The following is a 71,665-nucleotide window of genomic DNA, read 5'->3' on the forward strand; positions in this document are numbered from 1 at the left end:
ACTAGGTATATGGACTCACGAGCCAATTAGGAGGACGCCCAAGAAATTTGCACTGTGTGCTGCTATAATCACAGGAAGTATAGTCATATTTCAGCAACGCTTTGACATAAAAAAAAAGTCAGTACATGGGGTCAGGACCCAATAAGGAGGAGGCTCAATAAATTTAATGACCTTTGACCACTAGGGGGGCAGTATAATCACAGGAAGTGGGCTCATATTTCAGCAATGCTTTCATGTATCGAAACCAAACTTAGTATATGGACTTGGGACCTTTTCCTGAGGACACAAAATAAATTTGGTGACTTTCAACCATTAGGGCGGCGCTAGAGGAACAGAAGTTTAGGTCATATCTTAGCAATGCTTTCACGTATCAAAACCAAACTTGGTTCATGGACTCAAGACCACATCCTGAGGACACACAATAATGTTAGCAACCTTTTACCACTAGGGGTGTTATAATTTGCAAAACTTTCTCATATCGACACCAAATTTGGTACATGGACTCGGGACCACATCCTGAAGATGCTCAATATATTTAGTGACCTTTGAACACTAGGGGTGCTATAATTATCAACACTTTCTCGTATTGACACCAAACTTGGTATGTGGTCTCATGACTACAACCTGAGGACACACAATACATTTGGTGATGTTTGAGGTATGCACATGTATATACACGGAGGTTTATCTGTGTATATGTGTGTGGTGGGTCGGATGGGAGGTTAATTGGGTGTGTGTATAATGTAGAAACATTATGTTGCCATGACAACTCCTGCTCAACTGCTTGGCCCCCTCATTGCTGCTTGCAGCTATATTTTCAACCATAACTGCATAGCAAAACTTATCATCCATCCGCCATCCATCAGCACCAAAGTTTTTTGACCAATTTTCAAAACAGCACCCGCCCACCATCCGTTGGTTGTTTTAATGTATGGGTGATGCTGCTGACGTGAGGCTAGAAAGCTCTTGCCTGTTCTAGAAAGAAAGTCCTACATTGGCTATGTTGTAGCCTATCCCCAGAATATCAGCAGCAAACTCAGTCTCTGTCTCGCAAAACAGTCTCCAAATAAAACGCACATCGGCATGTTGCCTATTCTGCCAGCTTGTGCAAATATATCATCCAAAATGCTTGATTGCATTGCATTCTCCACATTTTTAGCTAAATTTTCATGTACCACAACAGCATTTTTGTTCAGTGAATCTTTTGTAAATTGCTTTACAATAGCGTCGGGCCCTGTCAGCAGCCTTCGGCTTGCCTCTTGCCACTATTCACTCCTTGTCTTCCGATGTCATTTCTGAATCATCTACAGATGTTTACAAACATTCACCTCCCTAAACAGAACCAACTTCACGTTGACTTCAACCTGTGTTATATCCTAGATGGCTGGGTTATTTTGTTTCGATATTAGCCTATATATAAAACACTTAATTGTAGCCTACCATTCAGGGAATAGGCATTTAAAAGAGAGACAGAGAGTTATATGACTCAGAAATGACATCGGGCGATGGCAGTGTGAGATGTTCAGAACGTAAGAGCTAAAACTTCTACAAACTCAATAACATCCAGCGGAAAAAGAAGGTAGAAAAGTAGTCGGAAAACTTAGATGTGTAAGGCAAGCAATCAAGTTTGGCGGTTGTTATTAAAAATGTGAACATGCACGTTGCACTGTTGGGCGGTGGACTTTCAGAATGAATGGAGTCGGCGTTTCTTTAATATCGAGGCGTTTAGTCCGATCGGCCTGCTGGTATAAAATTAATTGCGCTGTCTGTCTGAAAAAGACGTGCTCTCTTCCCTTGCAGTCAAAATGAATGGGAGTCTTCAGAACAGGCTCGTCATACTGTAGTATGAAGTGTGTAAAGTAGCCTATAATGTGAATGACTTGTTATTTTATCAATGATTTCTTTCTCTTTGCAAAAAAATAAAGTACAATAGGCATTAATTAGTAGGCCAGCAGCATGTTGAAATTATGTGGCAAATTGTGTTTTTTATTACAATGATAAAATTGTAAAAGGACGTGACCGAAGCTGAGGCAAGCCAGGCAATAGGCCTATAGGCCCGACAGTAATTGTAAAGCAATTTACAAAAGATTCACTGAACAAAAATGCTGATGTGGAACATGAAAATTTAGCTAAAAATGTGGAGAATGCAATGCAATCAAGCATTTTGGATGATATATTTGCACAAGCTGGCAGAATAGGCAACATGCCGATGTGCGTTTTATATGGAGACTGTTTTGCGAGACAGAGACTGAGTTTGCTGCTGATATTCTGGGGATAGGCTACAACATAGCCAATGTAGGACTTTAGCCTTTTAATATATTTGCTGCATTGGATCAGTCTTTCTAGAACAGGCAAGAGCTTTCTAGCCTCACGTCAGCAGCGCTGCATCACCCACAGGCTACATTAAAACAACCAGCGGATAGTGGGCGGGTGCTGTTTTGAAAATTGGTCAAAAAACTTTGGTGCTGATGGATGGCGGATGGATGATAAGTTTTGCTATGCAGTTATGGTTGAAATAATAGCCCATCAGCACATCTCTAGTGTGTGTGTGTGTGCCTCTCTCTCACTCAGAGGGGAGGGGGAGGCTGAGGGGTCGATCAAGCATGGATTCTATACTCTGTGGTGGATAGGATCTACAATTAGGTGTTAATTAATATTTAAGCTTACTCCCAAGTGCTATTACAAACATTGTAGTTCTCCTGTTTATTCTTGGAAAAATACTCCCATGTTGTTTGAGTGCTATTAACTGTATTTAAGCCAAACGGATGTTTTGATTACTTACGTTCTCCTGCATTTGTTCCGCCCGGCTAATTGGAAAATCGACATGGGAGAGGTATGACAATTGGGTAAGAACATATATTACTTCTGACTGCGGTTCCTTTAAGGCCTCTGTAAACTTCTAAAAGTAATGTACAACTCAATCCCCAAATGGTCCATGTCAGCTACATAAATAGCATTTGTCAACAAGTTATAAAATCATCATATTCTAGTGTTTTGTTTTTAAAGGGACACCAGACAATGTTTTCGTGTTAATTAATCATCTTCGTAAGTCGGTATATGGTTAAATGACTCATTACGGGCGAATGAAGGCTCTCGCCCGCCCCTACTGCCTGTAGGAAGAATATCCCACTTGCAAGTTCGGTGTATCCTACCCGCCGACCGAAGCAGGATCAGTTTACAGCACAGAGGCAGGCTAACGTAACGCTAGAGATTGTTGCAAACGTGTGTATAATGGCAGAGCCAGCGAAGAAGCAGCGAAAACCCTTGACGGAAGACGCAAAGAAAAGGAAAAGAGCTTCAGACCGAGCGAGAGGAGTTTCGTAAAGAAAAAGCATCAGGCTTGCCTGGTGTCCCTTTAAATTTAACCTTGAAGCATATTTGTAGGTGTGATGCTGGATATCCTAAATTCCTTACCTTATGACCCTCCCTCACTCCCCCTCTCTCTCTCTCTTTCTCTCTCACACACACACTTGCACCATACACGGTTTAACTTGTTTGCCAATTATGGCGCAGCTTCCACACCTTCCCAGGAAGGCGGTGATAAAGAGAGCTCCGATAACTCCCCCTGTTTACTGTTATTGTTCCTGTTCAGCTGCGTTAAAATAATTTAAAAAAAAACAACCCCCTGCACGCGCCGACTCGAGCTAAACGCCGTGAAATTCATTCGCCCGTAATGAAAGTTATTACAGGGCTCGGCGTGGAAGAATGAGCCCCATCTTGAGAGGATAAAGCACACAGGCGACATGAGAGGAGCGGAGAGGAGAGGACGGAGAGAGTGGCGGCTCACCGCGGGTCAGAGGCGTCCGTGGTCGCCTGCTCATCGACTAGCACTGATGAGCGCGCACTGAAGCTGTCCAAGAAATCGTTCGAGACGAGCCAATTCTCGTGAAGCGGCCGAATGATCAGCAGAGTGTGAGATGGGAAGTGAGATGATAATGCACACTCTGAAAAAGAGAGTGAATGTGTGTGTGTGTGTATGTCTGTGTATGTGGGAGTAAGTGTGTGTGTGTGTGTGTGGGGGGGCACACTGTGTGGTACCATATGAATAACGGCCACTTTAAAGCGAGGAAAATTATCATTTCATTTCTTTTCTCAATAGCACAGATGTCATTCAAAAGGTGACTGAAGTGTGTGTGGGTGACCTTGGCTGAGTGAATACGAGTGAAAACAAGACACAGGCAGTTGGTAAAAGTGTTATTATGCACGTTTGGAGAGGCATCTATTTGGGGAAGGGTCAGTGGCTCCTTGGCAAATCTGTTACATGTTTGGTCTCCTCTAACAATCTTACACTTGTTCCTCTTATCTCCCTCATCTTCTACCTGGTAGCTGAGATATTAGCCCTTATTCCTCTTCTGCTTCTCTCTTTCTCTCTCTCTCTACCCCTCCCTCCCTCCATTCCATGTAGCTCTCTCTCTGCCTTTCTCTCTGCTCCCTCGCTCTCTCTCTCTCTCTCTCTCTCTGTGCAGCTTCACCTCCTTTTCATCCTCGCCCCTCGATCAATAATTCAGAGCCCCCCTGTGAGAGACGGCAGTCTGATGAACTGATTAAACATGTGAGATGGAAGGAGAGCAGGGGAGAAAGGGAGGGGTGGAGAGAAAGAGAGGGAAACAGAGGCGAGTGAAGGAGAAAATGAGAGAAGGGAGGATTGGAGTGAGAGAGAGATGAGAGAAGAGAAAAGAGGTACACGTAAACAGTGCTAAAGAGGTGAGCAGCGTGCAGCGTGACTTGCCTGGAGGAGTGAGAAACGAAGATGCGAAATGTTAAACGTCTTCGAATTGAGACATACTTAGAGTTGTCGAATTGAGACAGTTGGGATATTGGAGAAAGAATCGAGAGAGACAAGAGACAGCGACAAAGACAGAGGGAGAGAGACAGGGAGAGAGAGAGAGAATCACAAGCAGTCAGATCCCCTTTTGCACCACACAAAGCCAATCCAATTTACAACCCTACGCAATGTGTAAAGTGTACATATGTCATACTATGTCAGTGCAGTGCTACCACTTCCAGCCGTAAAAGTGAACACACTGTACGACACGAGTTCTTTAACGTTCACACAGTACACAAACAACTGACAACAACGAAGACTCAGCAAAACCACCCATAACAATCGGTGATTCAAAATGGCTGCCGCCAACAAAGCTATTGATTTCACCCTATCTCAGCTACTAAACTAAAGCCCAATGACTCTGTCATTTTTTTCTCGTGTGCTTTGGGCTGCCCAAGGCGTGGGCTCTGCTTGAGGCGGTTGCTAAGTGAGAACGTATGAGCTGACCCAGCAGGAGTAGAAAGAATGACGCAGAAAAAGGAAACGATTTTCATTATTGGGCTGAGAAGTCAGAAAACTAGACTGGACTGATTACACACTATATGGCCATGAATAAAAATGTAAAAACTGATCTAACTGATTTTGGATCGTGTCTGACATAAACATGTGGAAAACATCATTCCTAATTCCTGTTTTCATTTGTCTTAATATGTGTCTTAAAATACTCATCTAAAACCATCCACTAAACACCTACAGTAGAAACCACGAATAATCTGTTAGCTAGTTATAATTATCAGTTACCATGACATCTTTTTCGACCCTGACAAGATTCTCTCAGGAAACTCCACCTCTGGCCTGAACAGGACACAACACCTTACTGTAATCTTAACCTAAAACGTAGGCATATTTGTATTCCGCACTGTGGACAGAATATCAACAGACAATTCCTGGACACAAACATTGTGCTATCCAAAGTGAGAGTGTGCAGAAATATGCTGGGCTGACAAAACTGCAGGATAGGAGAGAAGGGACTTTTATATATCCCCCGCTGACAAACTCTGATGAAGAACAACAAAAACGCCTTTACAAAAACAGCTTTATGTTATGTGATTCTTTCGTGAAGTCTTGAGAGCGTCATATTTTTTTAGGATTACGGAAAGTAACATCACATACAGACCGGAGATGAAAATGTCTTCGGTTTGAAGTTATGTGGGAATAAAAAGAGCCATAAGTTGGCCTAGGTGAGTCGGCACAGGAGATTTCCCAAGAAAATCTACATCTTTTAGAGAGCCGCTTTAAAAGAGGATCACCACCACATCTCATAAAATAAACAGTCAATGGATAATGTGGCATACATATCATTATATATCTTCACGTCATTTTTAAAATTGAATCCAATTACGAAGACACTCAAAATGCAATTTTACTGTATTATAAGATACTGTGTTTTTGTTGTATAATTTCATCACATTTATATTACATGCAATTAGATACAAGCCGGCACAGGCACTGACAGATTTACCCACAGTTAATAAATCAACCAAACAGCCCTGCTTGCACTATATGGAGCCCTGCAGTGCTCACACTCACCAAGGGGGGTGCAGGAGGGGTGGTTGGGTTGGGTTGCCAAGCAATGACTAACGACGTGTTCAACAAGCCAAATTTCATAGCTGACGGAGGGGTTGTGGTGGGGGTCACATTTTTCAAAAGCCGTCTGATTTACAATGACATGGTAATGTGGTCCACCACTGCGCTGAGCCGAGCCGTGATGTGGTGCGGTGCGGTGCGGTGCGGTACGGTGTGGTGTGGTGCGGTACACGCCACATAACTTGTGCTTAAGTCAGCACGCCGCCTTAATCCATCACCATTTATAGGAGCGCGCTCAAACAAGGTGCCGCGCCCCGCATGTGACAGCCTGCTAATTGGCCTGAAAAGTTTTTCCTCCCACAAACTCAGAGGGCCGGTTCCATCAGTCAAAAAATCTGTCATTCGCAAGAGAAGGAGCAGAGTGGTAAAGGTTGCAAATATACAGGGTGGAAGACAGAGAGAGAGAGAGAGAGAGAGAGAGAGAGAGTGTGTGTATGTGTGTGTGTGGGAGAGAGAGAGAGAGAGAGAGAAAGAGAATAAGGGCAGCGATGAAATCCTATAATTTCAGTAACTGGGTTGCAGGAATAATTCCCCTTTCACCAAATGCCAGTGCCACTTCTGCTGCTGCAGCCCAATGTGAGGAACGGCATTCCAATGCACTTGCACATCGTCCCCCACAGGAGGAGCACCCATCAATATTTCAGGAGCTGCATCTGCCCGTCAGGGCTCTTTGGCGCGCACCTCAGAGCCTTCTAGAAGCTTCTGTACAGTAGAGTGGGCAAGACCCACAGATGCTTGGCCATGTACGGCCACCAGCCAGTGGATGCTCATCTCACAGAAGATGTGCCCACTGACCCTCACTGTGTGTGTGTGTGTGTGTAGTCATGGCCTCTCTCTCACTGTCCTGCTGAATAGAGGTGTTTACCTGCAGTGGTGTACCATTCATGCCATGAATAGGGTGCTTAAATACTGCGCTTGTACGTAACTGATGGGTCTATAATGGGAGCCACAAGGAAGTTGACAAAAGAGGCTGTGAAAACATGTGGGTGTGTATGCATGTGTGTGTGTGTGTGTGTGTGTGTGTGTGTGTGTGTGTGTCTACGCCTGCCATAGTGATTTTAAAGCACAAAGGCATGTGGAATGAGTTTTTTTTCTCTCAAACACTCTCTCTCTCTCACACAGACACACACACTCACAAGGAGTATTTTACTCATATGTAACAGTGCCCCCTGCTGGTATTCAGAGGAACATACTCGTCTGCCTTTTTTTGCCAATAATGGTTTTGATAAATGTGTGCCTTGCCTGCCAGCCTGCACTGATACGAGCAGTCATTGTTGGGCTGGTAATGATCTCAAATCTCAAATGTGCTGTGCTCTGGTCAGGGGGGGAGAAGAGGAAGAGAAGAGCTCATATGGATGGGAGACAGAACGGGAGGAGGAGAAAGAGGGGGATGAAAATGAGGAAAGAGAGAGGGAGAAAGAGAGAGGGAAGAGGGTATGCATTGAGGAAATGGGATTGATGGGGAAAGGTGTGCGTGTAAGGGAGAAGTGGAAAAGAGAGGGAGATGAGAGAAACAGGAGGAAGTGGGAAGAGATTCTGGAGAATCTCTAAGACAAGAGAGGGATGAAGGAAAAGCCAGGGGAGGAGGGGAGCGAGGGAGTGGAGGGGGTACAGTACAGCAGACGCATGGCAGTTTATTGAGGAATCTATGTTTTGGGGTGAGGGGGGTTGTATTGAGAGACATTTTGGATCTGACATCACCTGAACGTGGGTGTAAATTACTAGCTAAAGCCTCTCTCAGTCTCTCTCGTGCTACCCACTCCTCTCCCGCCTCTCCCCGCCTCCCTCTCTGAAGGTCAGCGAAGCCCCTGGGGAAATCTTGGCGCGTCTCTAGCCGAGTCCGGTTCAGCGGTATACCCTCATCCCTGCCCTCTCATAGCCACAGAAGCTTTGAGACAGCAGGCACACCATGGCCCAGAGAGATTAGAGATACGTATTAATAAACACAGATTTGTACTCTGTGCTCTGTACTTCTACAGAAGAGTATGTGGTCCTATACTGCACTCCTTACTAGTGTCTCTGCTTGGTGTTTGTATTTGCAAAGGATATCACACAGCACTGTAGCCTGGCAGCCTGGGAGCATTTCAGTTCATTTCAGAACAATACCACACGTCCAAGAGTAGGCACATTACACATATGTTGACATCACTGATCTGTCTCAGTGAATATGGCAGTCTGTTCTATACATCATAGTGGGACTGTTAGACTCATGGCAGCTGAACTCATATCATTTCCACAGCAATTGTGCATAATTTTGTAATCAAATGCAAATCAATGTCTATGGTACGATGTAATACAAAATCAACTTCAGCTGGTTTCAGTATAGGAAAAGAGCCTTGGACTGGACTTCACTGATGATAAAATTAACCACTGTCCTTTATGTGACTATAGGTCAAGCCTTCTGGCATGGCTGGAGTTGGTGATTATCTTAAGTCCCTAGAGCATCAGAGTCTCTCTCCATGACTCAGGGGTCAAGCTAGAGTGGTGGAGATGATGAGACCATGAGTGGTGGAGCCTGGCAAGTCCAGTCGGTCTGGTCTGACACAAGCTGTGGGGGGACACATGCAGACAGAAGGAAAAGAGAGCGTCCGAGAAAACCACAAACAACACATGTCAGAAGCTCCACTGTCCATTCAACAGGCTATAGCTACCAGCAGAGTGCTATCGATTGGATACTCTCTCTGTGTGTGTGTGTGTGTGTGTGTGTGTGTGTGTGTGTGTGTGTGTGGTGGAGGAAGACTAAAAGAACAGTGGGAGAAAGCGTGTGCGAGAGAAGAAAGAGGGATAGGGGAGGGATGTGCAGGTACTCTCAACCACTTGCCCTCCGTAGCCTCCTCTTATCAATAAAACATTGGAGCCAGAGGAGTCTGCTTCCAAACAACATAGACTAGTGAGCAGGCAGTCAGAGCAGGCAGACAGAGAGAGAGAGAGAGAGAGAGAGAGAGAGAGAGGATGGGAGAAGGAGGGGGGAAGGTGGTGGTGGTGGGAGGTGGGGGGGCACATGTGAAGAGAAATGGAAGAGAAATGCAATAGAAGTATAGCATCGATGAGAGAGGGATAGAGGGAATATTAGAAGAGGATTTGGAATCTGTGGATGTCTGGTCAGGCCAGTAAGGGGAAAGACAAAAATGAGAGAGAAAACATGGAGTGCATGAGAAACGAAAAAGCTTGACTCCTGTCTGCCCTCCAAATATCACAGACACACAAAAGGACTACAGCTGAAGGTTTGCTGAATCGTTGGCTGTGCTTGAAGTCAAGTTGCTGAAATTACACCCCAAAAGCAAAGAGAGATAATAGCAACCATCCTCACCATTAAGGACACACTCTGAGAACAAGCCCATCTCCAACATGAAATGCATGAGGCTAGCACAGCATGTCAATTATATCTCGTTGAAAACATATAAGTTGTGTTGGAGATATCGAGGAAGTGCAAGTCAAAGAGGGGGGAGCATAATTATGACTGGGTTGCTCCAAATTCGTTTTCAGTCAGGATTCATTTTAAGAGAAGCTTGGGAGAGAAACTGACAATAGGGAATTTTTTTTTTTTTTTCAGTAGCTGCTCTTGTCAGCAGTTTCCCTCTCCAAATAATCCATTTTGTTGAAGGAATAATCAGTGCAAATAAAAACAGCCTTACCTCCAAATCTTTGTATTGATCGACTGCTTGATTGATTGACAACAGCATTTATGAGCATTAGAGATCAGATTGGTGGTTGTGTGTACAGCTCCTCATTATTCTTTTTTCAGTTCCAAAGAATACACATCTGTGTTATGTAATACTGACGCCATCATCACTGCCATTGGTTGTATTAGTGCACCTAACTGTATAGCGCCCACCTCATTCTGGATAAGCGGCTGTGATTGGTTCCTGGATCTTTGAAATGAGCGCGAATAGGGGAGTCGCCAGATGGACCAGCAGAGCAAATTCAAATGTGTTTGAAGATTCATCTGGGTTCACCCAGGCTATATGCCACCATGAGCTAGAAAGACTTGTACCTAAATGTGTGGTTGTTTAAGAGCATACTGTAGGTATAGTGTCTCCAGTGTTGCTCAAAACATTTTGGAGGTTTGAAAGCTGCCTTTGAGCTTTATTTGAAAGAATAAAGAGTCACATGTAATGAACTTTAAGGCACTCAACAGCAAATATAGCTTCACTTCCTGTGTCAAATCTGACATTTTGAGCCCACCGCTGGTTTTTAGTTGTTTAACAGCCTTGTGAAGCCAGCGTGAGCTCTGCCTCTGGGAATACAAAACACCACACGGCTATCTCTGGTGGCTGCTGTCATCGAGCCGCCATCTTCCCTCTCCCCTACAGCCGTCCCCATGGGAACGGGCTTTTTGTTTACATCTGATTCCTTCCCGAATGAATTACTCCACGCTGTCCTCAAGTTGGTACCTGCTGAGTATTTCACCTTTCCATCAAATGTTGGAACCCTAATTGTTGGTGGTGGTGGTGGTGCTGTTATTGAACGGGCAGCACTGGTTGTCTCTCCAGGTGTGGCTCATCTCTCTCGCGGCTTCTCACCTTGTCCTTTTGTTCTCGCGGAGGACTCGTCATGCTCTCAGCCTCTGCCCCCTTCTTCTCCCCCACATCTCGTCTCACTGCTGTTGACCTCTAAACTGTGTCATTAGAGAGAGAGAAAGAGAGAAAAAGGGAGAGAGAGAGAGAGAGAGAGGGGGGGACCCCCAGGCCTGAGTCATGCACCACTTCTCTCCCCTGTGTTTTTCCCCTGTTGGACTGTCTCATCCATTTGGCATAGACACAAACACACACACACACATACACAAATGTTCTAATTCTCACACACACATATCTGCACCTCTCACATGTATATCTGCCCCTCACTCTCTCTCTCTCACACACACACACACAATGCACAATCTCTCCACCTCTCTCTCTCTCACACACACACACATACACGAATGTTCTAATTCTCACACACACATATCTGCACCTCTCACATGTATATCTGCCCCTCACTCTCTCTCTCTCACACACACACACAATGCACAATCTCTCCACCTCTCTCTCTCTCACACACAAATGCACAATCTCTCCGCCTTTCTCTCTCACACACATACACACACATGTACGAAAAAAATACTTGAGAGCTCCCAGAGTTCATTAGCTTTGATTCCTCCCTCTGTGTAGGGAGATAACAAATAACTCCCCCCAAAGGTACTCACAACACATCCAGCTCTCTATAATCTGCTGGTCCCCCTCCCTCTCTGTCATCTTTGGCCTTTGAAAAGAGACTATGCACCACGAATATGGGAGTGTGGCAGAGATGCAACTCGCATTATAAGTCACAACTTAAAGCCAATAACACTAGACTAATACAATGTAACAATCATGTAATAACAATGAGGAAGAGGGAAAAGGTGTAAAATGTATTCCTAATTTCTACAGACATGGATTTTAGCTTTTGTATACAGATGTACTAAATGCCTTGCTGTATTTAGTATTCTATAAAAAAAAGTATTCAAGAAAATACTATTACGTGACTACAGCTTTCAGTATATCTACCACTGTCCATATTACACCTCCTTTGGTTTATCCACATCATACCTTCATAGCTGCACACCTTATATAGGCTTAAAGTTCCAGTCTTCAGGATAAGAAAGAATGCGCGTGCGAGTGACAACACCTCCTTACTGGCACTCTAGTGCCAGTTAAATATGAGGCTCTGACAAGAGTGGCGCAAAAACTTGTTTTTTAAAGTGTATCCCACTGTAAGACCTGGGTAATGATCAAGTCTCTTCTCTCAACACTTAGTCGTTTTCATTCCACTGGCATTTTGTATTCTCTGCTGCTGTAAGACATCCATTCCACCAGAGCTTCTGCTTTATCCGATAAGCCCTCCAGCATCCTGTCTCTCCTTTCTCTCCCTCCTTTTCCCTCTTGCTCACTTTCATGCTTGCTTTCTTTCCTCCTGTCTCTTGGTTTCTACTTTGTCCTTGGAGGCGGAATAAAAAGAATGCTGCCAGTCTTTGCTGATATATTTGCTTTCATGTGCATTATCATTTCATTCGTTTTTTTTTTACTACCCCCCACCCCACCCCCCCTCAAAATCTAAATGAGTCAGCAGAGTTATGTGGATTAAACACTCAAGTCAGTCACTTCCTGGCAAAGAGACGGAAGTAGCAAAGGCAACGATTGAATTAGTGTGGACAGCAGTCAGTTTAGCTGGAGGCAGCTCCTTTAGGTCGGAACAACATTTGGGTTCCTCATCAACACAGTCAATTCTTCTCTGATGTGTGTGTGTGTGTGTGTGTGTGGGTACCTCTGAGAATGGTTTGAAACTAGTTTCTACTTTTCAGAAGTGTAAAGCAAACAGAAATAGCCCAAAAAATACCTCCAAATACTTGATCTTCCTTGTTTTTGTCCTCTATCAGAAGAGAGGACTGACTACAAATCTGCACTGTCGTTCCGCTGTCGCCCCCCCCTCCCCCTATCCTTCCTGTGTTGTCATCCAATTATTATTCAACCTCTTTGGCCTCTCCTGCTTGTTTTTTTCTTCCCTCTCATTCTCCATCTGAAAACTTCACAGCCTCCCTCCACTCACACACCCCCCCCACCCCTTATCTTCAGCTTTTCCCTTGATCTTCCAATGCCTTCCTCAGTCTTTCCTCTTCTCTTGCTCTCTCATTTCCATCACAGAAACTTCACAGCCTCCCTCCACACTCCCACCCCCCCACCCCTTGTCTTCAACTTTTCCCTTGGTCTTCCAATGCCCTTCCTCAGTCTTTCCTCTTCTCTTGCTCTCCTCTCACCATCTGAAAACTTCACAGCCTCCCTCCACACTCACACACCCCCACCCCTTGTCTTCAACTTTTCCCTTGGTCTTCCAATGCCCTTCCTCAGTCTTTCCTCTTCTCTTGCTCTCTCATTCTCCATCTGAAAACTTCACAGCCTCCCTCCACACTCACACACCCCCACCCCTTGTCTTCAACTTTTCCCTTGGTCTTCCAATGCCCTTCCTCAGTCTTTCCTCTTCTCTTGCTCTCTCATTCTCCATCTGAAAACTTCACAGCCTCCCTCCACACTCACACACCCCCACCCCTTGTCTTCAACTTTTCCCTTGGTCTTCCAATGCCCTTCCTCAGTCTTTCCTCTTCTCTTGCTCTCTCATTCTCCATCTGAAAACTTCACAGCCTCCCTCCACACTCACACACCCCCACCCCTTGTCTTCAACTTTTCCCTTGGTCTTCCAATGCCCTTCCTCAGTCTTTCCTCTTCTCTTGCTCTCTCATTCTCCATCTGAAAACTTCACAGCCTCCCTCCACACTCACACACCCCCACCCCTTGTCTTCAACTTTTCCCTTGGTCTTCCAATGCCCTTCCTCAGTCTTTCCTCTTCTCTTGCTCTCTCATTCTCCATCTGAAAACTTCACAGCCTCCCTCCACACTCACACACCCCCACCCCTTGTCTTCAACTTTTCCCTTGGTCTTCCAATGCCCTTCCTCAGTCTTTCCTCTTCTCTTGCTCTCTCATTCTCCATCTGAAAACTTCACAGCCTCCCTCCACACTCACACACCCCCACCCCTTGTCTTCAACTTTTCCCTTGGTCTTCCAATGCCCTTCCTCAGTCTTTCCTCTTCTCTTGCTCTCTCATTCTCCATCTGAAAACTTCACAGCCTCCCTCCACACTCACACACCCCCACCCCTTGTCTTCAACTTTTCCCTTGGTCTTCCAATGCCCTTCCTCAGTCTTTCCTCTTCTCTTGCTCTCTCATTCTCCATCTGAAAACTTCACAGCCTCCCTCCACACTCACACACCCCCACCCCTTGTCTTCAACTTTTCCCTTGGTCTTCCAATGCCCTTCCTCAGTCTTTCCTCTTCTCTTGCTCTCTCATTCTCCATCTGAAAACTTCACAGCCTCCCTCCACACTCACACACCCCCACCCCTTGTCTTCAACTTTTCCCTTGGTCTTCCAATGCCCTTCCTCAGTCTTTCCTCTTCTCTTGCTCTCTCATTCTCCATCTGAAAACTTCACAGCCTCCCTCCACACTCACACACCCCCACCCCTTGTCTTCAACTTTTCCCTTGGTCTTCCAATGCCCTTCCTCAGTCTTTCCTCTTCTCTTGCTCTCTCATTCTCCATCTGAAAACTTCACAGCCTCCCTCCACACTCACACACCCCCACCCCTTGTCTTCAACTTTTCCCTTGGTCTTCCAATGCCCTTCCTCAGTCTTTCCTCTTCTCTTGCTCTCTCATTCTCCATCTGAAAACTTCACAGCCTCCCTCCACACTCACACACCCCCACCCCTTGTCTTCAAGGCAGGCAAGGGTCAACAACAGGAGAACATTCAAGAAAGCATCACCTCAGCTTCATCACCAGGATTACACTAGAATAGAGTGCCAACTAAAGACTACGCAAAGAACTCAGGAAACAGGATGTGATCTCAACATGTGAAAGACAACAAAGACACTGAGGACCCCACATGGCCAAACAGTCACAAAAGTTATCACAGGACCCCTCCCTATGAACGCCACCTGATGATCCTTCAGGAGCGATCAGGATGTCTCTGGTGGAAATTTTTGATTATATCCAGGTGTAGAATGTCTCAAGCTGGACCCCAGGACTGATCCTCCGGGCCATACACCACTCAGTCCACCAGATAGCACAGACCTCGCTAACTCCTGGAGGCAGTTAATTGTGTAAACCGGGTCAGTTTCAATAATTCTAGGGGGTGGTTGGGATCTAGTTGCAGGAACTATTGGACTTGATATTGATCACTGGTCATGGACGGGAGACATTTTAATTGGGATAGGGATGGCCTAATCAGCTTACAAAATAAAGTGTAAGTTCAGTGTAAATTGACCCATAGCCCTGTTGTATAAGCTCACCACAAGCAGCCCATCGGAAAAAGAATGAGACAATTTGGGACAACGTAGGCCAAGTTATGGACAGGCAGCTTAAAGCAGACCCATAGGGGCATCAAAACTGAAACTGAAAGTAACTCCCCACTGCCCCCATGGGTCTGCTTTAATCTGCCTGTCCATAACTTGGCCTACGTTGTCCCAAATTGTCTCATTCTTTTTCCTATGGGGTGCATGTGATGAGTTTGAACAACAGGACTATCGGTCAATTTACACTGAACTTAAAACAAACAAGTAGCTTGGCATTTAACCACAGTTTCTAAAGACCAATTGATGTAGGGACAATGGTGAGACAACCAGGGAAGACCAAGCACTACTGGGAACTTAAAGAGACTGAATAAGGTTAAATTGGATCTTTTCATGACTACTTCCACTAAGGGACTTAATAAGATGGTCAATAGTACCTTTGCTAACCACTTCTCAGTTTGTTTGTTAATTATAACTAATTTGAGCTATTCCTTCCCTGTCATCTTTACTTAGGAAGAGTGTTTCTGATGTGATGATTTTGGCAGATGTTTTAAATGTCTAAAAATACATAAAAAGTGGTTCATTCAGGATATCAGATTTAAGACTATGTTGTAAATTATGTGACAATTTTTAGTTAAGGTGAGCTGCTAGTAATTTGTTGAAATTGGTGGGTGGCTTTGACAGACATGTTACCCCTGTATTTTAGTATGGAAGCTACAGGTTAATAAAGGTAAAATATGTCAATATCTAAAGTAATACAGGCTCACAATGGAGGGTATGGGAATCAAACCTGGGCTGAATTGTCAGACAGCGATGCCACTGCGGCTCCGTCAGGGAAAGGCAAAACAATGCTGCCCTTTCAGGTTGTCTGCAATAGGCCCTTTGGGCACACAGATGTGTGATGAAATTATGACAGACATGTTGGTCTTTTTGAACATACAGTACTGTACATACAGTATACTCACAGAAGAGAACTTACAATACAGTATCCCTGTATGTATTTTATGTTTACACCAGTAATTTCTAAACAAAAATATAGTGTTATTCTTTTTTATATAAGCCACCAATAATTACTTATTCGGTTTTGGCAGGGTGTAGGACCTTAGCCCCCTAAGACACTGAAATGGTTAGAGTAATAGCTCATTAAAACAGGTAGTTAAATTAATAAATATTTGTAGGCCTGCACTTTCTGAGGGATTCAGCTTATTTAGCATTCTGTGAGCAACATGCCCAAGGCTTTTTTTTTCAAACTGAAAGTGAGAGGAGAAAAAAAGAAAGGGAAAAGTAAAATAAAAAAAGGGAAATAAAAAAAGAGGGAAAACAAATTGTGTGCCTTCTTAGCTCGATGCTAGCCCAAAGGTTTGGGCAGGCCACAGAGGAGGTTACCTTGGATATGGCAGGGGTAGGATTCTAATCAAGACCCCTAGCTAGGGCTCGCTGTCACATCAGTTTTAGATGGGAGGGCCAGAGGGCTCGTGTTTGTGTGTGTGCTTATATACATTGATCGTTTCCACCGGAGCTACCTCACATGCCTGACCCAGTGCTGTCACGACACCTGATAGGAATAAACAAGGGAGCTGGCTTAACTTGCACTCAGTGACACACACCAACACAGATCAATATGATGTGGGGAGGCTTCTGTCACTCTGTTTCCCTCTCTCTTACACACACACACACACACACACAGACAACCGAGATACAGTACATGTGCACAACACAAGCACACACCACACACACACACACAGTGAATGAATCATTTTGTACCTACAAGTCAGCTTCACCAGGTTTCTCCAGCTGTCCATGGCTCTTGAGGAAAACATACCACGATCGACCCATAAACAGATCGCTTTAGGCCAAGTCCCAAGATCAATATGTGACTTCTAGGGACTGCGTCTGACACCATGGAGACATGTGCGACAGACACACAATAACCACAACTCAAGGTGAGTGTGGTTGTGTGTGTGTGTGTGTGTAAAGGAGAGAGAACACAGGCCACAGTAGACAAGTCAACAAAACAATGCAAATGCTAGGATGACTAGGATGACTATAACAGCTTTGTTATAGATGAGTGGGATTTTGCTTGATGTTCTGCCTCACCCTTGCCTTATGAGTGTGACTTATGGGATACAACAGTGATTACAGGATACAGTTAAAATACGCTGCTGCGGGAACTGAGAATAGGCCACAAGTTATGATCCCAGTGATCCGACTAAAGCTTATTTACAGTGAGCTCTGGATGACAATAAAAAAGAAAGATAATACACTATTGTGAAGAGGGCTGACAAGCCATCAACGTGTCATGAATATTTAAAGACAGAGACTGACACATTCGAGCCCTGGCAGGGCAGTATCGCAAACTCGGGATGGAAAAACATCATCTTCTCCCTTGCCGATGGCAGATCAATTATTCTCTGGTTTTGACGACGTGCGAAAAAATGGTGTCTGATGGGATGAGTGCAGAGAAATCAATAGGCCATGTCAACGCTCCCCCCAAACCGTCAGCCAATCAGTTTAAGCATTAGGTTGTTAACCGAGCAGGTTAAGAGTGTGAGTGAGGATTCCGCATGCCTGGCAGATCGGCAAAATGATTTTGCTACTCTGGCAGTTTGCCGTAGCAGAACTGAGCAAGGTAAGAAGAGCGTTCAGAGCCATCAGTGTCTATTTGAGTGAAATGTTTATTGACATACAACAAAGTATAGTTTTATATGTTTGTACTGTCCAAAATAAAAGTGCTTATAGACTTTCAGCAATGGTGCTACAGCATTTCCCAATAAGGTATTTCCTGAGTATTTCCTACTCCAAGCCCTGAAAAAATATCACTTCTATTCACTTTTCCTGAGAAATTTAGTAGCATTTCTCTGATCGCAAAAACTACCTTTCAGGTAATTTGAACACTGCAGAGAAGGAGTGGACTGACATCAACAGAGTCAGCTCCTCTTTCGCTCATGAAGCAATTGACTATTGACAAGCAGACAAAAAATCTCAGCTGACACTTTCCTGTAGGCTACTTTGATAGAATAAAAAAGGGGGACATTTCACTCTCCAAATTAAGAGACCCAAGTCTTTCCCCATAGTCACAGTCTGGCCCTCTCTGGTCTAATTGGGGCACTTTAAAGATCACCCTCACTCATGTATTTGTTTCTAGTTACAGTAGGAAAAGAAGGCTGTAGGCCCAAGAGTGGTGCTTCTGTCTCAACTGAGGAGCTGCACCATCATTGGTAGTTAGGGACATAGGCCATAGAAGCCTTCTCTAGTCACCAAATTGCCCTTTTTCCCGAGCCTTTCCCAGAGCCAGAAGCTCAAAGAGTCCAGTTCAGCTACAGAAGTGAGAGTAGAATACATTTTCTTCTTAAGGCACGTGTGCCACAGTGGGAAGCTGGGTAATATTAACTGGGGTCAATGCCAGACAAGGACAACGGGAGAGTGTTTGATACGATAGAATCCCTTTTTTTGATGGCTAACGGCTAACAAGGCCCTTCAGAGGCCCCCTCCACACGCTCTCTAGTGCACATTACCCTCAAAGAGTCCAGTGACGTGAAGTGAATTCACTGATGTGCTCAACCATGTGGTATTATCTGGTCCTCACTTCGCCACAGATGAAAGGGGGGAAATGTCCATGTATTATTTAATCGTAAGAAAGACCTCTCTCATCGACCTGGCAGGTGTTTTTAAAGCATACTACATAAAAATGAAAGGTAAAAGGAGAAACGGTTCAGTGATTACATCATTACTGTTTAATGGAGATCCAATATTTTACATTTATAACAAATAGTTTGATACAAAACTCCATAACAGAAATATGTTATATTTATCTTGATAAGATATATCCACTTATTTAAGATATTTACATCATGCCACTTTAGTGCTGTTTCAAACTGAGCTGCCCAATTAGATTACAAATCAAATGAATATTAAACATTTTTATATTTCTCCTTATCCTGAAATATTGACAAACTGATAATATGGCACAAAATGTTCTTTTCATTCAAGTCATCTTCATAACAAATGCACAAACATGTGTTGTAGTATCACACAGATCATGCTCAGTGGGTCCCTGTTGTTAGCTGTATAAAGTCGTAGCCACGGTGAGACTTACCATGCTAACCCAGAGAGGTAGCAGCGAGAGGCTAAGTGTGCGTCCTCCATCTGACGAGATGAAGCAGGTCCCCACATTGCCCACTGCGTCCGCCACCACCAGCACCACTTCCCCAAAGCAGCAGGTGGTGGTGAAGGAGACCAGCGTCACGTTGAAGCCCGCGCCTCCCAGAACAGTGGTGGTGTTGAGGGTGCCCCTGGCCTCGCGCACGGACACGCGCTCCACCCCCGAGCCACCGGGGCCGTCGCTCACGGTGGCCGTGAACTCCCACATCTGCAGGCTACAGTTGCCGGTGCAGTTAGCGTTCACGCTAACCATCTCGCACGTTGGGGCAGTAATGTCCGTCACCTTGAGAACAGGAAGGTCAAATTAGACGATTTCAGTAGCAGTAGTAGCAACAAATGGAGCGTAGTATGCAAGCAGAAGGAGCTATAGAGTTAACAAGCAGCTGAAAAATTCCAAGTCAAATCAGTCACATAGTCATTGCATGAAAGTGATGTTGGAAAAGTATTAAACCTGTGCATTACAGACCTATGCTGTAACAACTTGTAGTGCAAGTACCACAGCATTTTATGGTTAATGTAATGTTAGCGTTAGTGAACTAGCATACATAGGATACACCTTTCTAATCACAATGCACAAACAGGTAAAACATAGATAAAACTTGAACAGGAAACACAATTCTTAAATGAGCTCTGACCACACATGAATCATTACCTCAGCAGTAACGGTCAAGCGCACCAGCACGTAGTTGAAGTCAGCGCTACCCGGTGAGTCTGCCTCAATAACAAGTACAACACCGGTGCCTGAGGCTGTGTCTGAGGGGGCCGAGAGGGTCCCGCTGCCCTCGGCGATGCCCCCTGACCCCACCGTGAGGTTGCTGGGGAAGGACGTGGCAAACCCGCGGTCGTTTAAGTGTCGAACGACGACCGTTCCGCCAGCGCCGTTACCCACTGTCACATTGAATGGAACACTGAAGTCTGTTCCAGGTCTCCAGTCGCCATCATCTTGAGCCTTTAGGGGGGGTGGATTATAGTTTGATGGTTTCTAACAACAGCTGTGTCACCGTTGTCAACATAAACATCCTCTGTGTTAGTATTTAAATTGAATCATGGTAGTGAATATTTTTTACAGGATTTAATACACAGAACTGAACTGAGTGACTTAGATAGTGAGAAATAGAAAAAAACAGAAGCCCTTGGGCAATTAAACAGCTAATGGTTCACAATCATGTCACTCTAATGAATATGGATCTTGCTCTCGGCTCAAATGTCAGCAGTCATACTAAGCCAATATAGTGTTTGGTGTTGCTTCAGATTACCATGGGTAAGGTAAACAGTATATATAATATATATGTGTATGTAAGTTATATTCTGGTAGTTGCAATACATTATTTACAGTGTAGGATGGATCTCTTCATTCTGTATTTTTTCATACACACTTATGAAGGTTTAGCATTACACATGACCACTGGGTAGGCTATTTATCCGTCACCCTGTCCATCTTACTGAAACGGCCACTGTGGAGGTGATGAGCTGCGTAGAGGACTGCCTCTGGAAGACCTCGTTGGAGGCCGAGCTGTTCAGTCCTCTGAGCTGCAGGAAGAAGCGTCCCGCTGGAAGGCCCCTCATGGTCACCAGGTAGTCACCGGTTGCCGTTTGCTCCAGGGTGCCCCGCACCGCACCGCTACCGGACACCTGTGTTGCAGTCACTTCGGTCACCTTCACAGCAGAGCCCCCAGTCACAGATACTGACAGAGAGGCATCACCAGCTAGAGAGAGAGAGAGCGAGAGTGAGAGAGAGAGAGAGGGGGGGAGGGAGAGTCAGATAATTCTTTAATTTCTTTCTTTAAGCTTGAATAGTTTTTTCCATTGTTGTGTATTGGTAAATACAAGAAAATATATATGTTTTACTTTTTTCTTTATATACCAGTTGAATATTTTGACAATGCTACAATTTTTTGATACATTTCAGTTATAGAAACTTTACAGTAAAGTGAGGAATTATTATTAATAAAAAGTGTACATTTGTTGTGTGTAGGGTGTTTTTCTTTCGAGAACTTTTTTCAACTTTAAAAAGACACTCTGAACTAGCCTGGAAACCAGACTAAAAGAAATTGAGCGGAAGTACGTAGGCAGGCAGAGGCCAGGCCAACTCTGAACTGCAGAAAAAAACGTTTTTCAAAAACGGGTCTACTCCATGGGATTATAATATAAAACAGATGCTGGCAGCTTTAAAAGAGACTGTTTGTTTTGGGAAATGAAGGCATAAATAATTTAAAAAAAGGAGCAGTTGAGACAGTAATACATTTGTAATAAATTTGTAATAAATCTTGTATTCCACTCCAGACTGTATTCCACAGTGAAAATTGAGTGTGTTCTGAGCAGGACAGTGAGTTACTGTGTGGAGAAACCATCAATATTCCTACCGGCTTGTGGCCTGCTATCCAGAACTGTGAATCCTGGTTGAGGATCTTGGATTACTTCCACAAACTCAAAGAAGAAGTCTATTGTACTCTCACCTGAGGTATAAAAAAAAACACAGAAAAGTTATTATTGAGCTGGGAAAGGCACAAAACTCTGAGCTGTTAGCACAATGATCAGTAAATCATATAGACGTTCATATTTGAATCCCTATCTGTGTAATTTACCAATAGCTTTGAGTGTGTACGGCTGGGAGGAGACGACGCTGATCTGCCACTGGCCTGTCTGCAGTGGGGAGGTCAGTCTAACAGTGTGGAGGTTGCCTACGTTCTGGATGCTGCCCAAACGTCCGCTGGCCTCTTGGCTCCTCTGTGTTGCACCTGTAGGGACAGATTTGAACCTCTTATCAGACACAAGGAAGATGTACACAAGGGAGAGGGAGAGAGAAAAAGAGAGAATGATGAACTATACGACAAAGAGGGTCAATGTTGTGCTACTATGTTGAGTAAGAGCATTCAAACCGGACACCGCAATAGATGCTCTATACCAGATATCGCTATGTGAACTACAGGCCCTCTTACCATATATGGAAATCCCTCTCTGTTCTGACTCATTACTAGACTGTCATTGCATGGATTATTCTGCATGCGCCTCAATCAGGCTGACACACACACACACACACACACATACACACACACACACACACACACATAGCCCATAGCCCATGGTATTGATAGGGCAAGGAAAAGCTTTAGATGGGGGTTGGAGGAAAGAGAGTGAGCTAATGGCCATGTACTCTTACTTCATGAATATTTCACAATACTTAATGACTGAAGCTTAATTACTCACTCATACTTAATCACACACAGAGGCTCTAATTGTGACATAAAAGGGTAAGCTATTTTTAACATCCTGTGTGAAGTCTGAGTCAAAGTTCATTTGAATGGGCCAGTAGAAATAATCACATCATGTACTGTACAGATTGTGCTTATGAGTATATTCTCCTGTATATGCAGATGAATCACCTGACAGATAAAACAAAGTGAAGGCCATGGGACTGATGCTGAGAGCAGGCTACACACCTACTGATGCTGAGAGAGTAGGATACACTTACTGACGCTGAGAGAGTGGGCTACACACTTACTGATGCTGAGAGAGTAGGCTACACACTTACTGATGCTGAGAGAGTAGGCTACACACTTACTGATGCTGAGAGGGTGGGCTACACTTACTGATGAAAAATATTTAAGTACCTTTCCTCAAATTTGCTTAGGGTAAAAGTGTTTGCTACATTAAATGTCTGTTTTACATGCAAATTTGGAGATTAGCTTAGACTCAGAGCTCGTAGGGCAAAAAGTTCATTAGCATAGTTGGATAGACTTTCATTCCTGAGAGTTTGTTGATGCATAATGCACCTCTTAGACAAATAGTTACATTTTTTTCGGCTGCAATCCGCTTTTGTTTTGTTAAAAGAATTTTCTGCTTCGTGAGGTCACCTGAAGCGCTGGTGATGGTGAACGTCGGGGAGTCTCCAGTGACGTAAACAAGCAGCGTCTGCACGGACGAGTCCACGGTGAAGGAAAACGTCTCGGAGGCCCCCGGGTTTCTGACCACCTGGATCAGCGTTGCCTGGGAGCACGGAGCATGTGGATCTCAGACAAAGATGACTACTGAGTTTAGTTTCAGTGAAGCGTAGTTTAGTGTAGGTAGGTTACATGTGTCTGAAGAACTCCAAGTCTGTGTTTGTAAGAGACGAGTTAAGACTTTTCTAAAGCATTTTCTAACAGATTTGAATTCACTCACTAATGGTAGCTATGAAACTAATTCTAACTAGCTAGGAGTTTACCTTATAAACCTAACTCTATATCCCTAACAACAACCTTTCCCTTTTTAGCCTACTGTAAAAGAGGCTAAGTATATGTTTTTTAAGTTTAAACATTACAAAATGGCCTAGAAATAACAACACAATGCGAAGAAATCACCATTTTGTAAACAGATGATCCAGATATCCACTTAAAGGAGAATTCCGGTGTGATATTGACCTAAAGTGTGTTGAAACATGAACGGGAGATGGAGAACTTTGAAAAAGCACTGGTAGATTATTTATAATACGATTGATATCGAGGCGAGTTCAGTAAATATTTTTAAAAAAGATCTGAAAACATACCTGTACAGGAAAGCTTTTAGTTAACTCATCTTATCCTGTAGACTACATTTTCAGATTATTCTACATCTGCTACTATTGAGGGCGCAGCCAGCCAGAAGCAGATGGGCTCCCCTATTAAGTCAGGTTCTGCTCAAGGTTTCTTCCTGGAATATGGGAGTTTTTCCTTGCCACAGTTGCCATATGGCGTGCTTGTGGGGGGTAAGAGGGTTAAGGCTGCCAGTCTTATGACGTCATTTTCTATATTTTTGATATGTTGCTGAGTAGATCATAAACAGCAAAGAAAAGTGATTGATAATGACTGACTGACTATCATTGTGTTACATGCTTCAAATATAAAGCACTTTGAGCTGCATTCTGTGTATGAAAGGTGCTATACAAATAAAGCTTATTATTATTATTATTATTATTATTATTGATACAGACAGTACCTTAAGGAATTTTACCGTTCGATGCCATCTTGAATTTAGTCACGATAAGTAGAGCGACGAGTACGAATGAACAGGTATGATAAGGGGTCAGATTCCAAAAATAATTCAGTGGAAATGCATGGATTCCAGTTGCTGCTACTGGAAGCAACTGAATCTCTCCATGTCTCGTTTTAAATGTCAAGGCCCTCGGAAGTCTACCAATGAAGTATGGAGCTACTTTGAGCCTCGTAAATGGTGTAAAACAGTGATTTATTTGCATGGCTAGGCCGATGCCTGAGGCACCACAACAAAACCCTGTTGGTAGCATTGGCTAACTAGCGCCAGATTTCTGAGTGCAGGGGACAAGCTGAGGTGAGCTATGAGACATACGTTCACACTTGGTATCATGTTTCAAGACACTTTAGGTCAAAATCACACCGGAATTATCCTTTAACTAAAGTTAGCATGCAAAGCAGCCAGCGCAGGTCCAGGCAGTTTTCATTGTAATGCCACTTTGTACCACGTGGGGCACTGTATCAAATAAAGTGCGAGAGCAGGCCTGTGTACCAGAGCGGGGCTGAGAGAGTCGCTGACGAGGCTGAGAGCCTGAGAAAGCTGCTGCTCCGTGACCCCCACCGCCTGCCCTCCAGAGAGCTGGGCCAGCGACCGGTACAGGTCACCAGCCTCCGCACTGCTCAGGTCCGTCAACAGGAAGTTCACCTGTAGAAACAGGAGAGCAAGACAGAGAGAGATTTGGATTGATACTGTATGTAGATACTTTATGTAACTGACAGGAAGGACATCCTGTTACATGTTGTCGGTTAGTTCTGTGAGCTCACCACTGACTTGGTGTTCTCAATAAGGGCTGTCACAGTACTCTCCAGATGGGAGTCTCCAGGTGGACCATCGGTGAAGACAAAGATCTCAGAGCTATCTGGGACTCCAGCAAGGGCTTGCTGAGAAACAGAGACAGAATCAATTAATGAAGGTTTTTGTTATAGATCTATTGGGATTTGGATTATAGGGAAATGGAGTTTTCTACCAGCACTCTACACAGTTTTTCATGTACAGTAAACATGCTACACACTGACTACACACAATAACCATCCTATGATATCGTAACCCTGACGCCAGGGTAAGGTTACCAAAAGTGCAGATAAGCCTTGTCTGGGTTCAGAGCGGTTCCCTGCTCCACTGACAGACAGCGTGTTGATTTGAGATAAGAACACATCAGAGTCGCCCGTCCTCATCATCGGGCCAAAACCTGAGAATGAGGAACACCACAGACAAACCCATTTCAAACTGACACCTGAGATCAAATAACATTTACACACACACACATGTATAGTCTAAGATCAAATAACATTTACACACACACACACACACACACACATGTATAGTCTGAGATCATAACATTTACACACACACATAGTCTGCTAAAGAGCGTTAACCAGGTGGTATAATGTATAATGTACCAAACATCCAGAGACTTATCCATGGTGCCAATCTGCCAAGTCAGGCGTGAGGTGTTTGAAGTATTTGATAAACAGCAAACGTGACATGGGGGTATGTGTTTAGCATAACTTAGTGTGTTTGTTAGCATATCGGTATCTCATGTTAGCATATCGGTATCTCACTAGTTCCATTGAAGGGGACAAGAACGTAGACGGACGGCTTGTTGGACTGGCTGCTGACGACAGTGGCGGCCAGGCTCCTCAGCTCGGTAACGACACTGGCCATGCTCGCCGTGGTGTCGACCACAAAGCAGAGCACCAGAGAGGAAGAGGACGTAGGCGATCGAGAGATGCCCATTAAACTAAAAACAAACAAAGGAAAAGACAGAAAAAGTGAGGACATAAACGTCAATCTTTTATACATCTGCATCACATTCCATTAATTTAATTCACATTTTTTACCATGATAAGATATGACACAGATTATATAGCTTAGACCAGGGGTCTCCAACCTTTTTTCCTCCGAGAGCTACTTTGGTAGTTCCTTTCAACTTATTGGGCCTGTTGCAGTACAATACTGGTACAGATACCTAAAATGGCTAATGTCAGAAACTACCGGTAAGTAGAGCGTACTATGAGTGCATAAGGTCACTATCCCTACATGACTTAACCCTTTTGTCTTGATATCACACACCCTACATCCTCTTGTACACGGTCTAAATTGGCTGGATTATCCCCCTCTCTACATAGTCAGCCTGAGAGAGAGAGAGTTTGTCCCCCGTGACCCACCGTAGGAAGTCTTCGTCCCCCACCGCTCCTCTGATGTCCTGCAGCAGCTGGCTGGTGGCGGCCGTGGCGACTCGGGCTGCGTCGGCGTGCAGGCTGCCGTGGGCCGAGTCCACGGCGTCTTTGTTGATGCCACCCCGCGGCTCCGTCTGGCTCGTCAGGTCCGCAGACCCCCCGTGGCTGCACTTCCCTTCGGGAGGGACACACGACACACAAAAAAGACGGATGGACAATGAAGAGGAAAAGGAGGAAAAAAAAGAGAGAAGGATAAGACAGATAAAGAGGCGGCCATTTGTCCCAAAGCCCTGACCCCTAGGGGGGACAACCCTATATCACCACCGAGTGAACACGTGCAGTGCTGCGGCCAGGGAAACTCCAGAGCGGACATCTGTCATCCTCCACAGCGTGTGGTCAGACACTAAATGTCTTGTTGGAGATAAAGAGTCGGGCCTCAGTAAATAGAGAGCTCTGCAGAGGGCTTATGGATGATTTGAACAAGAGCTGACTGTGGATTTGTTTTCCCTTGGTGTGTGTTTGTGTGTGTTTGCGCAAGGAGTGTGTGTGTGTGTGTGTGTGTGTGTGTGTGTGTGTGTGTGTGTGTGTGTGTGTGTGTGTGTGTGTGTGTGTGTGGTGGGGAGGGGGTGTTAAATAAACTAGTCATCTTCTTTAAAAAATCAAAACCATCTTTATCTGGCTCCACAGAAGTCCAGAGTGTCTGTGGAACTACCTTGAGGTTTGGAGAAGGAGGTCAGGCTGAAGTACCCTGAGGTCAGCTTCTGCCCTGCAATGATGCTCTCCAGGACGTTGTTGTCACAGTTGTCCCCCACACAGTTTCTGCACGTTGGTGTATTACTGTCTGGTTAAAAAAATACAATCATCAACAACAAAAAAACCCTTCAAATGAAATAAACAAATACACTAAACAAAATAACAACCCCTCTCCAGTCTATGCTCACTGCACTCTGGTGTTGCATCCGATTGCATCACTCCTGATCCGTATTCTACTGTACTGCACCTGCTAGTCCAGTCCTACCTGCTTTACCCATGATTTGTATCTACCTGCGATGTTATCAAAGGCAAGGTCAGCTCTAATAAGGGTGGAGAAGGCAGCCCTGTTCCCCAGTTCAATCCAGTTGCTGTGACTGTAAAAGTCCTGAAATGCCATTGCACACAGAAACAGAGAGGCATGACATGTTTTAAAGACACAGCACAGAACCATCCAAGCAACACATTGAATAATGTAACCAAAGTGCATGAATAACACCAGTATGTGGTACATAATGTGTTTAGAAGACCTGTTGCTGCATATGACAATCAATTATCAATCAATGATTAAAATATCATCAGCTTCTAAGCAGAAGGAAAGGATACATCATGAGTATAATACTACATAATACATGAGCATCTTTAATTAATAGATATGGATATAGTTAACACATACTTAACACATGATGCATTATGGATGACTTTGCTTTTACAATGAATGTAAATATTTCAAATGAGCGGCAAAAAAGGTGCCGAAATAATGACCATTAGATACTCTGACTGCCAATTTTGACATTCAGCAGATTATTCAGATTATTATAATACAGCAGATTAGATCGATCGTATCGATCAGAGCGATTTCACACTAGCTGCATAGAGTGGAACTTTTCTCTTCTCTTCTCTAATAGGCCAGAGTCACCTGGAGTGTGTGCATGATCTCCCCTATGGCCTGCTGTGCCGCCCGGAGGCTTCCCTGCTTCACGTTGGCCTTGGCGGCCGCCAGACCCCTGGTGATGAGGCGGCGGCCACGCACAAAGCTCTCATCGTCAAAGTGATACTCTTCGTCGAGGACGTGCCGGAGGTCGACAAAGGCATTCCGAAGACTTATGACTCCGATGGCCACCTGGAATGCCTTCACAGAATCGGTGAAGAGACAAGCCTTGGACAGGCTCTGCACTGACAGTGAACCTTCCTGGAGAAAAATTAGCATTTGTAGGTCAATATATATGTAAGAAACGTGTTTATAAAAGGTTTTCAGGAGACTAATAAGTGCTTTCTCTTACAGTACAAGTAAAAATGCCAAAAAAGCTAAATAAAATAACCAGTCATCAAAGCATCTGTATCAAAATGATTCTCTCTCAGATGAGCTCACTGATTATAATACAACCTAAAACAATTGCGTAGTCTTCTGAAACAATAGAACATAGAACCGTGTGTGTGTGAATATTTTAAAAGGTGCCATGTGTAAGAATTGAGGTAAAAATATCCAAAAAATGAGCTACACGCATCATAAGAATGAGAAGAAATAAGGGCGATGATGTCATTAAAAAAATGACACGGTATAGTGCTGCAGAGATATCAACCTGAATTAGCATGCTAAATTACTAGCCACAGCCCGACAGGTGTCATAATACCAGTTTCGGCCATGGGAGGCGGTATGCGGGCAACATAACAGCCAGCCAAACTGCAATACATGTGTCTCGGTTGTTACTCTAAGGTAGACCAACTCACTTTTGGAGGTATACTGCCCCCATCTTTTATGGAATGTGGAGTATGAATTGATTTTTTGGCGGATATTACAAATGGCACCTTTAAAGTTATTTGATCTGAGCCTCTCTCTCTCTCCACTTTAGTTTTGCTTCTTTCTCACCGGCAAAACAAAGTCTCTTCCCTCTTGCTCTGCCAGTGCTCTGCACACGTCCGCCGTGGTGTTGAGTATGGCGGCCGTGGTGATGTCGTCATGGGTCATGGAGTCGCTGGAGATCAACTTGAAGGCGTAAAGAGTCCCTGTCAGTGCGAGGGTGAGGGTGAGGAGGGTGATGAAGGACTGCGTGTGGAGTCTCATCCTCAAGGTGGAAATGGCAGGGCCTGTGTGGATGCGAGGAGCAGGAGAAATCATCCAGGCTTTGAAATGAGGGGACACGTGGTAGCTAGGAGACTCAAGAGGCCAATTAGTCTTTAAAATCACATTCAATACAACTCAGTTTGAACAAATACATTTTGTTTAAATAAATAATAATAATAATAATTTTAAAAATGTAAACTCGTTAAACAAAATGCAGAGACACAAACTAACACAGCGACTCAAAACTATCTTTACAGTGTTAACAATGTAAATGTCACAACAGTACTACAGTTGTCATTTTGCCAATCCGGTTTAGAGATATTGTACTAGGAGCTCTTACTAGACATGGCATGACATGATATTGTACTATACCTTAACTAGATGTAGTCCTCAGGGACACTGGTGCCGTCTGTGCAAGCCACTGCACTTGACACATACTACATTCACCACTAAGACACTGCTGCATTTATATCAAGATAAAGACATCACCGATATGATCACCCAGATCACGTTTTCAGGAAAAGCTACTCATCTAGACAGATCACATTCTTGAGCATGATGTAAACAGAAAACAAGTAAAAAAATATAACAATAGGTCTCAAGTAGCAACATTCTCTTTATTTGTTACATTTTTCCAAATTTCACCTATTGTTTCAAACATTCAAAATATGGTTTTAATCCATAGGTTTTTTTAAAAAAAAAAAAAAAAATGATAGGTTCTTTCAAAAAATCTTTCTCTCTCTCTCTCTCTCTCTCTCTAACTAAGTAACATCTCTCCATCCACTGTTTTTCTGTCTGAGCAATATTGAGGACAGGACATGACCTCATCCTGTCAGTTCAAACGGCCTCACTCTCAGCCAAAGCTGCTTTTGGACTGGGGGCACCTCTGAAGTATTTTCAGGTCTTTCCCAAATTGGATGAGATGGGCCCTCACCCGACCCCTCCCCTTCCAGATCTACACCCCCCTCTACCCCCAAATGCCCAACCCCTCCAGAGAAAGATGGCAAGCAGGGGCGTGGGCACTGGTTCAAACCCCTGCCACCGTGCCTCACGTAAGCTGCAATGGCCTCCCAGTGACGCCTGAACCCCTTGTGCCAGTTCACCGTGCCAAGCCGCAGGCTGCAATCGGGCAGTTTTGTTTTGAAGTGAGCGCGGCATCTGTTGCTTATCGCCCACCGCAGAAAACTTGCGGGAGCTCTCTCTGCTCTGCTGTCGGTGTGACAAAGAAGATGAGGAAGAGTCTTCCCAAAATGGCAGCCAGAGATGCCGCACTCGTACATCTTTTTGTTTTTTTGCGGCGCTGAAATAGATTTGTTCTTAGCGTGGTGATGCGGCGGGCAGCTGAACTCTTACGGGCTAATGTGAAATCCATAGGCTATTAAACGCAGCTCAGTGGGCCCTTCCGTCATGTCACTCTGTTGCCGTTTCTCCCCAGGAACAGCTTTATTTCGCCGTTATTTGTTTTTATTATGCCGCACGCATCCGCTCGCATTTCATCTTGCGAAAGCTCGTCTCGGTCTCGCGCCGGCAGCCAGGATGAAATTCGGGCCCCAGTTCCCTCCTCCCCTCCAGTGCCTAATTTGTAAACACATCCATCCATGGGGCTCGTCTCGTCAGACTCGTCTAGAGAGCGACAGCTCCTCACCCACCCCCTCCTCCCCCATTCATTTGCGCCACATGGTGCAGACAATAACAAGCTAGGAGCACTAGAGGAGGGAGTGAGAGAAACAGTCATTATCGAAGCGGCGTCTGAACTGTGGCGCCAGGGCATCCATCAGTGATGGAGCGGCGACTCTCACTCTAAACCACGCACTCCAAAGGCACGCTGGCACATTCCGCACATACTGTACAGTATATATTATGGTGGAGGGCAGGGGGGACACCTGGAGTCGAGTGTGCCTATTTAAATCAAGCCATCCATCTCACAGAGGTATAGCATAACAACTCTAGCTTCACAGCATTAGAAATAAGGTCACGACAATGGAGGGAGGGAAGGAGGAAGGGTGGAAGGGTGGAAGGGAGTGGGGGGGGCGGGGGGGCGGAGGGGAGGGGGGTGGTGGCTTGGTGATACTTTGTGCCCAGAATATGGAGCAGGTCCAGGCCTAGATGAGAACTCACGTCGGGAGGCCCCGAGACTGAGCAGCATCTGGGTGCAGCTGGAGCCCTGCCAGCCCCCCGGAGGAAACGGGCAAATCTCATTTTCCATCCCAGAAATCTGCTTCCAGCGGAGTAGCGAGATGGAAAAAGAAAAAGTCTCTAAAAGCGTGATTTATTTATGAATGCTGGGTGACATTGATGGCCCAAATGTGACGTACTATGAGAAGCCATATTTTGAGTAAAGCTCATGCCTCTTCTGACAGTTATGTTTTTTTGCTGTGTGTGTGTGTGTGTGTGTGTGTGTGTGTGTGTGTGTGTGTGTGTGTGTGTAGTGGTGTGTGGCTGAAGAGAAATAAAGTCCTGATTCTGCCACGGCCCAAACATTCGCTAGTTAGTTTTCAGTCGTGTGCCAAGCCCAGATGTCCTGGAATTAATTGGTCCTTTCCTCCACAACTGGGGTATAAAAAATCTTTGCACCGTCTGAAGTCGTGAAAAGCTCATCTGCTTTGTTTGCTGTACATAAGCAGAAGGTGAAGCCAAAGCTGTAATGAAGTGGCACTGGAAAGAACTGATGACTTCAATTGTAGGGAAGCCATTTTCATGTTCAGGTTAAAAAGAGGAGATACTAATGCTTTGTCCGACTCCAAAGAGCTGCATAGTTATTACTGGTCCTTTTAGTCAAAACACCTCCTTATATCGCCTGAAAGTTTCTCCACCCTCCACTAATGAGAAGAGATCTAATTGACGTTCAATTCGCTCAGGTCAGGTAGTAATGGAGGTAGTGGTGGTGGGATTGTCCACTACTGCAGACTGGGCTCTCCCGAGCATTTCTCTCTCTGGAAGACTTGCACGGACAGTCCACATTAGTACCTGGGCTGGGGATCTGTAACATAAACTTCGACCAGAGGTGATTATTATTTGGGCAATTCCATGGAAAATTATGTTTTTTGTAACACCCATAACGCCAATAAAATGTGATGGTTTGGAATGGTGTGAATGAATACATGAAATTTGAGCATTTGCTATTTTTGGCTGAAGAATGTACATGAGAAAAAATGCACAAAAAAGTAATGTCATCATTCACATACAAATGCCAAGGCATTTCACTGGCGTTATGGATGTGACAAAAAGTCAATTTTCCGTGGAATTGCCCATTTCTCTTCGTTCTCCCATCAGCTCTTTGGAGGCCACCTGAGGAAAAGTGGAAAGTGCTATGGGTGTTTTTCCACTGACAACGAACCCGTTCTTGAAACGGTTCCGTTCAGAATTCATTGAACCCTGGTGCTATCTAGTGAACCAGCCCAAATTTCCACCCGTTTTGAAAGGGTGCATTATCAACAATGGGCGTTCCGAACCGTTGAACGGAAAGGGAGATGGTTTTCTGTTGGTGGAAAAGACTCCGATCACGGAGCTGTGCTGTTCTGTGATGAGCACATGTATTATTTTTTAGAACTTTCTTGCCAGAGGGGAAAAAGAAACACTCCTTGCTTCTCTACTGCTCTTTTTTTTTTTTTTAAATATGAAATGGTGTGGGAAGCTCGTCCATGATTTAAGTGACTGTAATGCTTTGGTGCCTTTATGGCCTCGCAGGCGGCAGTAAAAAGGTGGCGGGTGAGGCAGGGGGTAGGGCTCATCCTCTTAGCGACAGAAAGCTGAAAGGCTGCCCTGCCGAAGCAATCACATCACACACAGTGGGAGCGCACAGCAAAAAAGGTTGGGCTCCGTGAACTCACACAGCGCTCCCAAATAGGCTGCCGCTCCACAGTCTTTACAGCCTCTTGTCTGGTCCTACACCTTTTGTATGAGGGGCCAATTATTGAGTCTACCAGGATCTATCGAATTGGGGGGGGGGTCAAAGTGGAACTTCCACAAGGAGCAGTGGGCAACCCCATCAACATCATCACATGGTCTATGTTCCTGGCCAAGCTGATTACCAGTACTATTCTCACACGCTTCACACCTGTAAAACGCTGTCTCAGTCTTAGAGCATTACTGTCTGATGCTGAGCAATGACTGCAAATATGGTCCCAAATTTCTTCTCAATGCAGACACTGCTGAAGCCCAGCGGGGAGATCCAGGGACATCAAGCATCAAAACTGACAGCAAACAGCAGAGTAGTTTCAGATTCTCTCATCCAGACGTGCACAAACATTGAATTACCGCTCAATACTGAATGTAGAAGTACCAGACATAACTTGACAAGCAATCTCCTTGTTGGTCCACAGCCCATGTTTTAAGAAACTCTGATCTGGGTTATTGGAGTTGGCTATGACCTCCAGATGGGCTAACGTCCTCAAGAGTGAGACTCCGTGTTTCCCATACATGGACTTATTTGTGGCCGCCCACCACAATATCAACACTGACCACCACAATATCAACACTGACCACCACAATATCAACACTGACCACCACAATATCAACACTGACCACCACACAATGATTTTCTATATTGGACTACCTAAATTGGATGAAATCGTGTCATTGTAGAGCTATGTGGGCTTTTGCACAGCCTCTCCTTGTGTCTCTGTCCCTCGATGAACCTGCTTGCACGGTTAAATTACTAATGGTAATTATTGTTGGCATAGAAGACGACTGGCTAAATCGTGATTAAATCCGGATAGCATCATAACCACGTTGTGCAAATTTGTTCAAAAATGAGTTTTTGTTCAAAACACCTCCAGCCGTCACCTACCACCAAAAATAGAATACTGAGATTCAAGTATGACAAAAGAGAATAGTCCATGACAAGAAAAGCCCTCATATCATTACTAGCTCAAGGACCAAACAAAGCCTTCAGACCTTGCACTGATAAATAAAGGACCTATTAAAGCTTGTAGTCTTTGCACGTGCAGAAGTACTTCAGAAAGCATCTAGTCCTTACTCGTCTTCTTTCTTTTAAGTATATTTTTGGGGCTTTTGCCTTTATATCGATAGGACAGTGGAGAGAGACAGGAAACATTATGGGTCAAAACATGTATTAAGAAGATGAATTAAGAAATATAGTCCACAACATATAAAAATAACATTTCTTTTTTTTTAATTAAAAGCATGTACAACACAAACCTTTTGTTGCCAATGTTAAATAGCATTCTTTTTTGCCGTTTTTTGTACATACATACAATAACTACTTCTTCGTCAAAAAATTAATCCATGCAGTAAAAACTTAAAAAGGGGGGAAATGATCCTGCCTTTTGGTTTCCCGCAATAAAAACCAATAATTAAAAAAACCTTCCAAAAATCCAAACCAACACAAAAGTCTGGCACATCCTGATAATGAGAATAAAACAAGAATTTAAACCTGGCAAGAAATTGCTTCAACTCTTGGACGATTAAGCTGCTACAATCCATAACCCCCCGGCCAAGCCTGTTTAGCTTATGAAGCTGGTGCTTTAGGTTCAAGTGGGTGACACAAATACACATTTCTGGAATAATGCTACCAGTTCTTTAGGCTAATCAGAAACCTTGGGGTCAGATGTGCCTCCTCTGAATACTACCATCCTTGAGCTGCCTCTTTCATATGTAATACTTTCTTTCTAACCGCTAAAGCTTTCGTCATCAATGCCACTTTCTTGACCAACCACCAACAACCCGTTAATGCAGTACATCCACATGGGAAACTTCAGTTTGTACATCTTGCTGAGAGATTTCAGTCTGTTAATGGAAACTGACAAAACTGATGTATAAAAGCTTGTCAAATATAAGAAACTATTGAACTCAAAGCCTCATCAACATATGGGGTGGAAGGGAACTTCATAGTCCCAGTCGCCTTACCAAATTTTCTTATAAAATGCCTCATCAAATAAAAGTTAATTTCTTTCATACCAATTCCAAAACAAAAACACAATGAAAACAAAGCATCACTTCTAAAAACTTAGATTGCATTCCCTGTATGCAAGTCCCCTGCCATCAGTTCCATGCAGGGGAGAGAACCGCTAGAACCTAAAAAACTTCTTAACCTTGCTATTGTCTAAACAACCCACACTTTTTAACCTGGTTTCCTTACCACTGGGAATTTAGGCCTAGTCCTTAAAGCAATTTAACTGGTGCAAGACAAATGGGTATGTTGGGCACAATATTTCTGGTCTTGGCAAAGAGCAGAATTGTGTAAATCACAAACACACCACTGAACGAGTTTCGAAACTAAAACTCATTCTCAATGGCATTGTTCATGGGAAAAAAGGCAGTTTCAAACGCTGAATATCTGAATGTTGATGGCTATAACTGGAAAAATAGGAGGAATCCAAGGCTTAGGAGTATCATGTTGACCTTGAATTTAAACTGAACCTTCAAATCTCTTCATAAAGACTTACAAAAGACACATCTACTAATTTTTTCCCTGAAAAAAAAAAAGTGTTCGAACTCACCAAAAGCAGGTCTTGATTTGGTAATAAATTGAAAAATCTCTGCAGGTATAAATCTAAAAAGTAAAATATTCAGTCTTTATCAATACTCAGCTTCAAACTGCAAAGTGGAGAACACCGTACTGTATAAATGTATTATCTACCAACTAATGCCATCAGACCTGAGGAACTATCATTTTACAGTGGCTTACAAAGCAGTTCTCAGTCAACATCCTAATTTTTGGCTACATAATTGTTCAATGCTGGGGTAAGAACAACAAAAAAACAGGACTCTAATGAAACTTGTGGTTAGCTGAATTTCTTCCATGGGGATGTAACAGTACACGGCAAGAGGAAACACTCCTAAAAACACCATCGATTCCCAACAAAGGCTAGTTTTCACAGACAAGGTATGGCCAACATTCAAACAACAACAACAACAACAAAAAATCCCTCTCTTTTGTGTTCCATATCGACAGGACCTGCTGGCAAAACTGGACTGTGAAAAATAAACGAGGAGTCCAATGCAAACAAGGATTTGGCCGGGGCACTATGATTGGGTCTGTGGGGAACATGGGCACCATGGGAGTGGGGGGGGTGGGGTTGAATGGGTTGTTAAATACAATGATTATGGGTAGGCGAAACGGCTTTGAGAATGGCAACACATTTCAAAACAAAATGAAACTGAAAGGGGAATAAAAAAGGAAGATCAGCGATTATTGTATAATAGTCTGAGAATAGTCCTCTACTGGCTTGGTTGGAGAGCAAGAGGGCTCCCCTTGAATGCCAAAAATTGAAATGAAAAAATATCCCTGGTGCCAGAAATGAAAGAGCAGGATGTCCTGGCTGGAGGATGGGGTGATGAGAAGCGGAGATGTCAGTTAGGGAGGAGGGGGTGGATGTGATGATGAGGCTGTTTTAGCCGCTTCCTGCTCCAGCAGCAGGGGGCACCAAGAGGCTGGTGAGGCCTTTACCACGGTGCCTCTGGCCTCCTCGCCGTCGCCCACCACCACCCTGTTTTGGCTACGGAGAGAGAGAGAGAGGGAGAAAATATTAGACCAAGAGAGAGAGAGAGAGATAGCGATATCAGACCAAGAGAAAGAAAGAATCAGGTAGAGATTCAGAGAATGAAAGAGAGTGAGAGGGAGAGAGAGAGGGAGAGAGAGAGAGAGAGAGAAAAACAGACACAGAGAGATCAGACCAAGAAAAATCACATCAGAGTAATCAAATAGAGAATCAGAGACAGAGAGAGAGCTAGACGTAGACAGAGATCAGATCAGATCAAGAGAGAGCGAGAGAGAGAGAGAGAGAATCAGATAGCTAAAGAATCAGATCAAGAGAGAGAGAGAGAGAATCAGATAGCTAAAGAATCAGAGAGAGACATCCATGGCCCACTATGAGAACTGTTTAAAGATGACCCCTGGTGAGCTCCGCATTGACCTCAGCTCTCCATTCACTTGGTCTGAAGCTGGTATAGATCACAACTCATTGTCTTCTGTCACACTTGAGGTGCTGTAATGCTATTTGAGAGAAGTTGTGAGAGGGGTGGCCTGGGAGCAGTAGATTTTAAGTGGCACTGTTGCTGCTACTGAAGCTGTTAAATCATGCTCAGACTTCTACACTAGTTAAAGTCACACCGCTGTTAAAACAGACTCGACGCTTTTAGTTATTACAGTGATGAGGGAGGGATACATCTTTGACATGCGAGAAACTTGAGAAGGGTTTAGGTGACATGTCAGCGTGTACGACTGACAGGGTGAGACTATTAAAGAGTAAACGAGACAGAGTAAGAGAGAGGAAGTTTCACTCTTCTGCTTTGGTGAAGCAGAGCATTTTGTAATGGCAATAAAGCTCACTTGAACTGAATTGAGAGAGCGTGTGAGAGAGAGAGAGAGCGTGAGAGAGAGAGAGAGAGAGAGAGAAGATAAATGTACTATTTCCATCAGCAGCCCTGCAGGAGGCCTGATACTGAGTGTTAAGATTAGACGTCCGCGCAGCTCATCTCCTTCCCTGATAACACCGGGCCCGACGCCCGACCCCCCCCCCCCGACCCCCATCTCCCAGCGGTGACGCACAGTCAGGGCTGATGAGGAGGAGCCCATCTGACAAAAGCGGAGCTGTCCCAGAACTCATCAGGTTCAGTGATACGCCAGCTCAGCGCTATACCCCAGTGATAAGAATTACACTGAGCCCGTCAGCAAATGTTTGGGTCACGCAAACACAGCCTCTGCTAGCGCTATCATCCCCTATATAAAGCCAGTGGCCTTTGACTATATGCCTATTTTATAAATAATGCTATTACTGTAGATTCTCTATGGCAGGACCCATTTATATTCCTTTCCTTATATTTCTATTTCTATTAGGTTTCTAGAAGGGAGGGTTATCTGCTCTGGTGACTACGTTGCCGTGGTGACAGCATACAGACAGGCTTGGTGTTAATTGGCTTCATGACTGATCTATGTGTGAGACGATTACATTGCGCAAATGAAAGTTTAGCTCAAAATGACAACTGTTGTGTAAAGTCCTCATGCTCAAGCCGACAAAACTCGGTGTGTTTTGTAGTCGACGCTATTCTCCGGGCATTTCTTTTTATACACTGTGCAAGTGAATGGGCATCAATTCTTTCTGATTACTGACATTCTGCTGGATAATCCGTGCAATACTGACAAGGGCGCGTCACACAAACTGTGTGATTTTTCCACGGAACACATTGTTCTAGATCAAATGAGTTTCTGTAAATGTGAAGTTCTGACAGGAAAACCTCACATTATGGAAAAGGCTGTAGATCTCTGCTCTGCCGAACACATCTGAGTGTTAAATTAAGGTTCTTGTGTAACCAATGTAGTCACTTTGGTTACACGATTCCTCATGCTTGACGTTCCAATTACAAGGTGTGTTTAGACCAGTCAGCCGTTACGCACGTTCTCTTTTAGTTGGGGGAACACAACAGGCATCCTTCATGTTATTCAGCAGGAGAAACAAAAATCTCTCTCTTTCTTTACCTTGTTCTCTTTGTTGCCGTCTCTACTTTGCGAGTCCTCCTCCCCCACTGGCTAACGTGGCAGCAATAAAACAAGGGGAGAGGAGAGGGGGAATAGAAGAGGACAAGAGAAGAGGAGAGGGGGAAGAGAAGAGAAGAGAAGGGGAAGAAGAGAGGAGAAGAGGAGAGGGGGAAGAGAAGATAAGAGAAGGGGAAGAAGAGAGGAGAAGAGGAAGAGAAGATAAGAGAAGAATAGAGAGGGGGAAGAAGAGAGGAAAGGAGAAGAGGAGAGGGGGGAGAGAAGAGAAGAGAGGGTGAAGAAGAGAGGAGAAGAGGAGAGGGGGAAGATAAGAGAAGAGAAGGGGAAGAAGAGAGGAGAAGAGGAGAGGGGGAAGAGAAGATAAGAGAAGAATAGAGAGGGGAAGAAGAGAGGAAAGGAGAAGAGGAGAGGGGGGAGAAAAGAGAAGAGGGTGAAGAAGAGAGGAGAAGAGGAGAGGGGGAAGATAAGAGAAGAGAAGGGGAAGAAGAGAGGAGAAGAGGAAAGGGGGAAGATAAGAGAAGAGAAGAATAGAGAGGGGGAAGAAGAGAGGAAAGGAGAAGAGGAGAGGGGGGAGAGAAGAGAAGAGAGGGTGAAGAAGAGTGAAGAGGAGAGGAGGAGAGGGAAGGGAAGAGAAGAGAAGAGAGGGGGAAGAGGAGAGGGAAGGGAAGAGAAGAGAAAAGAGGGGGAAGAGGAGAGGAGAGGAGGAAGAGAAGAGAGGGGAAGAAGAGAGGAGAGGAGGAGAGGGGGAAGAGAAGAGGAAGAGGAAGGAGGACAAGGAGGGAAGGGACCAGTGACAGCATAGAATGGATGGAATTTAAGTCCATGTGGCAAAAAATGTGGGGGAAAAGAAATGCAGGTGAAAGGTGAGAAAGAATATTTTTGTCAAAAAAAGAGAGGGAGTGACAGGAGAGGAGAGGACAGGAGACAGAAAGGACAGAGAGAAGATTTAGACCGCCTGAGGAACCGGCTGACGTAGAGATATCAGAATGAAGAAAATAGAGACCGGCATGCATTGCAGAGACCTGAAGTACACCACGGAAAGGAAAACAGTGCCCTACAGCAGCATTTGTTTCTTTCTGCACCTCTCTTACTTGAGGATTCACACTCACATGTCATGCAGATATGTCCTGACGGCTGTGAATACATTAGGATCCATAGCTAAGACTAACATTACATGAGAACATTCCTATAAGGCTCGGCTTATCAGGTAAATAGAGCTGGCAGCTGGCAGCTTTCAGTGTGTAACGAGTCACTTGCTGTAGCAGGCATGAAGATACCAGGTATGAACTGTGTGCCTCGATGCCTTGCTGCCAAAGAATGCTATCTCTGATTGTCTACATAGATACATAGTCTGTGACCATGCAGGGGGTTTAAATATTCTTATAATTTCTTAGTATTTAGTTATTTCTTTCCCTCCACCTAGCTTTGGCCTGACTTCCAGTTTTTGATATTGTTTGATATTGTTGTTGTTGTTGTTGTTGTCACCTGTGCAGAGCTTTGGTTGCCCTCTAATAACCCTGGTTCCTCGTTTGGCGCTGTCGTTCCGTCTCCATGCGGTGACGTCTTCTTGCTGGACTGCATTTTCATTTGCTGGGGTTTGGAGTGGGAGGGCAGGTTGTTGGGCGACTGTAATAACTGTAAATAAAATAACAACACAAACAAACAAACAAACAAGTTAGTTAGGGGAGAGCTGACGAGAGGGTCAAAAAAATAAATGCAATACTTAAAGCACAGCAAGTAAGATGATGTTGTGCAACGCTGTTTGGACACAGCGGTACAAGTATTTCACAAAAATGACATCATATCACAATAGGCAATTATATCGCTATGCTTTTGGCTAAGCAAACTTTGATATGAATTTATGTTTGGCGTTTTTTGGAGGTCAGCAACTAACTAGCTGCCCACAGCAACTGATACACAACCTCTCCAACTGTCCAGGCCCGTTTAAGGCCGGAGGGCACGAGTGCCTCCTCTGGGCACCCTGGAGAGTCCTCGTTCCTCACTGACCTTGGTGATGGTGCCCACGGCCTTGGTGCGGCCCTCCCTGAAGACCAGCCTCTGGTCGCAGTGCAGGTACTCGGGCGTCTTGATGAAGCGGAAGTGGACCAGGGCCTTGTCCCCCGTGCGCAGGCAGTCCCTGTTCATGGTCAGGATGGTGGCCGTTTGCCTGATGCTGCCACAGTGCACTGGGGCCCAGAGAGAACAGGAGCCATTTATAATATAGTCAGTCATAATAGCATAATGTGCTTATAGCATTTTTTACATATCCTGTATTATTTTACACGATTGTGCCCAATGTAAGGAGCTAATGCTAAATAAGCTTGTAATGCTAAAAAAAGTACTATGCCAGACAAAGTTGTTATTACTATTACGTTTTTATTTGCCCTCAAAACTCATTTGACACACTTGGGCCTGTTGCTGTAGAGCGGCGTTGCCCAACGTAGGGCAGAGGCTCCCTTTCTACCATGCAGTGTGTCAGGAGAGGATTTTGGCACCTCTGCTGTACAGCGATTAGAGGAAGAGAAATGTTTACTAAAAAAAACTAATGCAAGTCTACAGCCAGATTCATTCAGATGAGTTAGTTTGTTTTTCAGCCAGCCTCATAGACCAGCAGCAGCAGTGGAGGCTGTACTTCACATTTAATCCACAAGCATCGGAGGGCTTCACAAGTCAAGGGCGAATAATATTAGACATGCTGCTGTTAGGTATTTAAAACACTGACTATACCAGGCATCTGTGGAAAACACTATCCAAAGGCTATCCAAACCTTACGATTGTATACTATGTTCCATAAACACACTACTGTATAAATAGTTTCCCACTGAATGGGAAATATATCAGCTTGTGATAACTTGTCATTAGCACTTGGCTTGCATATATGTGTACTAATAGTAAAGGTGTCCTTGCTTTATACAATACCAAAGTCCTTATGGGCATGTCTAGCCACTCAGCTCAGCAGCCAGCTTGGGTCGAATACTTTCCATGCTTTGAGCTTTGGGCATATGTACCTACTGCACTTTTAGGCTTTTCCCTCTTCTTGAATTTCCCCTTGGGCATCATCTATCTATCTATCTATCTATCTATCTATCTATCTATCTCTCAGTATCACACTCTCCCTTATCCTCTACATTTCCAGTCTCTTCCCTGGTTCACTCCTGTAAGGTCATGTGTAATATGTCTTCCCGCTCACTAGGGGGTGCTCACGTCACGTCACGTACCCATGGCCTGGTAGCGCGGCGAGATGGTGGTAGGGTGGTGCAGCACCAGGATCTCGGCCTCAAACTCCCAGCATGCCTGCGGGCTGAGCCGGGGCGACACCATGACCATGCCCTTGCGTATGGACGAGCGCTTGATCTTCTTGAGGGCGAAGGAGGCCGTCTGGCCACCGCGGACCTCCTTGACCGGCATGCGCTTGCGGTGGATGGACTTGACGGCGATGGGGATGAAGGCGCCCAGGGGGTCCGGCCCCAGTAGCAGGGTGTCGTTGAGGCGGATGAGCCCGCGTAACGTGGTGCCCGACACCACCGTGCCCACACCCTGTGGACACACACACACACACACACACACACACACACACAAGCTATGTGAGTGACAGAAGTTTCACCCAGAAGAAAAAAAACACCTCGGCAGATTCTAGGAGTCTAGTGAAAAAAATACACTAATTACAATTATTAGTCGCCACTGTGCCAACACTACAACATTCAGAGGAAAAAAAAAATATTTAGACAGTTGGCAACATCCAGACATTCTGGGCATACAAGACACTTCCAAGTCCAGTAACAGACAATTATGAGGAGATGAAGAAGAAGCGCGCTTCCCCTGGACTAGGAAACAGGGCAACACCAGAGTAGCATACTAGGACTTAGTCATTTAGCAAAACTCAAATCCCTTTGAATGAAAAGACCGGTACCCAACACTACTTTGTCCACACAGTGAGAACAGTAAGTAGGATTCGTAACGGTACACAAAAAATCACGGTTCGGTTCATGTTCGCCACAGTAAGCCTGTAGGTACTGCTAGCCTAACGTTCACTAACAATATTACTGATGTGTAACAGGAATGGTATTTAGAATAGGTTAATTGGCTAAACCAGGGGTTCTCAAAGTTTTGATTGGTGAGGGCCAATTCAGGAACCCAACATTGAACTGAGGGCCGCCAAAGGGGTGGGGGGAGAAAAAGAAAAAAAAACCTGGAAAAAAATCCCATTTGTAATAATTTTAATGACCAGGTTGCATCTCTACAGTTTATATTTATTGCATTAAACAGATTTTAATTCATAACTGAGGCTAAACCTGGCTAAAATGCAATGCACACACAATCCCTGCGGTTCTCTACCCTCAACAAAAAAAATTGGGATATAACAGTTCTGGTTGCAGTCCATTTCAAGTACAAACTCTCAGTGTGCCTTGCTTCTTATCAGCATAGGCCTTATTCAGGGCCAATTCCAGCTACCAAAGCACCACAGGAAAACCTGACGGCCACGAAAAACCACTAAACGGAGATTCATTCTTTTCAAAATCACACAGTACAGTTGTACAGTTTTAAAAGTTTCACAGATGTTGTCAGATGTTATCGCAGGCCGCCAGAAATGTTTCCGCGGGCCGCCATTAGCCCCCGGGCCGCACTTTGAGAACCTATGGGCTAAACTGACATATGGTCCGCCACTTATCATGTTTATCTGGGAACTCAAATTTGAATCATGGTCCACATGCAAAAAAGCTTACTGTTGATTTCTGTTAAAGACTGCATTTGGCATATTCGGTACACATCTGTATTGAACCTAACATCCTGTAACCGGTTTGGTACAAATAATATTTTATTATATATTAGGTGTACCTTTACATCCCTAATTCATCTGAATTACCCATGCTGAAGAAGGCTGCTAATACATTTTATACCAACACAGAGGAGACTGGAGATAGGTAAGAGGTAATCAGGATATACTGAATGAATTCTGTATTAGGACACAGGAAATGGATTGGAGTGTGTGTGTGAGTGTGTCTCTTCATCTCCCCTCACCGGTACTGAGTATGTATCATCGATCTGAAACTCGGCTGGCTCGTCGTCCCGGAACGTAGTCCTGGACGACAGCAGGTTGAGGAACATCTTCAGCAGATCCATGTTCTCTCCCGTCACATTGGAGATCTGAAATATGGGGCACATTCTACCGGAATGTGGACACACACACAGACACACACACACACACGCACACACACACACACACACACACACACACACATACGTACACACAGACACGCACACACACATACACACACGTACACGCACACACACACACAGTCCTCAAGGTTACTTAGACTGCTTCCAATTCCAGAAACATCCAACACCAAAAAGTAATTTTCAGATATTAAGAAAAAAGAAAGACATTGCCATTTCAGCATCTCTAAAAGGTCACAACTTCACATGCTTTCCAGCACAGGAGATTGATTCCATCCATTGGCAAAATGGAATAGATTCCATCCACTGCCAAAAGCAGTCCTGCTGTTCATAATGCAGCACGATTACACGCAGGCGCGGATCAATGCATAGGCTAGATATGGCTGCAGGTCCCACATGTGCCAGCCTGCCAGGGGGCCCCCACTGGCCATAAAAAAATAAATAAATAAATAATTAGTTCAAATTTACATAAGAGAATAAAACGTACACTTCATTGGCCCAAAATAAATATTTAATGTAGAAAGGCACTGATTGGGTAAAGATGTGGAAATTCACGGTCAGATTAGGTTTTAAAAAAATTATACGTCATTCATAGGCCTAGGCTACAGTTCCGTTGGACACCTTGAGAAAATGACGGAAAGAAGATGTGAGAGCGGGTCTCAAAAGCGAAAGGTTCTAGTGTAAGATCTAAAGAACAGCAAGAACAACATCTCCTGCAAAAAAGCCTACTGCTGTGTGTTTGAGTAGCCTAAACCACATGAAGAAAGCATAGAGAACTGTCACACAAGGGATGCTAACAATGCCCACAAGAATGAAGAAAAACGTCTAAAGGTAGGAATATGTAGCCTAGTTCATAACTGCTATGGCATTATTGCATTTGTTGTCGATTATTATAAACTGTCTGCTGGTGTAGCAAATCGTAGGCTATGTTTTTTGTTTTATGTTAGTTGTTGCTGTAAGGAAGTTGTCTGCAAAGATGTCTTGTCTGTGAATATTTATTTGGTGGTTCAACTGCTGCTGCCTGTTGTGGGTAGGCCAGTTGTTGCTGTAAGGACGTTGTCTTATTAGTAGTTGGTGGTTCAATTGCTGCTCTGTAAGGATGCTGCCTGGTGTGAGTAGGCCTGTTTGTTGTTCAGCTATTGCTGTGCCAACGTTGCAGTGATGTTGGTTCAACTGTATGTTGCCTTATGTGGTAGGCCATTTTGTGGGAGGGGGGCTCACAGAAAATGTAGCCTAGGGGCCCATGACCACCTTAATCTGCCCCTGATTACACGTCTCTTACCAAACATGACACGGTCAGACACAACACACATGAAGCTGACCTGGCAGCTCTGACCTCTAAAAAAAACTGCCATTATGCGGTCTCCCACCCGCAGGTACTTTTCTGATTTCATTTTATGTCACGCTACTATGAAAATATAAGCTGGGATCGGATATGACATACAAAATGATGAGAAAAATTCCAACACCCTCTCTTTCCCTATAGGCCTGTTCCATTTGAAAGAAATGATCTGGGGTTCCAATCTACGGAATGAAGCGTTTGGCTGTGAAGGCTCATCTGAAATCAAATTAAAGAGAACAGAAAAGAAAAGAAAAGGCCCTGATTGAATATTCTTGTGAAAGCACGGCTCTCTGAGGAGCTCTGGTGTGTGTGTGTGTGTGTGTGTGTGTGTGTGCTTTTTAAGTTGTAATTAACTGGGCCAGCCCAAGCCAAGCCACAATTTCCATCCCCCACAAAAATGCTGACCATAGACCATGCAGAGGATGCGAGTAACCGTTCACTAAGGAGCACAGCGTGGCGCACAAGCCCTGCTCTCTATACAGATCGCTACTATTTCCGCTGATCTAAGCGACTTTTAATTTATTCTTTAGCCACCCCCTCAAAGTCTGTTGTTTACACAAGTAATCTGCCTTTAAATGTCCCCACCAGGACATACATCTTTGTTTGTTGAAGGCAGACGCCATTGTTATTTTACCTATGGACTTGACGGTACAAACTGATCCGCCCTTGTACTATCACTTCCTATTCGCTTATACTATTACCTCAAAATTAAATACGTAATATGGTCGGTTGTTCACATCGTTTCAAGATAAAGTGTAACATAGCTTCAGCCCTAATTGTACTGATTGGGCAAACACTGAGTGCGGTCTTAATCTCTTTGCCCTTGCCTATCCCATCTGAATTTAGACGCATGTAACAACTGAACGTACACGAATGAATAACTCAGCGCAGATAGGAGCGGTCAAAGTATAGCATGCGTAGTGAAGTGGTCCGAAGACAGGCCTACCTCTCTGAGCTGAAGTTGGAGGCGGTGACTATAACGTCATCTTTGTTCTGTACCAAGACAGGGATTTTCCTGCAGCCCGGAGATTTGAGTAACCTCTGCAGTAATTTCAGCGTCTCTACAAAAAAAAGAAGCACACACGGACATTACACATATCCTTGTTTTCTACGCACTCTGAAGACATAAAGGTGAAGCTGTTTAGCTTAGCCTTGTTTAAAGAAAGGTTCACTTATCCGTGATAATGAGGTGTTTTATTTGCAAATGGCTGCAGCAGAGCTCTCTCACCTTGTAAAATATTGGCTGGGCACATGTCTATTTTTGTGACCACAACAAACACGGGGACATTTAATGCCAAAGCCAGGCCAAGATGCTCTTTTGTCATTCCCACAATCCCTGCATTACTGCCAACCTAGAGAGACAGAGACAGATAGAGACACACAGAGAGAGAGAGAGAGAGAGAAAATAAAGTGGGGAAGAAGCAGAGGTCAAGACATAATGGTGACTAAAAGATCCTACACATTCCTGAATGTAAGTTCTTTCTTAAGAATGACCTTTTCAAATGTTCAAACAATGACAGAGAGGGACAAAAGAGCAGATGCCAAGCAATGGATATCATCTTTAGATATGCGATTAACTCATGTACGAACCGCCGTAAACACCGTACAACAACCTCAATACCAACACCTATTAGTGAAATGCAGCCTAAATAATCCCTTCATGTATTCCGAATCCAACCTATCCAGCCTCCCGGTTTTATCCTCCCTCATTTTCTCTTCCTCTGGGCTTCCTCTCCAGGCTCTCTTGCCCCCTCCTCTACTTCCTTCATCAGCTGTAGAAATGTAAGGTGTCAACATCTATCTTGAGGGCCTTCTACACTTCAGCTGTGGAGTGTTCTAGGTGGCATCATCAGTTGGTATTGCAGTACTCTGAAGAGTGATGCATGTGATAAATAAAACTGTGAATCCTTTGGTCTTTTTCCCTTCCCTCCTCACTCCACTGGCAACATGCTCCTCCTCCTCCTCTCTTCCTGATCTGCTCTTTAGCTAGTTCTTCCTCCTTCTCGGCCCCAACTCTGTCCTCATCGCTCTCTGCCAATTCCCTCTTTGGTTCTCTCGTCCTCAGCCATCTCACCATGAGCATGCAGAAGTCCGGCAGGTGTCCAGTCATGCCGAACACGGTGGTCTTGAGGTACTTCTCGTGACCCGCCAGGTCGATGAAGGTGATGACCTTGGAGGAGCGCTCGCAGATCTTGGTCCAGTCCAGGCTGCCGCCGTGGCTATCTGGTTTGTTCACCACCTGAGAAGATGGGGGCAAGACGAGACAGGTGTGTACTAAACTGTGACTGATCAAGCCAGGAACACCTGGACACGGAAAAGTGAGTTTTGAGCATTGAGTGCTTCACCAGTCATCATGCAAAGTGTTCTTATTTAAATAATACATGAACGCTATGCTGCATATATGCAATGCATGCTATTATGTCAAGCGAGTGTGATAGATGTGCATAAAATTACCATGTCCATGATCTCTTACAACCCTAGGGTCATTGTAGGGTCATTGTAGAGTCAGCCACAGGCCACATGTATTATCAGTAAAATAATGCAGTTTGGCAAATCTGCCAGACAGACATTGGTCTTAAAAGCTTGACTGATTAGATGTATACATGGGCTGTAACACCCACCAACGTAATAACGTCCCACCAACATAATAAACCAGAAACACAATAAAAAATCTGCACATTTTAAACCCTCCAACGTAATAACTTCTCACCAACGTAATAACCCAATAATTATTACGTTTTGCCGGAAGTTATTACGTTGGTGGGGAGGTTAAAAAAGTTCATGTAATAACTTTCCATCATCACTGATTTAGTGAAATTATATTTGTTTAATCAATTGTAAGGGTATAGTTGTCAACAGTTGTCACCATCTAAACCAATCTCATGACCATGAAGCTTTGTACCTCCTCCCTCCCTTTTACTTTCTACCTTTACTTATTATTCATCATCTTTACTACAGTAGGAGCCAAGCAAAGCTAGACAGACATGTCCTTGACTCTTTATGCAACATCTCTTGAACTAAAAAGAGGTACAGTATGTGCATTGGCTGAATTAACACAACTTCATGCATTTCTTTCACATCTACTGCGGTCATATTCACTGTGTTCACTCGGAAGGAATCAGTTGACATGGCTCTTGTAATGACATCTCAGAACATGTTGAGGCTAAAAGCACGTTTAAAACCTGCGCCGTTTCAGCCGCCTGGGTGCGAACTCTAGCAGGACCGTAACAGCACTCCGTCTAGGCACGTGAAATTGAAATCGAGCGAAGTTCTCTTTTAAGATGCAGCATCATGTTTGTGTGTCTGAATGTTGCTAAAAAGGAGAACGTGGAAAGTGATGTGCAAATAAACCTTCTAACGGTTAGTCGATTTCCCACGGGTCCTTAAAAGCCATGAGAATTTATGACTGTATGCCCATTGAAATCTGCCCATTCTAATTTGGATTTTCCAAGCCCATTGCAGCTAGTTTTTAAAATCTGGATATTTGTGTGAACATTTTACCAACTTATCAATTTCATTAAGCAGATGTCAAATAAGTAGAACTTCATTAAGTGTAACTTCACTTTATTCAGGCACTGTGACTAGATAATAATGCAAATCAGTGCTTTGTTGACAAAACAAACAAACCATTACTTTCAAGTTGAACCAACAGTCATTTATATTCCTGTGCTTAATGCTTTATTGATTTCAACTAATGTGATTAATTAAATGTAGCACAAAAATGTAATAGAACACCATTTACTTGGATACACTGCAGTTCCCTTTATAAAGAAATGCTACCACCTGATAAGCTACAATAATCATGTAACATTTTCCCATGGGAGATTTTCTATTTAGTTTCTATTCCAGTATTTTTGCTGACACGTTCGCTTTACTTCAGTTCCTTGTTTGTTCTCTGCCCTTTCCAGGTCACACTGAATCTGAACCTCCACTGCTGCTAAATGTTGAAAACATAAATCTGTACAGTGTTTCCCACAGAACTGAATTCCATTTGTGGTGGTTGGTTTGCAGAATTAACTTGAATACAACAGAATGAGATTTAAAAAAATAAAAAAATCCTGCTTAGTGTTTTCCCTTACCTTCATCATTCCATGAAAGAGTAAAGAGTGAAACCGGAACACTCTCATCCCCCAGAATCCCACCTGAAACGCTGATGTTGGTAGTGTGGCATTAAGCCATTGGCGACACAGTTTACCTCGTCAGACTGAAAAGATGCCCACCTGTCCATGTTGGTCAAAGCCCAGGATGTCGTTGCCCACGCTGCTTGTGCGGCCGCTCTCCATCTCGTGTTTGTGGCGGAAGAGTTTCTGGCGGGCAAAGCCGCGGCCGTTGTCCAGCTCTCCGTGGGTGAGCACGCCCAGTAGCGTACTCTTACCAGCGTCGACGTTCCCCACCACGGCCACTCTAGAATACACAGAGTTCTTAATCAGTAACCAGGACAACAGTCATCAGGATGTGGTCTGGTCAGACAAAACAAACATTTGTTAGCATTCATTTTTACATGTATTCATTTATACTCATTTATTCGTTAATACCTCAAACACGAGCTAATGCAAACAGTCAAGTACATCATTTGAACTCTACAAGTTGACTAACACGTTCATTTTTCTCTGAGATTCTGTGCCATGTTATAGACTCCCTGCAACACAATGAGTATCATCTGCTGTTCTGACAGCGATGCAATTGGATGTCTGATTTTAGACTAGAGATAGGAAAAAAAAACACATTCAGTATATCTTCTCTTTAATATTTAATTCAACAATGGTATGAAAATTTCACCATGCGAAAATAGTATTCACTACTGTTCGCCCCCCCCCCCCCCAAAAAAAATTGTCAACAACTAAAGGATTCCTATTAACTCACTGAGTGCCAAAAACGTAATATTACCTTTTTCCTTCCCATGCGTTGAGTGCCAAAAACGTAATATTACGTTTTTAGCTTTTTTTTTTAATTACGAAACTAGACACTCTAACACACCTTATATGTGATTTTTGGGAACTCTGTGATGAATGGAAATGAAATATATGACGATCGAAAACTCATGAAAAACGCATAATCTGGACATTTTATCATAACTTCGGTTGCCGCTTTTGGATTGAATCAGTGACGATGCACGCCAGGTCAAAACCAGGCCATTTTCGTGGGTCTATCACTAGGTGGCAGTCTCGCCAGGTCTCGCTGATCACTTCCCGGAAAGTTTACACAAGTAAGTAACAGGCAACACTTCATATTTCATGAAAGACGTTATATCTCCATTTCTAGAAAAAAACAGCGATTGATGAAAACTAGCCACTGTTTAGCTTGGGATTTCTCAGGAACAGAGGCGTGTAGAAATACACAGTTTGCACCCACCGGGAGCTTAAAGTCTCACCTTTTAATCGAGCCATTGTATGTGTTCATAGCTATAACATAGAATATGCTGTGGCTGTACAAAAATCATCAACAATGGTCTAGATTGCTGGCACTCTAGGACAAAGCTCCAGAAAACAGCTTGGCATTCAATGAGTTAAATACTTCAAAATTAATAAAACTGGAATTTTATTCACAAATGACTGTAAAAGTCCAGTGAAGATGCCATCACAAATGACTGGGCTTTGTCATCTCCGATCAGTATCAATGACATTGATCGCACAATATGGAACATCCCCTATTTCAGACTGCCAGTAACACAGGACAGACACAGAACAAACTGACAGACAGAGAAAGCGAAAGAGAAGGTAGAATGGATCCCAAGACAGAAACTGAACAGACTACAACAGCTTGACACCCCAAGACAGAGACACTGAGACGAGGAAAAGCAGAAGAAGAGACTGTGACAGGGGGAGAGGTGGCAGAGGCGAGAGAGAGAGAGAGAGAGAGAGAGAGAGAGAGAGAAAATAAAATACAAGATGACCACACCGTGGTGGGAGCTAAAGAAATTGGATCGAGAGGCCAGAGGACATCAAAAAGAAAAAAGAAAATAAGTGACAGGCTTGCAGAGAGAGGGAAGACTGAAAAAAAAAAATGGAGGAGAAAAGTGTAGTACAGCCCCCCCATCAACACAGACAGAGTGCTTCTGTGTGCACATCATTCCTAGCGAACAGAATGAACGAATGCCACAATCAATGTATCAATGATGTAGATATCAGCTGGTCCAATATTTACTTAAATCCATTAAAGGGGCAATTCTTAGTTTTTGTTTTACACTAAGGTTATGGTTAAAAAAAAAATACTTATAATATAAATCCATGAAAACAAACTCCATTCTCTCTGAACAGTTGCTGCGGAATGGAATAATAGGATAGTGCCATCTAGTGGACAGAGGAGACGGGCTACACTCACACCCAAGTGTGGGGACCATTCACACAGCAGACAAATCTCATTTCAACATTCACACTTGCTCCAAGCTAATTCCATGTCATGATCACCCATCATACCGGTCAACATTTAGCTTTTAAATACAAGTTTTTTTTTTCTATTTTGACAGTGTTTGCACAGAATCAGTGTTTGCATATTTAACATGTTTCATGCACTCCTTGCAACCCTACATTTCGGTCGTTGCTTTTACCTTACCGATAGAGATACGCATGCCAGTTATGTATCTAACCTGCTGCCTGCAGCTTACCTCCGAAACTCCAAATCTGCTGTCAGATTATGTTCCAAGGACACAATTTGCCTATTGTGTATCAACAACACTCAATAACAGTAATGATGTGATGTGTTAATCACAACATTTCTTCTCTCACAATTTGACAAACTAGGCTATTCAATTAGCCGCTTTCTTGCGAGACTCAGTGGCTGTGCACCCGCTTCCTTATTTGGGTTTTGAGTTACAAAGGAGTTGAAACAGTCATTGTGTAGGCCAGTGTTTTTCAAAGTGGGGTCCGGGGTTCTGCAACAGTGCCTATGTAAGCTATACCAGTTTAAATTATATGAATCCTTGACACAATAAGCAAGGTGCAAAGACAATAAGCAAGGTGGTTCAGTGAGTAGGCCTATTGTGTAATATAATGTGGATCTACTGTATTTTTTTAGCTGGGTGGTCCGTGATTTTTTTTTTTTTGTTGGTTAAGTGGTCCTTGGTCTGAAAACGTTTGAGAAACACTGGTGTAGGCTATGTGTAGGGTGTATTTTGACCATCATTTGGCAACCTGGGAAATGTCAGCCTAACAGAAAAAATTAATGGATCCGTAATTTTAAAATGAAGTTTGATGGTCATGCAAATTCCAGGAGTTTCATCATTTGAAGAGGCCAGGCCTGAGCTCATACAAACACAGACCCCTTCAGAATCCTGCTACAACACATTGCTACAACACTCCAACTTATGGCTTTCATAAGGCCTGTGTTTGCCCATGTATACATACCATCTGAGAGGAGGGTGGTGTGTGTGTGTGTGTGTCTGCACAGCCAGTGGGTTGTAGCACAAGATCAAGCCAGCTTGGGTCTCTCCCACTTCTGTCTCGTGAGTCATCGTGAGTCATCGCGAGTCCCCACCCCTTTCTCTGGCTGCTTCTCACCTGACTTCCAGGAAGTCGGTGTCCCCGACGCGGCGACGAATGAGGTAGTCGCGCACGCAGCCCCCCGTCTCTGCCCGCTCTCTCAGCAGGATGAGGTCAGCCTCCACCTGCTCGCACAGCGACTGCACCGTGGCCACCGACGCCTCCATGTCCTGCTCGTTCAGCCCGTACTCACCGCCGTCTGAGAGGGTCGGGGTACAGACAGGTAGAGAGAGGGTCGGGGTACAGACAGGGAGAGAGAGGGTCAGGGTACAGACAGGTAGAGAAAAGGACAAGTGACAGAAGAGACAATTACATATACAGTACACTGTGTAATACACTGTGTGGTAATATATTATGAATAAGTAATGGTTCAATCCTTATTAAAACATTAATATTCACATTTTTTTTTATATTATTTCAGTTTTACAACCTGAAAAACACAGTATCTGGAAAGCCATGTTTGGGCATTAATATCAATAAATATCATATTAAGTGTCATTTGCAGCCAACCCAAACTTTTGTAGGATGGAAGACAAGCATGCCCTCAGTATGACTGAACCACTAAAAGTGTGTATACTAGCATGTTCATTGGTTGTCTATAAGGCCCATTTGCTGTCAATCATTACTTTTTCTTTAAATGTAATATTTTATTTACCGGTATGTTGAGCCAACATTTGAGGTAGAGGTCTGCGCAAGACAGATTTTTCAGTCCCACTCCAGCAATATTTTGCCCCGGTGTCTGGTTCTTTCATTAGTGACTCCCTACGGCTATGCTAGGTGAACGATTCCCTTATTACAAGTTTGTTTATCATCAAATTGGTTTCGCAAAGGTTATATTAAGGTGAAAATCTTGCACAGTGTACCTTTAAAGCCTGCTCAAAACAGCTATGCAGGAGGGATATTCAGTTCTGCTTTCTGGCCCACAAAAGGAGCAGCTGACACACAGAACTGAGAAAGACTGCTAGATGTCTGATTTAATGTTTCTTTAGAACATCTGAAAAAGCCTACTAGAGGTGCACTCTTCCGCATGCTTTAGACTTTGAGCTTCGACAACAGCTTTCAAAATGTTTCCCACGGCGCACTCGTTAGCGCCACGATTCAGGGGTCTTGCGGGACTCCCACGGGAGTGCACACCTCTAATTTGAGGTCTCCACAAATAATGGGCATGAGTATATTAAGGATAAAACACAGGGAGGTTGTGCTTTTCTGTCATTTTCAAAGGACTGAAATGGTATGTGGTCGTCTGGGTGAACCCAGACGAACCTGTTAGCACATTTACATTTGCGTTGCAGGTCCGCCAGCAATGGTTCCAATTGACGGCAGATCCCATTAATCCACACAGGCACCAAACAACTGGCCGACCAGTTCCTCAACATATTTGTGATCCAATGAGAAGAATGAGGAACCACTAAAGATGTGTGGAAGTGTGAAGTGTAGGCCTGAGATACTCATACTCTTTGAGATGCAAAAGGGAAAAAAAGGGGAGTAATACATTTCGGGCCAACAGGCTAAGATCTGACAGCACAACAGTGACAAGTGAAGGTGAGACAAGAACAGAGGAGAACATAATGTAGTCATATCACCATCATTTGTCATGAGAGAGATCAGAGGTGATAGATAAGGGGCGTACTACATTCCATCCAAACAAAAACAACTAGCCATTTTCACTGGTAGTGTCAAGACAAGGTTAGTACAATAATTCTGAACTTTTGGTTCACACATAAAACCCTTTAGCGTCTAGAAAATGTCAGGAGTTAATTGTATGTCTGAAAACAGTTTAACAGTGAGATGAGTGGTAAAACGCTTCATGACAGCGGATGAACAACTATGTGGGATTGTATGTGCCCACTGTCTAAGCCACGACATAAATTGATCCCCCAAAACAGAGAACATGACGGCCAAAGGTGCCCTTTGACCTATAGGGACAGCTGAGAATAGGAGGGGGTGACAGAGCACTGCTTAGGAGAGCAAAACACACTGTGTACAAAACGCGCTGCCACAATGCAAAGGGCGCAGGCAAGAGCTAAATCATCCCATAGGATTTGAGAAAATGTCACCATCAAAACACAGTTGTAAAAAGTCAGCATGGGGAAGAAACAAATTTAAAGCTCTGCACTATTCAAAATGCCACACACACTGACATTTTAGAGGTAACTGACTGCACGGCTTGTTTACTCAAAAACATTGATCTGAGACTAACTGGTTGATGAGAGAGGGAGCCCTAATCTGTATTAGACGCAAACGATCCAAATGTAATTAGTGCAAAATGTAGAATGCTTTTCACCTGCTTGAGCCACATGGTTTTGGTAAAAAAAAAGAGGCACCCAATGAACCCTCACCAAGCCCACAATCAATGTCGATTTCAGCAAGTGCATTCTTGTGAGTTCAGCCTCCAAGCAGTTGCCACTCATTGCCCCAGTACCCAGAGGCTGTGTCCAGAATGTTTTTTACGGTGGCCATGGTAACACCACACTGGTGTCAGAGCTGTGAGCATGTGCTGTGGCCAGGGAAGGTGAAAAGGTCACTGGGCTAACTGTAAAACGTCTGGAGGTATGGGTGGCTTGTCACAAGTCTCAGCCCGATTGTTGAGCTGTACAAATTATATTAAGGCTGACTTTTTGAGCTGTAACTGCAGCGTTTCGTCTACATTTTGGGGCTTGGCACCGCTGTCTCAGAAAAAGGGCAGGCAAGCATACAATACTGTCCTGGTTGCCTCGTAAGTTATCCTGTCAAAGTGTCCTCCTCCGCTGGCTGGCACTCGCATCGCAGTTCAAAAATAAACAGCAATACTAATCAGAGGTCATGTATTACCTACTCTGGGGTTGAGAGCAAATAAGCGAATTTCCCAAAAACTTAGTGTTCCTTTAAAGAAACACCATGGAAGAATTGACATCTATGCCCCTTGAGGTCAATATTCAAAGCTTTTTTATACGGAGATGGTACCAAGTTAGTCTAAAAGCGGCTAAAAGGGTCATGACATTACAGTACATAATTCAACATCTAGCATTCCAGGCACACATTGGCAACGTGAAATCATTCTCCACATTGTAAGTCAGTAAATCAGACTGAGTTTGAGCAGTCGTTTTGAGGTAAAAAAAAATGCATTGTGTTGCTTCAAAATTCACAAAGAGCAACTAACCTGAGCCCATTCCCACCACGTAGATGGTCTCCCCACAACCCTCATCCATCCTCTCCCTGAGCTGTCGAAATAACACATCATACTGTTCTCCAGTTGGACTGACCAGAGCCATCTGAAGGACAAGTTGAAAAGGCACTTCTGTTAAAGTTAATAAGGCATTTCTGTTAAATAGTATGCTACTACAGTAATATGCAAAGTAAGTTGTGTTAACAGGAAGTCAAAAATAAAAAATGAATGCTATGTTTGGCTCCCAACTTGACAGAACAAACAGAAGCAAACATGGTAAATTGCAAAAATAATATGTCAATGAATAATTCAAATAATGCAAGCACAAAATGTGAAATCCTTTGTCAATTAACATGATCAATACCATGGCTGCACACTGAAGTGGACATAATATTGGCCAGATGGTACTTTTCTGTTGACGTTACCATATGTTGACATGGCTAGCTACGTGTCATTCATTGAAAGAGTCGGTTAGCTTGCTAATGCTAACCTTGTGTACATAAAACCAGACAGTTCCACAATTAAACACACTGGTCGAATTTTACCATGAACAACATGTTTTGCAATGACAGCAATAAAATAGCTGAAACGTTAAATGATATATTAGAGAACGTCATGTCAGATAATAGACAAAGGCCTACCTTGCTAGTGAGGTCTAAATGATCCTCGGCCTCGCCATTGTGAGCTTCCCCGTCCTCATAACAGTCCCCTCCAGATGGATCATCGTCGCTTCCCCGGTCTGGAGCAAACATGCAGGCAGGTACAACAGTGTCTGCCACTGCTATTGAACTCGGGCTTAAACTCGACTCGGTCGCCGCCATGTCTAATACCTGTCATTGAAGACAATAATGGTTGGTATCAATTAATGCACTGATGAACAGTTGGCTGTAAATTTGGCTAGCAAGAAGTTAGCTAGCAAGCTAGCCAAACACTGTAACGTAAGCTAAACGTAGTTTAGCCAGCTTGCTAAGTGTTGGCTAACAATACTAGCAAAACAGCTACCTGTAAGTTTATAAAGTTTGTGTTTAAACTAAAACATCCATGTCTAGTGCAACGGAAGTAGCTTTTGCAGAGACGCATCTGGTTTAGGAATATTTAAATGTTTATGTTCATCACATTTCATAACATTAACACATTGCAACTTCAAATCTGAACCTAAAATACACACATACCAGCTGGGTCGTTGCGTGGCCTTGCTTGTACCACTGTCCCAGATTCGACAATATCAACGCACACGCCCACTTATGAATAATGCATAGACTATTATCTCTTATCTACTATCCCGACTTTATTCACATTTTCTGTGAACACAAAAGTCACAAACTATGTGAAATACAAAATGACCTTTTGGTTAACATTTGAAATAGCCTATACTGGGGCCCCAGCTGTCATCTATCCTACTTACTTGGTCTACACGAATAACTGCCAACAGCACTTGATTGGCACTTATAATGATATGGCATTGGTGGCCCACCTGACAGATGAGCATACAAACCTGCAAACAACACTAGTCTAAGCAATCTGTGAGAGAAAATCACCCAACCCAAAACTAATTGCAACTAATTTGTTGTATTCGGTTCATAGTAAGTAAGTATAAGTATACTATTTTGATCCCGTGAGGGAAATTTGGTCTCTGAATTTATCCCACTCTGTGAATTAGTGAAACACACTCAGCACAAGGTGAACACACAGTGAGGTGAAACACAAATTAATCCCAGCGCAGTGAGCTGCCTGCAAGCTCACTGCGCCTGGCTATCATTATTAGCTTTTGCTGTTTGTTGGATCATCGTCATACAAGCTGATCATTTTTTTTTTTTACCACTTGTTGTGCGATTTTATCCCCACACTGCCTGTGCAGATAGACTACATTTTGATGTTTCGTGTGAAACTAATTAGGCTCACATGATATAGGCTATGGGTTTTATAAATGCAGAGTCCCCAAAAATACCGATCGAGTCCAATATGTGGGTACCCCTTGCAGCTTCAGACTGGGCTCAATGTGGGGCAGAAAGAGCTTCACCACATAGGTTTCACTATTCACGGATTGGGATAAATATCACGGGAGCAAAAGAGTATAGGCTACCTATACTTAGCACTATGGGCAACTTATTCCACCAATAAGGAACCACTGAGGAAAAGGGTCTTGAATTTGACCTGTATTGCTGGTCGACACAGCAGACGCTCAGAAGACCTCAGTGGTAGGGATATATCTTGATCATTGAATTAAGATAGCAGGGAGCAGATCCAGTCCATATGACCATTGGTGTCAATATAACCCATTTAGCGCTTACACAGTACCCAACTAGTTAAAAACCAACCTAGGGTCATGATCCTACCTGATCAACAGCTTTGCACAGTGCAATATAATTCTGGGCATGCATTGACAGACTTCATATGTCAGACCATCATGTATTATATCAGTACCATCAGTTTGAATCCGTTATTTTAAGGTGATAGAACTGCATTGCTTTAAGCCCACTTTATGTGGCTCTTAGTATAGGTTCAGTGGTTAGTTGACAAGTTCAGTTGTGACTTCTTGAGTCCATCTCTGATACAGTAGGCTAGGCTATGAGATGTGCAGGCAGGTCACACACACACACACAGAGTGTGTGATGCCAGTAACGCGTTAAGGCCCGTACACACCAGATACGATACGAAATAACAGTGCGAAATTTTCGCACTCAAAGTGTACACACCAAGTCCGATGCGATTATTTTAATATTTCACATTCTATTTCGCACTCACGTCACGCAGGTTCACACAGCGACTTTCAGTAAGCAGGGAGAACTCATAAAATCATCAAGATTTGAAACAGATTAGCCTTCTAAAACGCTAGGCGGGAAGGGACATGATTAACGTTGGCAGTAGGAGGATACGCTTTTATAGAGAAGCATTCTTCCTTGAGAAAAACTCCGAGTCCGGGTAAATAGACGGACACAGAGGTCAGCAGGGAATGACGAGCTGATTTTGTGCTGAGCTGATCAACTTTGCGCTCTGCCCCACATTGAGCCCAGCCCCGATCTGCAAGCTGCAGCCAGGGGTACCCGCATATTGGACTCGATCGGTATGCCATTTGGGCGGACTGGTGTAGCTATACGCCAACACGCTATAAAACGGCCATAGCCTATATCATGTAGGCCTACATCTCACGAAACCATTTCACACGCAGGCTACATCAAAATGTAGTCTATCTGCTAAGGAGCGGAGGCACAGAGACAGCCTGTAGAAATGAGCATGGGATAAAATCGCACTGCTGCAACAAGTGGTAAAAATTGATCAGCTTGTATGACGATGATCCAACAAACAGCAAAAGCTAATAATGATAGCCTATCAGTCATTTTTGGACTCAGCACCCTTGAAATATACGGTAGGCTTGGACCCACAAAATGCTCCTCACTTCTTATAGAAGGCCTTTTTTCTGAAATCCGTCTAGACTAAATTGGACTACAACTAGCAGGCTATAACTTAAAAAAAAAATTGGTAGGTTGGTAGAATGGTGAAAGGAAGAAGAACCTATTACATTTTGATGCAAATTAAAGATCCACCTCGCATTTCACCTCGGTTGAGGTTTCTGTGTGCTGAGTACATACGGTACAGAAACTGTAGTTTCTCTGTAGGCTACATAATAACCCTAGCTCTAGTTGTAAAAAGAGGTATCAAGCAAACAGGCTAAATGGCAGTAGTGGAAAGTTGAAGGAGCATTTTGCAATAGTATTGTTTTTTGGAAAGTCGTGAGACTTCAGTCTAATCAATCTGCTAATCACCGGGAACATCCACATGTATGTATGTGTGTGTGTGTGTGTGTGTGTGTTTGTGTATACCCATATAAACAGCAATTTTAGACATGTGTAGAGAGTTTTGAACAATATTGAAAGTCATGGACATATATTCAAATTGACAATATATTATTTAAGTTCAGTTCACACAATCACTGTCTGTGCTTCCCTGTCCATCATAAAGTAAACATTATTGCTGATATATACAGATGCATATATATGTTGACACAAATCTCACTTTTTTTCAGCCAAAAATAAGCATAAACAGTTTACAATATATTGTGTAAACATTCATTCATGTGAGGCAACATTCAACATGTGGGGCAGCCATGGCCTACTAAGGGCTTCAGGTTTGAAACCGTAGGGCTTGCCGGTTCGATCCCCGACCAGTAGGAAAAATGTGGGCTGGGGGAAGTGGTTGAGCACTGCTCTTCCATGCCCACATCCACAGCTGAAGTGCCCTTTAGCAAGGCACCTAACCCCTCACTGCTCCCAGTGCGCCGCTGTAGCAGGCAGCTCACTGTGCCGGGTTAGTGTGTGCTTCACCTCATTGTGTGTTCACTGTGTGCTGAGTATGTTTCACTAATTCACGGATGGGATAAAAGCCAAGACCAAATTTCCTTCACGGGATCAAAAGAGTATCTATACTCTATACTATACATTCATATGTGTACGAGAGGAAATGGAGAAGTAGTGCTGTGAAACCTAATTTAACCTCTCTGTGGCGTATCAGTCAGTCAGTTTCAGCCAGAAACCGTTCCACAACCTAAGGTCAAGATCTGTCAGCAGGGGGGGGATATTGGAGAAGTAAAAAGGAAAGTTCACTCATCAAGAGGAACAGCACAAATCTGCACTTCTTGCAATCATATTGAAAGTAAAAGAAACAGTATTAACCCTTTCATGCCCATGCCGAACATTCCATTTGTGATGCTGGATGACCTCCTCACACAAAAAACCTTATTTCTTGAGTATAATACATACCATCAATGGGATATACATACCATTGTATCAGTTCTATGAAATGATGTAAAATACATATGGTAATGTTGATATAGTAATGAACAGTCTTTGAAAATCCTCTCCAAACGTACTGTATATCCAAAATTTGTCAAAATTTCATTTCATTCACATAAAACTGAATTTTCATCATATTTTTTCTACAAGACAGAAAAAATATAGAGTATGAGATGTTTAGCAAATTGTAGGCTATTTAACAAAAAAAGACTGAATTGGAATATCCGTAACCTTTCAAAAGTTATGATAAATTTAGTCATCAGTGTAAAAAAAATGCAGGAAACGGGATTTAGAATGTTGACAGAATTCACATTCTCTGTCTCACCAACAACATGAAAGTATGCATAAAAACTAACAATGAAGTCAGATACAATGGTTTAGATGTATTTGGTCTATAATAATAAAGCATTTATTTTTTCAACAAAATTAGAACAGTCGGGCACATTAGGGATTTTGGAAGTGCATGATATGTCTAGATACGTTTCTAAAACTGATAGTTCCGGCCCTTGATTGCGATTGGCTGAATCGCGTTCAATACCGTTGTAAAATTGCAGTTGTAGGTGAAGAGGGAGTAAAGGAGAGGGCTCAGCACATCCCTGTGGTATGCCGGTGTTCAGGGTGATGGTTGAGGAGGTGTGGTTATCTAACCTAACAGACTGAGGTCTGTTGGTTAGGACAGTGTTTTTCAACCTTTTTTGTGCCACGGCACACTTTTGACACTTAAAATGTCCCACGGTACACTAACATCCACTAACACACTAACAAATAAACATACCATAGCCTAAAATTTCAAATAATACACAGATATGGCCTTATTATGGCTTCTATGCAAGACCTGCTCAATAAAACAAGCGCCCTCTGTTTCATTTGTAGGTGACTATATCTAATTTAATTGTTATTATGAACTGGATATGTGATGATTCTGTGAATACTGGATATGGGGCCCCCGTTGTACAATGTCTGCATACCACAAATAGTGCAATCATACAATCAATGAGAGCATGTGGTTATAAATTCTTTGATACAACAGTTGGACCAGTGGTTTCTGGACCAGTGAGTGACATTTGGGTAATTTTCTGCAGCACACCTGATGATCTCTCACGGCACACTAGTGTGCCCCGGCACAGTGGTTGAAAAACACTGGGTTAGAAAGTCCAGAATCCAGTTACAGAGGGAGGTATTGATGCCCAGTTCACTGAGTTTGGTGATCAGTTTGGATGATAGATGTTGCTATTTTCAAGGTGGACAGGGCAGAGTGAAGTGCCGTAGAGATGACATCCTCTGTGCTCCTGTTCTGACGGTAGGCGAAATGGAAGGAGTCCAGTGAGGGTGGTAAGCAGGTCTTGAGGTGGGCCAGGACCAGCCTCTTGAAGCACTTCATGATGATGTGAGTGCAACTGGACGGAAGTTAAGGCTTGTTGCAGTGGAGTGTTTTGGCACCGGCATGATGGAGGTGGTTTGAAAGCATGCGGGGAAAGCTGCCTGGGCTAGTGACAGATTAAATATTTCAGTCCAAACCTCAGTCAGATGCAGTGCAGGATGCAGAATGTGTGAAAAATGTCACCAACCACACAGGCCACACGGTTGTCCTCCTTCCTGCAGACGGCAGGTGTGTTTGGATATAAAAAAACACACTTTTGAGATACACTGTCATGTTAAATTCAGTGAGTGCTAGTTACACACCTCATATAGAACTGTGGAAAAATCTGTATAATCTATAAATTCATTGAATATGTTTATATTGGTGGATGTTTATATATCCACTTTTATTAGCCTACATACAATATCAGTGTGTTATTCTTACAAAACTGTTTTGTATATGAGCTACCTCTGTACTGTATGCTTACTGTGTGTTGTGTGTCACTATTTTCAGTTGTGATCTCAAGCCCTATTTAATGCATGCTTTAAAAATTAGGTGGCCATATCTTTTTTCAGAGCATCTCAACCCCACAGTTTTTTAAAACACATTGATCGTGTGTGTGTGTGTGTGTGTTTCTGTGAGGGAGAGAGAGAGAGAGAGAGAGAGAGTGTGAGTGAGTGCGTGTGTGAGGGATGAAGGTGTTTGTGTGCGAGTGAGTAAAAGTGTGTGTGTGTGTGTGTGTGTGTGTGTGTGTGTGTGGGATGAAGGTGTTTGTGTGTGAGTGGTGAGTAAGAGTGTGTGTGTGTGTGTGTGTGTGTGTGTGTGTGAGTGAGTAAGAGTGTGTGTAAGGCCCTACATTTCCGTGATGTGGAAAACGCAGACGGAATCACAGAATCTACACATGAAAACAGAATTCTCTTATGAACACGGAATTGCACAGAATTTGCAGATATTCTGTTGACACATTAAATAAACGGGCATTTTTTCTACTTGCTTCACTTTATTTCAGTTTACTTGAAAACAAAAAGCATATCAGAAGGTCTCTGCCTAAACCGTGACTGATAGACATAGTTAAACGCGTTCCGTAGCCTAGTAATTATTTCTCAAATATTCATGTGCGTGGAGTTTGTTGATTGGTGCGTGAGAAAGAAAATAAGTGATCCCGACAACGGTGGCAAAACACTAAACTGCTTGACTGCTAGATAACAGGGCTAAACAATACCCCAATGACTATGAGTCTGAAAACAACTAGTTTGTAAGTTTGCAACACATAATGACCTGATTTGCAAATACACATGTATAGTGACCATAGAAATCAAAAGGGCACCATAGGTCACTAATTTGTGCATTATTTATGTTTGATTACATTTCAGATGGTGGTGCTTGTTGGTTTCTGTAGTGTTTTTTTCTTTCTTTATTTTTCTATGTCCGTATATTGGGGGGGACATTTTGGTCATATTTGAATATTGGGGAGGACACGTCCCCCTCAATGTCTATGGTGACTAAGGCCCTGCCTACTGTCCCTACCATAAATTACGCCCAACATCAATAGAGTAATTATAATCATAGCTTGCATACTGAAGGTGAAGTTAATTAGAAAATCTCTGATGAAAGTAAACAGGGCAGAGCAGTAACCTAGATGGATACATCACACAATTGCCTAATTTTGTTGACAATATATGATAAGTGAATGCACTTACAATTTGCAAATGAGCTGAATGCCTTCAGGATGAGCTTCCTCAAAATCTGTGACGTAGTGGTCAAATGCAACCTCCGTATCCCATGCCTTCTCATGCGGCTATAAAAGCCAGTCAGCGGTCATGAGCAGTTCAGAGTGGAACTTCCTCACTTACGAAAGTCAAGGTAAGTGTTATCCGTTATGGTGTAAATGTAATATTAATGTCAAACAAATATTGTATAATAAGACAGTGGTAGTGGGTTATTCTATTTCAGTATAAGAAGGAAAGATGTTCCACCTTAGTGTAAAACTTTAAATGTGATGAAGGCATCATTTGAAACATAAGTCCATTTCATTAAAGGCTTTTTAATTTAATGCAAAGCAGTCATGCGTTTTGGCTAAAACATCTACTCATCCAGACAGATAACAAGTTCAACCAACTTTTGTAATGCATTGGATATGCCCTTGAGCTCAAAGAACACCTGGCTTTGATCTTGGCACTTGAGCATAGATGTACTATCTTCGTTTCAGTTATTTATCACTGACAACTGGATGTTCAGAATGTAGGTTAAGAAAGCTAGATGACATGGAATAGATGAGCCAGTAACATTACTGAAAGATTTTTTCCCCCCTTTCTGGATAGATGCTCACTCTAAAGAACATGTCCTTCAAGGCTGGTCAGGAGCTGAAGATCACTGGCAAGGCCACGTCAGGCACTGGGTAAGCTCACTGTGTTAATGGTGCAACGCTAATAATCATGAGAACTTTTGGACCAGAATGACTCATGTGAAGTTCCCTAAATATGTTCAGACCGTTTGCGTTTCTGGTGAAAGGATGTTGGTATTGTAAGACAAAAGCCAATCAAACTTCTCTCTCTCTGAGGCAATGTCAACTCACATGGACTGTGTGGCCAGGAGCAATTTGTCGAAACCAAAGAAAGTGTCTTGTTGTCCTGTTAGAGCCACACGTCATGTGTCCACACAGACCTCCACACATCCAGTAAGTCCCCACGCCCTCTCTCTCTCTCTCTCCAGGTTTTCCATTAACATCGGTCACAGCGAGGATAATCTGGCTCTCCACTTTAACCCGCGCTTCTCCGAACATGGGGACAATCAGACCATCGTGTGCAACTCCAAGAAAGAAGGCACCTGGCAGGGGGAGCAGAGGGAGAGCGCTTTCCCCTTCCGTCCCCATGAGGAGTTCAAGGTGAGAGCACCTAAAGTTATACATGCATAGCATAGCCTACACACAAATGTATATGCATAGCTCAGCATACAGTTAGTGCATACAAATGCACAAATGAAAACAGGAAATAACTGTCTAATAAGTTTGGAGAAGTTCAAATGTAGCTTAAGATGTTTCAGTATATATTTATGTATTAGTACTTCTCTGTCCTCTACATCTCTGTTTTGGAGTCTGCTTACACTCATAATCCTCAAAACTGATTTATTCATCCGGTACATTTCTGTTTTATTACACAGTATATATTAGATCCTTTGGCTTGTATCACAAGTTTTGTATTGTTAACTCACCAGATTAGGCCCATGAGTTTAATAATGTATTTCAAATTTAATTTTAAAATTCTTATGATTTCAGATTACCATATTTAGCCAAAGAGAACTGAAAACTAGAGTTAATAACAAAAAGGATAACAACAATAATAGATTTAATTAATGAATAAGCAGGAGCTATGCTATCCAACAACTCTGTTTGGGTGTGCATACTCTCAGTTCTTTTTATTATGTTCATGTTTAAGATCACTATGGAATTCAGTAACCAGGAGTTTCATATCAAGCTTCCTAGCGGCCACAAGATGCAGTTTCCCAACCGCTTTGGCGATAAGAAGTTCAAGCACATCCATGTCACTGGAGATGTCAAGATCCAAGGTATCGATATCCATTGAGGATACCAACCACATGTGCCACCTATAGGTCAATGTTATAATGCTTGGCCTCAGTGCGCAGTGCCTTAATGTATATTGCTGTTAATCTTTTGGTTACAAGTGATTTGAAAAACAAAAGAAAAACACCTCAGCTAAGAGAACATTTTTGATTGACTGATATGAATATCAAACCACAAAATAAACAATGTTTAGCATTTTGCCTATAATTGTCTCCTTCAAATATTTGATGTCACAAAAGGAAAAAAATGATCATGAGCTTTATGTTCAAAATCTGCACTTTTATCCTAACTAACTGGCTCAAGTCTGTCTGTACTTCCCTGAGTTAATTGTTTCCATCAGTATTCTGTGTGCATATACATGTTCAGAACTCTGTGTTGTACATTTTGTGGGATCATCTATATTATGAAAATGTACAGGACTTGTTTGGGCCGTGTTTGCACAGCAATATACAGCAGTGAGTTGGCTAACCAAAATGATGTTGGATGTCTTTATGATTAATCCATTAGTATAGAAATTTAAAATACAATATTATTGTCACATTTTGCTATTGAAAGATCATTGAGTGGTCTTCACCCAACTTCACATCATTACTCAGTACAAAGGCTTGTCATGGATTCAAATGTACAGGTCAACACTTTGTCTTGAGTTTGTTTTCATTTATTTTTGATAAATGCATCTGTTAAATTTGCAGCAAACTATGTTTTCATCCATTAACAACACATGTGTAACTAATCACATATGCTTTCTCTTTGTAGACATTTTTGCATCCTGGGTCTTGATATCACTGAAACTGTTTCCTAGGGCAAAATCACACACACAAGCCTTCTACAGGGTTACTACCACATTAAATGTTGAATTACACAACAAGCTGCAGAGGAAAATGCAAACCTGAAAACTTCTAGTCATCACAAACATACCCTAAAGACAGAACAAGTAAATTGTCAAGGACAATATTTAGATTTATTATTAATTTTGTTGTGGTGTATTGCTGTGGTGTTAAAGCTCAATATAGTATGATAATGTAAAGTAAGAAAGTGGTTCTGAGTCGGACAGTCCAGGTGACAGTCTGGTGTTGGCATTTGAACCTGAGATTCTGCAGCTCCATCTGGTCTCTGCTCTACAGAGTCTCATACACTGAGTCATAAGCTGTTGTCTGGACACACACACACACACACACACACACATTGGAGATTCTGGGACTGATTTGTCTGATTTGTTATTTGCTATTCAGAGTTGCTATGCATTCGCCCTATTCATGCGGCGGCCATTGTGTAAACCATAGTGAGGTTAAGGTACATTGACTGTCATTAATGCATTTTTGCCACCTACTGGTGAATGCATAGAATACAACAATCTTACGGTTTGTATGCCCTGTAGCCGCTGCCTGAATAAGACAAATGTGAAAATAGCAAGCAAGTTTATCTATATTGTGTTCATGAGATTAGGAAGATGCACATGGTTGTATGAACTAGTCGATGTAGCGTAAACATATGTGTATGTAAACATACACCTATGGTTGCTTCCATATTTTTCAATCATGCATTTTCATGCTACATGCTAGCCTGTACATCTTGGACAAAGGAGCTAGGAATGGACAAACTTCAAGATATGCTGCACCTAATTTTGGACTGTAGTGCATAGCAACTTGGCTTTGAGGCCGATAGCATTATGACTTACCTGAAGAGTGTCATAGTCAGGGGGTTGTTTGGTGCTGGGGTCCAGACCTGTGTATGCGTCATGGATATCCTCGTAGACAGGCTGTGGAAAGATTGTTTATTTGTTTATTTGTTTATTTATTTGCTTATTTTTGTACAATCACAAACAATCCTACCACTCAACTCCTATCATCAAAGCTTTTTGAGTATGTTCCTCCTAGAACTAGAAGGAGGTTTCACAAGATATCAGCGTACCTCTTGGTTTGTTTGGATGTGTCTCCCATCCCCTTTGTCTCGCCTCCATAAAGAAATAGAACAAGCCTTAATTTTACTAAATTCACATAAAAGACACATGTACTGTATATTAAAGACAGATTAATTAGTCAGTGATTTAACTAGGGGCTGTATTTTGGGTCACCAGCGCATGGCGTAATACTCGTTATTCACCCGCGCAAAGTTGAATTCGGTATTTTGCACGTTTATTTTTTAAGCATTGCGCCCAGGGGTGTGGCAATTAACAACCTAGGAAGGGGCCTAGCGCGTTGTCTAAAAATCGCTATCATACACCACCTAAACCCTGGTCAGAAGTCAATGGCGAGTTGTTCATATGCTATTTTAAGAGCGCATGTCACCAGTCAATTTGGCAGGTGCACGCACCATCCTTCTATCATTCATGAACGCACACCAGCGCACGTCCATGCAAAGCATTACAAATTGCACGATTTATGGGAAACATAATTAGAACAATGATATTACGAAATACTGTAGGCCTACATCTCATAATGAGTAGCCATCATTTGCAAATTGATAATGACGGTTAAAAGTGATTAGGGGAGAGGCGAGACACGTATGGAGCACAGCTGAAGACGCACTGTCACGAGATATAAGCAACTCCTCTGCAGGATAAATGTTGTTTTATTCAGTCATTTGAGCAATATTAAGGTAAGTGTTGCTTTTTCCAGCCTATGTTTTCGGTGGTAACCCATTGTCAGTCAATAGTGAAAGTAACTGCATATAACTGTCTTGTCGTTGACTGACTCCTTGGTGAAGTTAGTTTCACTTTGCCAATGAGTTCAAATAGACGAGTGCAAATGCGTGAAGGCTATGCTAGGTTTTAGTAAAGCATGGTTTAAGAATGACTATTCTATACGGTCTCGCAAGCAGCCTCCTTCAAATGCACCTTTGAATGCCAAAATACCGATGCATTTATTTGACATATCGCGCGTTGCGCCGTTAAAAGGAATGACAGATGTCATTCTCATTGGTTTAAAATGATGTTACGCCCCAAACACACCCATTTGACTGATTAAAAGACCTAGGAACACCTTGTTACGCCATGCGCTCCACTTTTGATAGCGAAACCACTCCCAATGTGAACTGGACATCCTACTAAATTTGAATAGACTTTTGACGAGTGACGATGCACTTTAGAATGTCATGATAGGGCCCTATATGTTAAAGTCAATATGGTTGATGGTTATGGTTATGGTATTTAGCATTTTGTCCAAAGCGACATACAAATAACAACAATACAAAGTTAGATTTAACAGTAAACTGTTTAAAAAGTTGGGAAGACTACATTAAAGAGAATAGCAATAATAAACAACAATGTCAATTCAATCAATAGCCTAATGAAAATAAATAAATACTATAATATACAAACCATAATGCATAAGAAACGCTTAATAAACTAAGTGCATTGATACCTGACAAGAGCCATGACTGCTATAAATGTTCCAACAGCCAATACTGCAGCTGTTGCACTACACACCACTGCAGTCAGAAATGTGTTACCTGCAGAAAGGATAAGACAAAGTGTGTCAGATGCATTCGCTATATTATTGCATTTTACACACTTACAGTATAGGTCTTCTGAGAACACATTCATTCTCTGGATGTCGTTGTGTCTGAATCAGAGACAAGCTAAGAGATGCCATTTGTGATGGAAACACATCAATGATTGCGTACCAGCCACAGTAATTTCAACTCCAGTTGAGTTTTGAGATCCGACTTTGTTTTGCGCCTCACAATGGTAGAGCCCACTGTCACCAGAAGACAGAGTGAAGGTAACCATCTCCCCTGCACCTCGGACAACTGTGTCATTTCCTACGGTCTGGTACCAGGTGAAGTTGTGTATTGGTGGGTTGGCATCACTGCTACAGGTCAAAGTCACTGAATGGCCCTCCACCATGTCACCGACAGTACTGACAGACACAGAGATTCTCTTTGGTGCGTCTGTGAAAATATGTGTCAAGTCAGCCACAAAGTGTTACATCCTCACAGACATTACTGTAAAGGTATACCAAAGGTATGTAGATACACTGTGTACACACACACACACACACACACACACTCATTTAGCCATCTTAACTTACATTTGACGTAGAGGAAGACATCAGTCGAGGTGACACTCTCATGTCCTCTAACAGCACAGGAGTAATTGCCTGAGTCATGCTCTTGGACTGGGTCAAAGTGAAGGTTCTTGTCAGAGGTGTGCTTGTGGATGAGAGAGTTCTTGAACCAGGTGAAGGTGGGGTGGTCACTCAGAGTGCAGGTGGTGCTGCAGGTCAGTGTCACTCTCTCTCCCTCTGTCACTGCAGCAGAAGTCATGACCTGCAGACCTGGGGGAGATATAAAACTAAAATAACTTGACAAGCCCTAAAATATCCTAACATGACAGCGAACTAATGATTAAATACAATCCCTGTGCACCACACTTAAAGTTATAAGATATTTTACATCCTGTTTTGAAAAGGGGGTTACCAGTAACAGACAGGTTGACTCTTGGAAACCCCCAAAAAATGCGTTCCTGTTCTGTGGTCATCCTGACGCCATATTCTCCAGCGTGACTCTTTGTAATGTCCTTCAGTCTGAGGGTGAAATGTCCTCTGTCCTGAAGATACTCCACAGGATTCTCATACTCTTCGTCCAGCATCAGATCTCCTGGGGATGTGCTAGATTTGTTGTTGCTAAACCAGAAGGCTGTTTTGATGTTGTGTTCCCTGGGAGGTTTGGAAGCACAGGAGATGTTCACTGTTGATCCCAACAATGCACAGATGTAATTGGAAGAGCAGTTCACAGCCAAACACTGTTTATCTGGAACACCTACAAGCACATGCAAAGTATCAAACACTGCAGTTACTGGAGAACAAAGGTTATATGAGGATGAAACTGTTAAAAGAAGAAGACCCCTCATCCTCTTCCAAATACTTTGTGACTGACATAGTTAAGTATTGATGTAAACAAATGATCATTGAATTTATTAGGTAAAGTCTGAATTTGAATTTATTAGGTAGTTTGTTTGTTCAATTGCTTTGAAACAAAAGATTGGGATGTTAACACTCACATGCTGCAGGAGAACGCTGAGCCTCATAGCCTCCACTTATGACAGCACAGTGGTAACTGTTAACTTCAAAGGGTCTGGTTGAGTCCAGTAGTATGGAGGCTTTGGTGTTGTCTTGTAGAGTCTGTCCATTCTTGTACCAGACATACTGAAGGTGAGAGTTCAAGTCGCAGAAGGTGCTGCAGGTCAGTTTAGTCTGATTCTGTTTCCCTGCAACAGCCTCCTCCTTCACCTGTAGGCCTGAGGGGACATAAACATTCATCTTAAAGTTGAATCTCAAAATTGAATCCACTGCCAAAAAAGTGCAATAATCTCTGACAGAGTGACACCAGAATGGCCTTTTATCCAGTGTGTATGTATGCTTGTATAAAACCGAAAGTAATAAACACCAGAGTAGCCTTCTGAGAGACTGTCTAATGTCAGGTCACAGTTTGGATATTTAGAGTTGTCATGGCCTATCACCCACAGACTCTGCTCTTTATGCCGCTCACCCCCCCAATATAAATGACCCCAAGAATAGTAATATGCGCAGGACCACTGATGCTCCTTTAAGACCACAGACTCTAGTGGTGGAGTATAAATCATTATTCACTCAAGTTTTAATATCAATCCTTCATTAAATGGAAAATAAATATTTGTTAATCACTACCTGTGACTGAGAGTGTAACAGCAGAATTGGCTGTTATCCAACTCCAGTATAAGCTTGTCCAAAACCGAAACTGGTAAACGCCTGATTGACCATCTGAAAGGTTATCTATTTTCAGGCTGCAGTCAGGATATTTAGAGTTGCTGTGTTCGCTGAATGTCCATCTCTGCTCCTTCTGCCACTCTCCTCCCTGATAAATATGACCCCAAGGGTAGTAATATGTGCAGGGCAGGACCACTGATGCCCCTTTAAGACCACAGACTTG

General features: G+C 43.3%; 3 protein-coding genes across 6 annotated transcripts; 1 reads left to right on the forward strand and 2 right to left on the reverse strand.

Moving 5' to 3' along the window:
* Positions 1-18,976: 18,976 nt before the first annotated feature.
* LOC125298585 (von Willebrand factor A domain-containing protein 7-like) lies at positions 18,977-30,137 on the reverse strand. 2 transcript variants are annotated; one of them, XM_048249366.1, is made up of 16 exons: positions 29,801-30,137; positions 29,234-29,451; positions 28,283-28,555; positions 27,658-27,751; positions 27,326-27,454; positions 26,602-26,788; positions 25,996-26,174; positions 25,504-25,622; positions 25,198-25,314; positions 24,926-25,078; positions 23,281-23,413; positions 22,012-22,164; positions 21,790-21,882; positions 20,870-21,132; positions 20,079-20,375; positions 18,977-19,709 (listed from the first exon to the last, which is right to left on the reverse strand). In XM_048249366.1, the coding sequence occupies exons 2-16, from the start codon at positions 29,426-29,428 to the stop codon at positions 19,326-19,328; spliced, it is 2,769 nt and encodes a 922-aa protein (XP_048105323.1). In that variant the 5' UTR covers positions 29,429-29,451; positions 29,801-30,137; the 3' UTR covers positions 18,977-19,325. The 2 variants fall into 2 exon arrangements, with proteins under 2 accessions (XP_048105323.1, XP_048105322.1); XM_048249365.1 differs by having other exon boundaries at positions 29,234-29,513; positions 29,801-29,835.
* Positions 30,138-34,539: 4,402 nt separating this feature from the next.
* On the reverse strand, positions 34,540-57,249 carry LOC125297790 (GTP-binding protein 1-like). Of its 3 annotated transcripts, none has more exons than XM_048248271.1 (14): positions 57,198-57,249; positions 56,667-56,855; positions 56,020-56,131; positions 52,899-53,079; positions 49,623-49,806; positions 47,477-47,641; positions 46,631-46,754; positions 46,349-46,463; positions 43,905-44,049; positions 42,104-42,422; positions 40,893-41,071; positions 40,371-40,520; positions 38,868-38,918; positions 34,540-36,888 (listed from the first exon to the last, which is right to left on the reverse strand). In XM_048248271.1, exons 2-14 carry the CDS (start codon positions 56,844-56,846, stop codon positions 36,784-36,786), a joined length of 2,010 nt encoding a protein of 669 aa, XP_048104228.1. In that variant the 5' UTR covers positions 56,847-56,855; positions 57,198-57,249; the 3' UTR covers positions 34,540-36,783. The 3 variants fall into 3 exon arrangements, with proteins under 3 accessions (XP_048104228.1, XP_048104227.1, XP_048104229.1); XM_048248270.1 differs by lacking the exon at positions 57,198-57,249 and adding an exon at positions 57,028-57,097; XM_048248272.1 differs by lacking the exons at positions 38,868-38,918; positions 57,198-57,249 and adding an exon at positions 57,028-57,097.
* Positions 57,250-63,999: 6,750 nt separating this feature from the next.
* Positions 64,000-66,488, forward strand: LOC125297910 (beta-galactoside-binding lectin-like). Its single transcript, XM_048248471.1, has 4 exons — positions 64,000-64,038; positions 64,497-64,573; positions 64,888-65,059; positions 65,610-66,488. Exons 2-4 carry the CDS (start codon positions 64,497-64,499, stop codon positions 65,754-65,756), a joined length of 396 nt encoding a protein of 131 aa, XP_048104428.1. The 5' UTR covers positions 64,000-64,038; the 3' UTR covers positions 65,757-66,488.
* Positions 66,489-71,665: the final 5,177 nt, after the last annotated feature.

Source organism: Alosa alosa, chromosome 7 (genome assembly GCF_017589495.1).
Source record: "Alosa alosa isolate M-15738 ecotype Scorff River chromosome 7, AALO_Geno_1.1, whole genome shotgun sequence".
Classification (NCBI taxonomy): domain Eukaryota; kingdom Metazoa; phylum Chordata; class Actinopteri; order Clupeiformes; family Clupeidae; genus Alosa; species Alosa alosa.

Bases quoted from the DNA above. Each gene is read 5' to 3' on its own strand.
- LOC125297910 (XM_048248471.1), top strand. From the start codon at position 64,497: ATGCTCACTCTAAAGAACATGTCCTTCAAGGCTGGTCAGGAGCTGAAG. The intron at 64,574-64,887 runs GTAAGCTCACTG...CTCTCTCTCCAG, and splicing joins AAGGCCACGTCAGGCACTGG to GTTTTCCATTAACATCGGTC. The intron at 65,060-65,609 runs GTGAGAGCACCT...TTCATGTTTAAG, and splicing joins GTCCCCATGAGGAGTTCAAG to ATCACTATGGAATTCAGTAA.
- LOC125298585 (XM_048249365.1), bottom strand. From the start codon at position 29,482: ATGATTTCTCCTGCTCCTCGCATCCACACAGGCCCTGCCATTTCCACC. The intron at 22,165-23,280 runs GTGACCTCACGA...CTGTCCCTACAG, and splicing joins CACCATCACCAGCGCTTCAG to GTGCAACACAGAGGAGCCAA. The intron at 19,710-20,078 runs GTAATGATTCAT...CCTGTTCTCAAG, and splicing joins GCTTGACCGTTACTGCTGAG to GTGACGGACATTACTGCCCC.
- LOC125297790 (XM_048248271.1), bottom strand. From the start codon at position 56,846: ATGGCGGCGACCGAGTCGAGTTTAAGCCCGAGTTCAATAGCAGTGGCA. The intron at 49,807-52,898 runs GTGAGAAGCAGC...TGTGTATTCTAG, and splicing joins ACCGACTTCCTGGAAGTCAG to AGTGGCCGTGGTGGGGAACG. The intron at 46,755-47,476 runs GTGAGATGGCTG...CTGTCTCTCTAG, and splicing joins CGGACTTCTGCATGCTCATG to GTTGGCAGTAATGCAGGGAT.